Raw genomic sequence first — 72,089 nt, 5'->3', positions numbered from 1 at the left:
TTATGTCACAGTTGGCTTCAAATTATATCCAGACACCATACTTTGTAACGCTCTCCCAAAACCCTCTGGCACTCTGCTTCAAGCCAAAAAAAAAAAGATGACCCAGCATAGTGCCAGTGACATCATAAATCATGTGGACCTTTAAGAATCTGTTTGTGCAGCAACTCAGACTGCAAAATGTAACACAAAGAGAAATTCCAATATTCATTTTTATCCTTTTTCATTATCAGTTGTTTCTCCTCGTCAGCGAATCTTTTGTATTCCCAGACAATTTGTGGGCCAGGGAGGATTTAGATAGAGCAGCAGGGAGACAGCCAGTGCTGAAGATGCATGGCCTTGTCTGCGGAACGTCAAACTACAGTATGTATCTGTAAAGCCAAATGTCCTTTGTATCTGTACAGTCAACTCTCCTATCATTTTTTTGGGTATTAAAGTGTCTCTCTGCTCTGGCGAGGCAGAACCCATGTGTACGTGTGAGTTTCTCTCTTCTTACAGCTGTAATAAATGTTGGCCATCCTGTTGGTTTAGTGTTAGTCTTTTATGTGAGTGTAACACGTCTCTGGACCCGTTCCAGCCTTCACATAAGGCATATAACTCTAGTATGCAGAATAAATCATATACCTTATTTCCATATGAACAGATGTGATGGATCATCATTTTTTCTTTTAGCACTATCCTGCTATGCAGATGTGGGTGGACGTCTCAGGTTTTACCAATGTTCACAACATATGCTGCAGAGCACTTAGTCTTTTTAACCAACTTCCTGCCTGGCTAACTAGAAATACACTTTGGCGAGCACGTGCATGTTTTAACTGTGCTAGCTCCGTGGTTTTTGGCATAGCCCGTCTATCGGTCGGTCCACCAATTTGGTCCGGACTGAAATATCTAACTACTGGATGGATTGCCGTGACATTTTACACAGGCACATATTTTTCCCCAGAGGATTATCTGGACCGACTTCAGCACTGTATTATGTTATTGGAAACTTTGTTTATTAATATATTTAAACCAGCATGAACATTAATGGATCCACTTATTGTCACAGTTCTGGTACTTTAGGTGTACTGTAGGTGTGTGTCAAAAAGCAGAATGCGAAGGGAGAGCAGGTGAAATAAAAGTGGGTTGTTTACTTCAGAACAGAAGTTAGCTGTCAGCAGAGGCAAACAAGTCCAAATAGGAGCAGACAGGCAGAAAGAACAGACCAAGATCTAATCTACCTCAGCTTTGAGTCAGTGTCTAAAGAACATAGCACACAGTAGCACTCATTTTGTCTTCATGTATACCGTTCCACATAATCTTTGATAAAAACAACTCTGATCTGGACTGATAATGGAAACATACATACAGTATATATGCTATAATGTTATATGTACAGTATATTGCACATTCATCCTATTGTCAATATTAAATTAAGTCCCTTTTTTATCTGTGTGTATTTCCGACTCCTTAATGTTTTTATTTTCACATTTGTATACTGAATATTTTAAATATTGTATGATTGTATGATTTGGGATTTTTTGGATATCAGAGGTGTGCTCTGTTAGAGTTTGAACACACAGGATGCATGCTTTTTTCCCCCCATGCATCTCCTGTTTTTAATTCTTGCAATACTAATATTGTTTACTATCTGCTGTTTGTATTATGTTGACTTCCGCCACATTTATTCCATCCACATTTATTCTTTTCTTCCTTTCCTTCCCATGTCTATCCTCTCCTTGCTCCAGAAACCCAGGCCCACAGTCCCCCCGACGCTAATGGAGTTATTTCTTTTCAGCCTGAGATAATGGCCCAAGAACAAATCCATTTTGTCTGCACACTCAATGTCCGTGTCATTACAAAAGACATCTCAGAGTGGCTGGTAATTCAGTTTTGCTTTGGAAATACTTTTACTTTCGTGCTAATGTGGATCCACTTTTGATCTCTTCCTCAGTGAAGCCATTTTCAAACTGGGGATGTTTATTGCAAGATAACTGTATGATTCTTTTAGCAAGTCAAACATTAATTACTGTCCCTGAGAGACGTGCAGGATTAAAATGAGATGTTTCTTGGTACGTTATTTTGTTTTGGCGTTCACTAATTTGAATGCAGCATCATGACTTAACATGATTTGTGATTGGTAATTGCATGTGCCTGACAACTATGGAGAAAGTTATCCTTGCTTGATATGATGCCAGGGCCATTTGTTTTTTTAGTTTATTGGTGTTTTAAGCCTCCAATGTCTCCTTCCAGGCAGCGCTGCCTGGAAGGCACTAGGATTAGGCAATGGTTAGAGTTAAGTGCCTTGAAGTCAACGGTCACAGGGCTGCCTTGAAGTCGATTAGGCAATGGTTATGGTTATGGTTATGGTTAAGGTTTGGTGCCTTGAAGTCAGTGGTCACAGTGCTGCCTGGAAGGAGATGTTGGGGGCTTAAAACACCATTGAGCGTTTCTTTAATAAAATTAAATATGTAATATATTTACTGTAATAAATCAAAAAATGACCCCAATGCCTCATCAGATATTAAGGAAACATGCTAAGTTGAAATAATATCTTTTGTCATTTTTGGCCATTTGGGGGCAGTGTGAAGTCAGGCACTTTAGCAATAGAATTGTCAAAATCTTGATTTCTTTGGAGCTGGGTTTCTCTTTGGAGCTGGGTTTTCTCCATAATTCCATACTTCCATGGTAGATATGGACATGCTGGGCATCAGTGGGACCGGGAGGAGCTGTAGTATAGAATCAGCTTTCAAATTCAACGTGGAGCCATATTTGGCCTGAATTTCTGTTTGTGTCTTGGCCTGTGTGTTGTTATCAACTGCCCAGTTTGACAGCCTGGCCGGGTTGCCAGATATACCTGTAAAAACCTAAACCCGGCGCACTACAGCTGTAACGTTACTACAGCCATGAAAGCAGCTTCTATACCCTACCTAACAGTTGCGTGACCAGAGACGTAACAAACCCCGGGTAAATATTGGAGATGTATTTGAAAGATGGAGACAGCTTAGAGCCCAAAAGGACGCAGAGTTTGCAAGTTTCCTCCTGAACAGGATGTTGATATACAGTAGATGCTTTCTTAAAGCTAAAGTGCGCAACTATTTTATATTATGAAACTTCCGTTACATTCAAGTCTTCGCCACATGGTTTGATACAAAGCAAATTAAGCCTATCAGCTACACAAAACTGTCTCTGTATTTCTCAGCATAGCTATGTTTACAAAATGGTGTCATCTAGTCTGCCCGCGCAGAAGCTAAAGTGATGCGTTTTACGTCACCGCTGAGAAAGGACAACAGCAGCGCTCAGCTTTGGAGACAAAGAGGACATGGAAGCTACAAGATAATTATCCAATTATTAGGAGTGCGATCACCGAAGGCTTGCGTCATGTGGATACTCAGACGTTGTTGTCATTACTTAGAATTCCTTATAGGGGTGACAGAAACTGCGCACTATAGCTTTAAATGTTATTGAATCCTGATGTGGTAAATTATCAGATAAGCCTCCCTAGAACCTGCTTTTTTATTGGTTAGGGAAAAAAACACTGGAAAAAATGAGCAATGCTCATAATGTGATAACATGAATTTATTTGAACGTTTAATTTCAAATCTGCCTCAGGCCCTTATGATTTTTTGACTTCCTGAAGTCTGGATCAACTGCAATGTTTTACCATCCGTTTAAAACCTCCCTCAAGGTGTAACCTCTGAGACGTTTTATGAATCAAAAGATGAAAAGATATTTTTTTATTGCTATTCACAGACATTTTTTCTTGATGTCAGATATTTGGATTTTTATTTGAAATCTTAAAAAGACAGAAATTGTACTTGACCACAAACTGTGCTGGAAGCCCCACATGGAACCTTTTCACAGCAGACATTTTGACTAGTGAACTGATAACCTTAACGATGGCTCGATTCCATTAAGTGTCCCAGTAAGCTATTTCAGTGAGTCAGCATGCAACAATACCAGGGCCTCTCCTAAGTGGAATGCAGCCATCAGTAATGGTTTTTAATACACCTGTGCTTTTCCTACTATGACATGTCAACATGTCTGCCGTTAAAAAGGTCTATTGAATATCTGTGCATGAAGATGGCCAGGAGTATTGGTATATTGAGCAAAACTAGATACATATTGAACCAAAATACATTACCTACTGTGTACTGCACACTTATTTTACCATATATGTTATATTCTGTGGAAGTTTGGGGAAATACCTAAAAAAGCAACTTACAAAATATTTGCACATTGCAAAAAAGATCAGGCTCAGGATAATAAGTCACACCAGGTATTATGAGCACACTAATCATCTGTTTTTTAATTCACATTTGCTGACATTTATGGACATTTAAAACTGCACAATTTATGTTTAAAGTTGTAATAATATGATTTTGTGAAACAGGGGCAGGACCAAATAAGCTATTTGCTTCCGCCTGCTCCTTCTCGAACTAATCCTTTTTTATTTTTTTATTGTTTTGTTAATTATTCTGATTGTTTGTGTTTTTATTTTAGTTTTAACTTTTTTTTTTTGCAACATTGTTGATTGTTGGAGATAAATAATAAAATGAAATGAAATGAAATGAAATGAAATGAAATTGCTATTGCCTGACTGTTTTCAAGTTCTTGTCTGTTTCAAATCATGGTCTTCTTCCCTACGGCCCCTGGCAGGCTCCAGCTGTTGCTTTTCAGGCTGGCTCATATCCTTTGACTCACTGTGTAAAATGAAGACAGTTCTGACTAATAGACAGCAAAGCAAGGATTTGAACTGGCGCTGTGTCCGTGCACATGTGTGGCTTGATTGATCTTTGAGAAACAGGGAATACTTCCCCACAGTGAACCTCATGTGAACTTGTTTTTACGCCAGAAAAGAATTGGAGTTAGGACAGTGGGTGTTTCGTCATTATTTCTGTGGAAACCAATGAAAAATCAAATGCATTCAAGATTTCAACATTTTCAGAGAAAATTAAGGTTTCTGTTTGTAATACTTTATTTCCAAGTGCCATATAACATTTATTGTAACATCCTCAGAAGCCAAATATGATTCAACGGCCATAAAATTACAATGACACACAGTCACTGGACTTCATTTGCATGCTTTTCACAAGCAATGACTTCAGTCTGAACACACAGTTGCCCATTTTGTTCTTTATGTGATCAATCTTTAAACAGCCACATGTAGTACAGTAGCTAGCTTAGCATTAAAGCAAAAGTAGTATACATAAATATGCTTTACCATGTGGTTATTTCATATAAACTATTTATTTACTTAACAGAAAACATGCTATATCTTGATATATATTATCGAGATATGAAATTACCTATATCTTGAAAAACAAACTTCCGATAAATTATGCTGGGCTTTAACAACCATGAAATCGTTATCTCAATTATCAAGCCTTTTTAGGATGATATACCGTATCTCCAGCTACATTACATATAATTATTACAAAATAATTAATGTAATTTGCATTTTCATTACATCCCAATCCACACTTCAGCAGAGCTGCAGTTATAGTATTTGATTGAAAATTTCACACTAAAATTAACTGAGGAAGATTTTGAAATGGTAGCAGTGCTAAGCATACTGCGCTATAAAATCAATATGACAACTGCATTTTACAAAGACACATTTACTTAATTAATAGAGCTATGGAAGAAGTGTTAGCCTTTTAAGAGCAAAAAACACACAAACCTTTTTATTAAAGGTCCCATGGCATGAAAATTTCACTTTATGAGTTTTTTAACATTAAAGGTGCAATATGTAATATTGTATGTAATACTGGCAGCTAGCGGTTAAAATAGTTACTGCACTACCAATTCAAAATACTGGAGAGTCGTTTCCCCCGCCCCCTCCTGCCCAGACTCGAAGTTCACGGAGGTTGCCAGGCTGAGACCGCAGCATTCACAACAATGTTGCTAGACGCTTTTCTCACATAGCCAGACATTACTCCACAGCACAGCAGAGTAGCTAACGTTAGATGCTAGTCTCACATAGCCAGACATTACTTCACAGCACAGCAGAGTAGCTAACGTTAGATGCTAGTCTCACATAGCCAGACATTACTCCACAGCACAGCGGAGTAGCTAACGTTAGATGCTGGCTATATTGACAGTCATAAAAGCCCGTGCTCACGGCGGAGCTCTGTAAGCAACTGACAGACACACTTTTTTCGGCTTAAAATTACAGTATGAACCGCTAAAAACACAACAGCCTCACCGTCCTCTACACCGCCAGTCCGCACACTTCCTCGGCTTAGAATTACAATAGGAACCGCTAAAAATACCACCACCATTCCGACTGAACAGCCCGGCCTCATGGCAGTTCGTGTAAATGTGACGTTATTTTAATCTATTGATACGGTGTTCACGGAGACGTTTTTGTCGGTTTTACGTGGCGGACAACACGACCGGGGCCCGCCCCTCATCCAGCACGTCGTCCCCAAGGCGCCCCCCGCGGGCTGCCGCCGCCTCCGGCTTATGGAGCTTCCTTCGTCTCCCGGCCCTTTCCTCGGGAAAATAACGTGACATTTGGCATCCTTTCCCCGGGAAAATAACGTGACATTTACAGGTAAAAACGAAAAACGAAAAAACGTCTCCGGGAACACGTATCAATAGAGAGAAAGAATAACGTTGATATTAACACAAACTGCCGTGAGACCGGGTTGGAACTACACGCTGTAAACAGCCATGGCCCGCTTGCCTGGTCCTCCCGGTAACGTGCGTGGGCTTAGCATGGCGGCGTTAGCCAGGACCAGTCGGGATCACTTTACTGGCTATGTCTCAATTGTTTTTGCGGTAACCAACTTGCAATTCTCTAGCTATATAATTCAATGTGAGTACACAAATGTTGAAATGACATAAAATGCCCGTCCCTAGTGGCTGTGATAAATTAGCCTGAAGCTATGCTTACCTGTTCAGGAGGAAATAAGCCACTCCGCGTACCTTTGGGATCTAAGCTGTCTCCATCTTTCAAATACATCTCCAATATTTACCAGGGGGTTGTTACGTCTCTGGTCACGCAACTGTTTTTTTAGGTTGGGTAGAATCTATCTCCATTTATCCTGTTCGTTTGTGTGCTGCTTTCATGGCTGTACTACTGTTACAGCTGTAGCGCGCTGGGTTTACGTTTTTACAGGTATATCTGGCAACCCGGCCTGGCTGTCAAACTGGGCCGTTGATAACAACACACAGATCAAAACATAAACAGAAATTCCGTCACGGAATGTAAATTTCAAAAAGAAAAAATACTGACATTAGCATTGTTGTCAGAAAAGATAGTATTTCAGCTTAACATGTTTCCTTAATATCTGATGAGGCATTGGTGTCATTTTTGGATTTATTACAGTACAAATATTACATATTGGACCTTTAATATGCATTCCCCCAGTCTGCCTATGGTCCCCCAGTGGCTAGAAATGGAGATAGATGTAAACCGAGCCCTCGGTATCCTGCTCTGCCTTTGAGAAAAAGTAAGCTTAGATGGGCCGATCTGGAATCTTGCTCCTTTTGAGGTCATAAGGAGCAAGGTTACCTCCCCTTTCTCTGCTTTCAGATACAGTATTAGGGGACCACTAAAGCCTATATAAAAGCATCCAAAGAGCACCAAGTCATGGGACCTTTAAGAGATTGTGAAGCTTGGCTGCAGTGGAAATAGTCCTGCGTCACTCGTGTGATCACAGCCCTAATGCGACTTGAACTCCATCCAACAGTCACATCAACAATTTAACTACACAATTACTACTACAAAAGACAAAAATGACTGAAGGGACCTTTACTGAGACTTTTTCTGGCGGGACCTTTGAAGAGTAATTGGTAGCAGCTTTGAGATAAATCCCTGGTAGCTAAAAGGATGTCTTTATTTAAAAAGAGTTCATTTGCAGCGCCGTTTATCTAATAATTCTTGTTATTGTAAAGGGCAGCCATTAATCGTCATTAATGATACAAACCTGAGATGTGACCTCTTTCCATTTCAAACCCACAGCCTGTAACATCAGGAGAACAATAACCATTAAAGATAATGCTTTTCATATGCAGTCGAGAGTGGCGTCATTCGGTACGTCTCATTCAGTAGATAATGACTTCAGGGACTTTGTGGTATTTGAACTCAGGAAGCATAAATAATGCACGACTTCATTCATAGCACAGGAAATTTGGAAAAATAAACATACTGAGCAGCCAGTTAATTCTGCACAACACAATTTTATGATGCAGTTCTGATGAAAACTGTTACCAGTGAGTCTCAAGAGCCAAATTTGCTGATTGCGGTTTTATGCACACCAACGGCATTGGCAAGAGTCTATCTTTACAAAAGTCACTAAGGGGAGTTGTTTTCGAGTCAGTGTTGATATGTGCATGTCATAATTGACACAAGTTATATGATTTTGCAGCCACCTGGTGACGCTGTGTGACTAGTTGGCCATTTTGTTAATTAATAACAGCATCAATCTCCTGCAGATACGCAGCTAGAGGCATTTATAGAGGTATAGAGGTTCAGGATCTAAAGAGACAGCAGATATTGTAACATAGACCTGATAGTAAAAGTTCATGTCAGTACATTGGGTTGAATTAAGATAATAGCAATGATTGATGCGTTTTGATCCATGCTACTGCTGCTGCTGGTGTAGATGCTGGTTTTAAATATTATATATTTCTTTGGGTTGGCTGTATCCCCTCAGATCTTTCACCTGGCTTTTTCTGTCAGGTTTCCTTCAAAGTGAAAGAGGCCGCGCACTGAAAGAACATTAGAAGAGATACTTTTGAACAGTTATGCTCAAATGATATGTTAAATTACAGGCAAAGACATATCATCAAGGTACTGGTGCCATATTGAGTACAACTGTAACAACTTTACCACTATGCTTTCATTCCACAGATATTTTTAAACTCTTTCCTACTAATACTACTATTACTCTTCCAGTTCTTTCATTGCTAATGTGTAGCAGAATATGAATGACAGCAGCCTGTCCAAGAGCATATCCTCAAACAGCCACAACGAGCTTCCAATCAAGTCAAAGCATTTGTCATGTTTTTTGTTTGTTTTTGTTTTATTTGCCAGGGACAATTACGGTGGCCGGGAAGTGCAATGCAACATTACAAAGAATGAAACACTTTTACATTTTGGAAAACAAATTTACATTTTGGAAAACAAAATAACATTTTGGAAAACAAATTTACATTTTGGAAAACAAAATAACATTTTGGAAAACAAATTTACATTTTGGAAAACAAAATAACATTTTAGAAAACAAATTTACATTTTGGAAAACAAAATAACATTTTAGAAAACAAATTTACATTTTACATTTTGGAAAACAAATTTACATTTTGGAAAACAAAATAACATTTTAGAAAACAAATTTACATTTTGGAAAACAAAATAACATTTTAGAAAACAAATTTACATTTTGGAAAACAAAATAACATTTTCGAAAACAAATTTACATTTTAGAAAACAAATTTACATTTTGGAAAACAAAATAACATTTTAGAAAACAAATTTACATTTTCGAAAACAAATTAACAAGATGCAAAACACTTTTACCAGTCCCGAAACAAATTTACAAATGACAGATTCTTCACGGAAAGGGAATGTACCACATACCGGAAGTGATGAGGTTTTGTATACATGTCGCCTTGACTACGGCAGTTATGGATCGAATCGTCAATAGAGCCCGCCATCTTGGAACAGGGGAGGCACTGCCTTATATACTGTCTATGGGGCGTTCCTTAATGCATCAGCGTCAATGTAGGCAAAGGTCTAACGGAAATAAAATCACTATAAATCGTCAAAATCTCATGCGATGTTCTTGTTTTTTTAAACAAAAAGACAAAGAGACTAATTAATGTGTTAATACAAAGAATATTTATTATAATCAGTTCACAGATATGAGTACAAACGGAAACTTCACCCTTCTGAACTAAGAGGTTCTGCTTCAAAGTGAAGTTTAAACAGACTGAAATGTCCAGGCTCACTCCCCCACTAATGATTCATTTATTTCTGCATGTATTTATTTATTTATTTAACGAGACTTTAAGTCGTGTTTCGTCGTCCACAGTCCGAGTCCCGCCAGACTCCCTTTAGGAAACCTGTGATTTAAACTTCAGCAGGCTGTGACAGTCCGCTCCGTTTAGTCCTGGATCTGATTCTCCCGGGCTTCCCTTCCCTCCAGCGGGCCCAGCAATACGGCCTGGGTCTCCAGCTGCGTGGTGTCGGTTTTGGCTCCCAGGAATGGACAGTGAGCTCCAGGTCCTGCAGCTGCAGACGGACTCAGCTGCCCCCTGCTGTAGCTTCGATCCGGCCGCGGCTGTCGATACGTTCCCTTGTTTTTCCAATGTTTCCCGCGCGGTCCGCGTCATATAAAAACTCCAAACACCGACCACACGTAAAGTCACCATAAACTTCATTCACGCCATATACTCACTCACAACAACACAAATTGACTGCGCTCACCAACAACACCTCATCACTTCCGGTATGTGGTACATTCCCTTTCCGTGAAGAATCTGTCATTTGTAAATTTGTTTCGGGACTGGTAAAAGTGTTTTGCATCTTGTTAATTTGTTTTCTAAAACGTAAATTTGTTTTCGAAAATGTTATTTTGTTTTCCAAAATGTAAATTTGTTTTCTAAAACGTAAATTTGTTTTCGAAAATGTTATTTTGTTTTCCAAAATGTAAATTTGTTTTCTAAAATGTTATTTTGTTTTCCAAAATGTAAATTTGTTTTCTAAAATGTTATTTTGTTTTCCAAAATGTAAATTTGTTTTCTAAAATGTTATTTTGTTTTCCAAAATGTAAATTTGTTTTCTAAAATGTTATTTTGTTTTCCAAAATGTAAATTTGTTTTCCAAAATGTAAATTTGTTTTCCAAAATGTAAATTTGTCTCGAGCTTTGTAAAAGTGTTTCATTCTTTGTAATGTTGCATTGCACTTCCCGGCCACCGTAGACAATGGACAGTCATTGACTGTCCTAGAATGATCTCAATAGCTAAATGTTATCAGCAGTCCCTGGCAGGCAAATCCACAATGGAGTAATGGCATCAAATTATGTTATGATTTACACGGGTACAGAGAATAAACATTAGAGGCTAAATAATACAAAATTAAAAACACTTTCCATTCAAAACATTACATCATACAAAACTTGATTGGTTAATGGTCACATGATTGGTTATGTTTCAGCCATGATTTCAGTTTTTAAAACTAGAGCGTATAGAGCATTATCTGATAGTGCTAGGTATTGTGTTCCAAAAGTAGCTCTAATGGAGAAAGCTGACCAGCCCAATTCAGTGGACATGTGCTGTACTACACAATTGCCTTAAAGCAACACTAGGTAACTTTTCCCGCTTTGGTCCCCCTACAGGTTGGAAGCGAATTGTCCATTACATTACATTGTCCAGATTGTACATTATGCAAACTTGCATAATGTAATGTAATGGACAATTTCCGCTTCCAACCTGTAGGGGGACCGAAGCGGCAAAAGTTACCTAGTGTTGCTTTAAGGCCTCAAGCAGGAGTCTGCTAGGTGGATAAAATTATCAAAGGTCAAGAGGTTGTACTTTGTAATTATATGACAGTGGTGATACCTCATAGGCTATCAATTGGTTCTTAATGAATTTAAAGTGGCTAAGGTTCAGTTTACAGTACGGATGAGTATTTTTACCTGTTTTTCAAAGGTTAGGTTTAAATAAATAATCATCCCATGGTACTTAAAGTCTAAGACAATTTGAAGCTTTTCACGCTTAACTGTAATTTCCTCATTAGGGATCAAAAAAGAGTATACATTAAATTAAATTAAGTTAACAACAATTTCTGGCTGATGGACATTTTTCATCCTGATTAAAAAGTATACATGCAGTCTTGCTAATATTTAAAGTGAGAAAGGAATGAGTTAGCCAGTCAGAGATACTGGACATTGCTACCATAAACTAATGTGCCACCCGCTGTTTTGTCTTAGCATGCACATAAATGATGGTGTTGTCCACATACATTTGAGTCATACCGTAGGATGGTTGTTAACATATAAGCTAAAAAGTAAGGTGCCAAGAATAGATCCCTGGGGCACACCTAAAGAGCACTCACTTTGTGAGGAGAGCTTTGTTGCATCCGTATTTTCAAATTGGATTCCATCCATCGCTTACTATTTTCAGAATATTTAAATGTGAAAGCTTAGACAGTCACTCTTCTGAAGATTTCATTACGTTTTTTAATAAAAAAATAAAAAAATAAAATAAACTGCATTGGGGTTGGTTTAGTTTCGCATTGCCAGAACTATCTCCACAGTGAGGGACAACTGACAAAATCTCTTGCGGCACCTGAACATTCCCGGAAGTGTAACGTCGTGTATATAGACTAGGGGTGCGTGGACTGCATCTTCATCAATGATTGGATTGGAATGATTGTACATTCAAGGTAATAATTTCACTCTGCACTTGCTGCTACAGTAGGTTTACAGTGTAGTTTATAATTATAGTTTTTGCCAAAGAAGTTTTCTGTGTTTGACCTGGTTAAGAGTCTGGTTAATCTTTGCAGTGATTCCTCCCTGCTAAAATGTGTTGCCCTCTGCCCTCTGTCCTCTGGGAGGTTAGGAAGTTAATGGAAAATCAAATCTTTGAACCAAGTAATTTCTTTCACGCACTGCCAAGGGTGCATTACCAACCAGACAAAGAGGGCATTTGCCCTAGGGGTCCAGACCCACAGCTCTGAGGACGCCAGGTTCACTGTATGTCAATTGGTTGGTGGTAATATCATGAATTACAAATTTGATGGGGAATAAACATCATCAAGGTACAATATCCCCTGAAGGGCCTTAAGGTGGTTCCTGCATTATTACCCAATGCTAAGTCAAAGTCACATTTTAAATCCTCCGTTGATTTTGTACTTAAATGGTACATTTGTATTGAATCAATTTACAGGAATTTAACAGATAGCACATACTTTGGGGCCAGTTAGTTGCAACCTAGGCAAAATATAACTAAGCTGATGCGTGTATTCTGCTGTGTGCTCTGCCCGTGGGTATTTGAAGGCTATTAGTTGAAGGCTATTACAAAGTTATCCACCATGCCCTGTGCTGCGCTGAGTGGGAGTTAGCAGTAGCAAAGACCGCAGTACTTTTTCCAAATTGGGAGTTAAATGGGTACAAAAGCAGAAAACCACAAAGTAGTGTTGTGTCATCTTCTAAACAATGGCCAAGCTTGAACAATTGTTTTCAAGAGGTTTGGCATACTCAGCGCTGATGTCACACAAATTAATTTTATTCATAAAAACAAAGAAGCTCTGGGTGCTTATGCATAAAGTGGAAGATGACAAATATAAGAGAAACCTGATCAGTGAGTCAGAATGACGTAACCACATTTTTAATTGTTTCCGTTCACTCATTAGCATAAAACATAGGTTGAATATGAGTGTTTATGAACAAAACTCAACGATCTTTGCAAATGATTAGATTGATCCAAAGCGTTGGGCGTATGGGCATTTTTCACAATGTGTTAGGTGAAAATTAAGAGATGAATCAGAATCTAAAACACGCAGCTCCAAAGTGAAAAATGAAAAATTAATTGTTTTAACTGACAGATGATGGATTTCACCACAGTGAATCAGTCTGACAGTGGGTTGGGGGAGTTGATACGAACCATAGAATCACTTGGACACAAAATGACTGATACACCACATTGCATAAAGGGCTGTGTGTAAATTTACAAGCTGGGATAGGGGCAGGCATGAAAATCCCCAAAGCTATACAGTATGTCCAGATATGCAGACGAAATCTAAGTCAGGCTGTTTTTTATCAAGGCTTGGCGTTAACAAACATGGATATAGATTTTTTTTCCGCAAATCAGGTTCGAACGCCAATCATAGATGATTGGAAATCAATTCACATTAACGTAGATGTGTCTCTGTATGGCCTTGGAGTTCAAAATGTTAGACGCTGTTCTGTAACTGCAGCATTAAACATGGCTGCATATCAATGTCCTCCGCCATCGCTGATTCTGTCTGATGTGACAGAGGAGTTAAGCAATGCGACTTAATGCTATGGCCTCCAGTGCAGGAGGATACATCTGTATTCCTTATCTTTGCCTATAGCTCTGTGTTTTTTAAATTTTTTTATTAGCATAGTGTGCACACTCATGCTGTCACCACAGCAACCACTGCAGATAGCCTAATGATGCCTGAACCCAGAAAATGGACAGTGGGCACAAATAACAGCAAGCTCTAAAAATTAGATTTGATCTTTTTAAATCAGATTCGCCTGCCTCCTGAGGTTTAACATTCACAGAAGTGCTAAGAGAGTGTGGGCACCTGAGTAGAAAACTTTACAAAATCTGCTTTAAATGTTTTAATGTTTTAAAGAAGTTATTCATTATAATTTCTTTGACACAGTTTTGTTCAAACCGACTACCTGGAAGCATTAAAGGAATACTTTGAAAAACATGCATTTGAAAAAAAATTTAAGTAAAAAAAAAAAAAAAAAAAAAAAAAAAAAAAGAAGAAAAAAAAATGGAGCATAGATACTGGGGGACACAGCTAGCCTGGCTCTGTCCAAAGATAAAAGAAGTATGCATACCATCCTCTAGAGCTCACTGACTAACTCGTTGCATCTTGCTCTTTTAAATCTAAAAGGAAGTGTTGTTCACAAGCAATACAGTAGGTATAGCATCTCCTATTCTCTGAAATGTTAACATTTAACTGAATTTTCAATATTGAACCATAAGTTATTGTTTTGCCAACAAAATTGGGTACAAAGTGTGCAGGTCCTTGAGCAATAGTCAAATGTGTCCTCATACTTCAAAACTACTCATTTAGCAAATATGTTTTTAAGGAGCAACATTATGTTATTGTAAAATGGAAAAGAAAACACAATCTCAACCTTACTTATTCTGAAGTCAAACATATGGAAACACGGTGGCTCCAACAGTTCAACATATGCCTCAGTAATTTGTTTTCATTAGGTCTCTTTCAGCAGTAGGCTATAGCCCCCATCCCACATGTCTGCAAATCTCTGAACACAGACCTTTTTTATTCAGACAATAATTCATTTCCAGAACAAAAGTACAATAACAATCCTCCAGATCAATAAGATTGTTCCCCAGAGCACTCCTTTAAATTTCCCATCATTACCAAAGGCTCCATCTGGGTAAGGGCACACTGTGTGAGGAGATGAGCAGCAGAATGAAATTCAGCCGGTACTTCTCAACCTTTCTTTTATTTTCCATGTTCAGTTGATGCTTGAACTTGCTCTGCTCTGACAGGGATTGTACTCGACTGTGTCCTTCTCACTTCAGGTGGTGACCTCACGAAGCAGTGTTACCATTTAGCTTTTATGGGCCATGTACAGCCAGGCTGTGGGGTCAGCAGGCCAACAGGTGCTGAACTGTGAGCCTGGCCTCTGGAGTTGGCTGTTGTCGTTGTTCTGTGCACAGTTTCTAAATTAAATTTACTGTAAATACACCAATAGTGTTATTCTTGACCTCGGAAACAGTAGTTGTAAAAAGTCTTAACTTTCAAGATAAATGAAGATTATGAACTGGTGAGAAAGCTCCAGAACAGGTAGTAAATTGACCTATAGTGTTGAGATTGTTTTGATAGTGTTCTAATGAATAATACGGCTTGTCTGAACCCTTGCTTTGTGTTTTTTGCTCCCAGAGTCTCTGACGAACATAAACATCTACACAATGATAAGGATATTTTGCAATTCATTTACACTTTCATCTTGTAGTTTGTCAATGAGCAATGCTTCTTTAAAGTTATGGCTCAGTCCCCGTCTCTTACCTGCAATTTCCACCAACTGCGGAACGGATGCGGATTGGCTCCGCTGCGTGTTGGCTCCGTGCTCCTTTTCTGTTGCTGGCCCTCAGCTGTGGAACCGATTGCCACCTGACATCAAAAATGCCACTTCAATTGTGATATTCAAAGCCAAGCTCAAAACTCCCCTTTTTACATTGGCCTTCCCAGCATTTTAATTGTCTTATCCTGCTATGTTTGTAATTAAGTGTTTGTCTTTTGATGTCGTTTTAGCCTAAATCACTGATTTGTAAGTGTATTTTATTTTTTTATTTTATTTCCCTGTGGCTAATACAGCACTTTGGTCAGCGGGAACTGTTTTTAAATGTGCTATAGAAATATACTCTACTTACTTACTTACTTTTTACGTAGGCACCCAGTTTCATCGCAATTTCCACCAACTGCAGAACAGCTGCGGATCGGCTCCGCTGTGTGTCGGCTCAGTGCTCCGCCGTCCTTCAATACCCACCAGGTCCGGATGTGTTGCGGAACGGCTGCCGCCATGACTGACAGCTGACGTAAAGAGTAAGTAAGTAAAGTTTATTTCTATAGCGCATTTAAAAACAGCTCACGCTGACCAAAGTGCTGTACGTAGCGCATTAGCCACAGGGTAATAAAATAAAAAAATTAAATACACTTACAAATCAGTGATTTAGGCTAAAACGACATCAAAAGACAAACACTTAATTACAAACATAGCAGGATAAGACAATTAAAAAGTTGAGTTTTGAGCCTGGCTTTGAATATCACAATTGAAGGGGCATTTCTGATGTCAGGTGGCAATCGGTTCCACAGCTGAAGGCCAGCAACAGAAAAGGCTCTGTCACCTTTTTGCTTAAGCCGGGACCGTGGGACCATGGAGGAGACCTTGGCTGGAGGATCTGAGGGACCTGGGAGCTATGTAGCTGGGGGCCAGGGCGTGAAACCATCAACAGTATTTTAAATTGTATCCTAGACTGGACTGGAAGCCAGTGCAAGGAAGCTAGGACAGGTGTAATGCGTTCACGCTTTTTTATGTTTGTGAGCAGCCTAGCCGCTGCATTTTGAACCATCTGAAGCCGTGCCACCAGAGTCAGAGGGAGACCAAGGTAGAGACAATAGTCTAGGCGGGAGGTTATGAAGGCATGGATGACTTTTTCCAGATCATTGTATGACAGAACAGACTTGAGTTTTGAAATGATTCTTAATTGTTAAAAACTGGTCATTACAACAGATGATATTCGTTTCTCCAGGTTAAAATGGGAGTCTAAAGTGCATGGGATTTAACATAGGGGGCAAGGGGACCAAGGTCGGCAGGGATGGAAAGAAGGCTCAGTTCTAGGTAATGGTAGATCTGGTCCACACGTTATGTTAATACTAATGTCAGAAAATGTAGTTTTTAGGGCTATGGAGTACTTGAACAATGGCTCCTAAAATTTTTTAATGTTTTTGTAGATAAACAAGAAGGATTTTGTCTGTACACTGCCTAGATAATAACCTAGGCCATGTAGATATCTCTGAAGAAAATGTGAATACAATGCCCCTGCTAACTGATAATGAGTAACATTTTAAAGTCAGGTAATCATATGCAAATCTGTCTGTCTACCTAACTGAATTAGATCATAAGCAACCATGACAGTAATAACTGTTGGTCCTCCATTCATTCACATATTTGCTAACATAAAGGATTAACTGTTGGCAAAGAAAACATGACCCTGGATACTGTCAAAGAGAGTCAATGCCCAGCCTGTATTAGTGGAAGGAGGACGAGAGTCAAGTTAGTGCAGAAAGTCCTGAAAGAAACCATGGCTGCCCTTTTAATGAAGCTTATGCTTTTATTACCACGGCGCAGGGGTCTGCAGCATGTAATTACACAAGAACACTTATTAGCCTCAGTAAAAGGTCACAGATGTTAGGACTTTGTGCGAAGAGCTTAAACTTAACTCTAACACCTCTGACTAGTTAACATCTACCTGAGAGAGTGCACTTGCGGCTTGCATCGCTAATTGAGATGACTCTCTGAATTACAACCAAAAAAAACAACCATTCGAAGTCATTTAAGATGTGATTTGGAAGAACAAAAGAAAAGGTTTTCACATGGACTTCGTCCTTCAATTAATTGTTGCTGTGGGCCGATTGAGTGCCTCTTCACAGCTTGAGGGGATGGTTTAAAAATTGCTCTGACCCTAGAACAGAATCTTAAAGAGAAATGGTTTCACACCAGGTGTGAGTGGAATAATTGTCCAGCTACTAATAAAACACTGCAGCTATTAAAGCACTTTGATTTTAGAGCTGTTTATTCTGTGGGTACGTACTGTACATACTGCCATTCAAACACAGCACAATGGAGTTGTTGAGTGCCTCTTGAAACTCTGCCACATGGTCACTTATTTTAGCTCAGTGTGCACGCATGCTTTCCACATGCTGTAAGCAATTTGTGTGGTAGTTGGCAGGACAGCCGAACCAGTGCGGTAATCTTTGGACCGTGCTGCTACATGAATGGTGGCTGAGTCTCTGTGAGTATCCTGACTGTCTGGCTGGGTGCCAGGCCACAGGAATGTGCCCATCCTCACCACTGTCTGCCTGTGAGCAACACCCTTAATGCCCACATTGTATTCAATGGAGACAAAAAATTCTGCTGCATTAAAAGACTCCCCTTTCCCTCATATTATTCTGGAGGATGTGCTTGACATGTCCTTAAAGGGACTCTAGGTGGTATTGGTTCTCATGTGTCATCACTATTTTAAGGCCCCTTGGGCTTTACTTTGCAATATATTTGAGCCAGTTAACTGTTTACTAGTCTATATTGACGGATTGTTCCGGTGCCGCCAGAGGTTCCGCTGGATGTCCCTCACCTTCCGCTTTCTTTGTGTTGGCATTCCAAACTCCAGTCGATTCGGGAAACATCCTCCGAGCTAGAACCGACAGTCAAATTATATTTATCTTTTTTGTGAGTAAAATTCTCAGCATACACTCGACAGCCATTTTAATTCCGGAGCTCGCCTCCCTACTTGCACGTTTCACCAAAACAAGTTCCTTCCCGAGGCTACTTTGCAGAGGCACCGTACTTGCGTTCCGTGCTTAGTCCTGCCCAAGACAATTGAGATTGGTTTAAAGAAATGCCAATAAACCAGAGCACGTTTTTCTCCCATCCCGGAATGCTGTGTGGACTCGCCAGACCCTCCTCCGCAGCTCTGTGGAGATAGGTCTGGAAATGCAAAACTAACCCAGCAACCCCGCCCCCTAAATTTCAGTTTTTCAGTTTCAGTGTCAAGCTTTCTGTTTTCGCACAGCATGACACATAATGCAGTTGATAATGTATGTATTTCCCATCAAAATTCTTAGTCATGTTTTAAACAATGGGTCCTTGAAGGAGGCTTCACACTTCTACATTTTCCCAGCTGAAATGACAGCTATTGGTGGAGATTTTATCAGCAACCTAGCTCGCTTATTAAGCCGGCAGGGTTTTTAATGTTTCCAGCTGATTTGTTTTAAAATGACAATCTTGTAGTAGGGGTTTTAAGTGTGCACTTGATGGCTACATATTTTGTGCTAAAAGATGGAAGCCAAAGCTGCATGTCCCAGGCAAAGGGTCAGCACCATCACCAGTTGATAATACCATCGAAATAAAGAAGAATAAAGAAGCATTATTCTTGTATTTTAGTGTAGAGCTATAGTTAGTCCTAAATGTAGGATATGTAAAACTGTAAGATCAAACTGTGATTGTGTTCTAACACAACCCTGTTTGGCTGCTTATCTTACATACTTGGGCAAATAATTAAAGACAGATTACTTTACTTTACAAACTTATTCTATATTGTTTAAACTTTGTTTGTTTCACTATTAATGCTACAAGAGAAAGGGACTACCTGATGTGTTTGGCAAATGTAACGCTATTTCTGATTGCAGGTCATATTAGATCAAATCAACACAGCTTAATCCATTCCTTACGCTCTTTCGCTTTATTTTTGGAAAGGCTGAAAAAAGACCATCCAAACACTTTAAATGTCAAGTCAACTTTACTAGCGCTCCATGCACGCCACTGCAACATGTGGAGAAATCCAAGCTGTGCCTAGTCAAGCTGTGATTGGACAACAGCTGTTTGGGTTAGGGGTTTCGTGAATGGTCAAAGAAGCATTATACTTTTCCATCCTATAATCTGTGTAAAAAAAGCTGCAGGTGTGACCGTACAATAGGCTACTGAATTTCTCGGGATTTAGCTTCATCTGGACATTTGGCCATTAAAAGTTAAACACTGACTTAAACATCTGTGTTGCAGCTCTCAGGATTTCTCAGAGCACACTTCAAAACGTGCCCACACGGTCAGTAAGTCATTTTATTATATTATACATATTAAGTATAGTACCTCATTCTTCATCTTGTTTTATGTACTTTGCATGTTAAAGGCAATAGTTGGACAAAGAACTCGTGGAAAAAAAAAAACTTAGTTGTAAACACTCCTTTTAGTCATTTTAGTGACACATTGCAGCTAAATGATGTGGTCTATGGTTTCCAAGGTAACCATATAAAGGGGCATATGAGGTACATATTGTGGTTTTCCTGTAATGAAACAACAGCTTTTCCAATTCTGCTCTCCCACAAGGAAGAGGTGTTGGATACGTAACTCTTTCCATTTATTACCAAAACCCAGAATGAACTTCAGATTCTAAAAGTATATTGAGTCTTTGAGACATTTCCTGGACACATTAGGCTGGAGCTGGGCAATGTCAAAAGATCATTTAGGGAGAATGAAGTAATTTAGTGGGCAAATATTCCTTAAAGTGAACCTTGAGGTATAGATCAAATATTACAGCGAGGTTAGCCAGTGGCCTTTTTGTTCCCCATTGCTGTAAATCTACAAAAACTGGCAATAGCTTTAATCCTTTTGGACTTCTCATACCTAATAAATGCTAATATGAGCTCAAACGTAGAAAAATCATGAAAATCTCTAACAGTGAAAATGTTGCTGGAGGCAAGTGACAGATGTTCCCTTATACCCAAAGCAATAAATTTCACTGGGAACATACTGAACCACAGAGTGCCTTTACAATGTTATGATAGCATTATTGGGTTATTTAAATAAACATAGTAAAGTACTAACTCTATTTAAATACCAGCTAAAACATTTGTTTCACCCATTCCGGCTGGAGTAGTCTGAAAGGTGTTTGTTTTTTGTATGAAGGCTTCATTTATCCAATTTTCTTTGAGGTCTATGGATTATATGTGTATTTTTTTGGGATGAAACTATGTATTAATTAAAAAATATTCAATGTACGGGCACCTGGGTAGCTCACCTGGTGAGCACGCGCACTTATATCGAGGTTAAATCCTCGATGCAGCGGCCACGGGTTTGAGTCCGACCTGCGGCCCTTTTGCTGCAGTGTCCAGGAGGTACATTCCATAACTGCGGTGTATAAAAAACTAAACTAAAAGCTGCTTCTGAATGTTTGGTTGTGACCCTGGGGACGGTGAGTAGGCCTGTCCCAGATGATCTTAGATCTCTGGATGGCTCGTAACAGAGCAGCATGTCACACAGGTATTTTGTGCTGTGATGTATTAATATCACACCTGTTATTTGTTCTCCTAACTGACATGCCAGCCTGATGAGGCATGTGTGAAAAGCCACGTCCAGAAAATGCTTGAATAAATTATTACTTATTTTTAAGTTGGTCCAGAGTGTTTTTTTGGTGTATGGCAAGCCCCTAAGTCATTTCAGTCTGAAACTTGTTTGGATCACTGAAAGTCGCTCAGACTGTGATTGCATCTGGCACAGTGCCTTCTGTCCACATTTGCATGTGGACCAATCCCACCAATTCGAAATGTAGAGTAACAGAACATTGCATCAACATTTTCCTCTCTGCAAACCACGCAATTGTGACAGGGCTTTTTCAAGAAGCAATGACAGGTATGTTCAGCAAAGATAAACAGTCCCATCTCATGAGGAAAAAATGCCTGCAGTGCACACTAACAAAAAAAAAGTAGAAAACGGTCTGCTGATGCAAAAAGAATCAATAAATGATATGTGACAAAAAAGGTGATTCAGTCGTGGGACCATCTTGAGCACAATTTACAGACCATGTCAAGGTTGGTAGTTGCTTTCTGCAAACCAAATGGCAGCGCAGTCAAGAAATGCAATATCATTTTGACATACTTATTTACCAGATTATTTACAGGAAAGAGAAACTGGTATTTTGTTGCACGGAGAAAACCAGACAGTGACGTCTGTAAAGACTGTGAAAAATCTTGATTACATCAAGAACCTCATTCAAGTGAAACATTTCCAGCACAGATTGGACATACTGGGCGTCCAAGAAATGTCAAAGCAACAATGGAATACAATCCATTGAATTCCTTTGTGCATCTTTCAAGATATTTTCTCACTGGTGATCCGTGTGTGTGATGTGTTATTTCTGTGCCTGTCTCGCTGTTCGTGTGTGAGTCTGGGTTTTAGGGCGGCAGACGTCTTAGCTCATGACTGGACAGTGATGTCATCTCTTTGGAAGGGCTCTGTTTTTCTCTGGAAGGCTGGGGGCTCAAACACCAGTTAACTTCCTTTTTGTCTTTGTATATTCAGTTTCAGTTAACAAAGTATTAATATTCACAGCGCTGCACAGAAAGGTTTATATATGTCAATTAAAAATATTTAGAAACTGTGAAAAATGCCAAAGACTGCTGCTATCAAATTAGAAATAAAAAAACAGTTACCAGCAAAAGCTGCCAACAATATCTATTAATTCTCTACTTTTAGCAGTAAAGAATATGTATTTTTGATGTATCATAAATCTGCTCGAGATTCTGATTAAGTACCTGCCAGTATTTCAAATATTTCCCAGAGAGCAGCCATAATTTTCAAGATGCAAATGATTTATGCAGTTTTACCTCATCGCACAGTCATGCTGCAAACAGATTGTTCCACCTTATGTCAAATGTGTTTTATTGGGTCTGGATCCGGGACTTCTGCAGGTCACTGGAGTAAATTACACACACTGTAATGTTCATGTAGAGAATCGCAATATAAGCATGCAGCAGTAAAGCAACAATTTTTCTTTGGGCAGCAGCGAAGCTGCAGCAGTACATTCAGTCGTATGACCCTACAGTCACATTAGCTACAAGAGACAGAGACAAAGCGACAGGCTACCATTTATTTTCAACGGGAGTGGCCGTTTGCCAGCGACAAGCGACGAGCTTGCCGCTGCCACGAGCAAGGCGGGGCCAAAATAGACAAAAAGTCTATTTTATGCAAATGCTGAGCGACGCGACAAAGCGACTGCCAATCGGAGTAAAGGTAGCGTGAGGGCAGCGTGACGTATGTCAGTGGCTCGAGTCGAAGAAAAATAATTCAAGATGGCGGAAAACGCTTCAGGACATGCTATTTATGTATATATCTGATATGTCTGACATTTTATCTCATATGTTACTTTTATCTTGAAAAAAATACTTTTAAATTCAAAAACATTGTTCTTGTGACTTAACAATACCTCTGAAGTAACTTTTAAGACGTGCTTGAAGGTAGCACCGGAGAATTTCTGTTTAATGTTGCCAAGCAACCAGGGGTAAGGCTAGGCACGCCCAGGAGCACCCACAAACTGTCTTTTGTAGCTAATGTGACTGTAGGGTGAGGTGTTGTGTAGCGTAGCCAGAGCATCACAAGGTAGGCAGGCAGACGTCCCGTTGTACACCTTAACACTCAATCTTCCCTAAGCATGTGTTTGTATCAGCACAGCTTTCCTCTCTCTAAGCAGCAAACGGCCACTGCCTTTATAGGGCTCTCAATCAGCCCTGGACTGCACCACTATCTTCCGGTGGTAAGTCTACCAAACATTTCTAACTTTACCTAGGTCTGGACAAAGCTGGACACAGTTTGCACTCATTTGCACATTAAAGAAAACTTTATGAGGGCCATAACTCATATCAATTACCCGTCAAATTCATTAACCTACACATGAAAATTAACTACACACACATGACTTGGTTTCTTCCCGTGATGTCAGTGATGACATCATCAATAGCATAAATACACCATGCTGCTGGGCGGCCACTCCCCAAAACATTGTGTGAAATGAATAACATATACAATAACTAAAGCAATATGTGAAATAAATATGGACAAATGTCACCAGGGGACAAGTGGCGAGTGCGTCACCCACTTTGTCACACGAGGTGTTGGCAGAATCTGCTCTTGATCTTTCTTCACAGAAGGATCATCAACCTCCATCATACAGTATTTATAACATTTTAATTCTTGTAAGTTTTGTCCTTGCAGTCGTCCCAAACACTAACAAACAGAATATGAATACGAAGAGGTCTCTCAACAAATGGAGTGGTTTGTATTTCTTTACAATAACTGTGAGATTACAGAGGGCTTCTAACGGTATAAAAGTGGGATTGGTTTGACCACGGAACTTATTCCATCTTTCAAGGTTTTTTTTCAGTTCTGTTTGTGTGTGTGTGTGTGTGTGTGTGTGTGTGTGTGAACCAACGGCAAGTGTTGAGCATTATAAGTGTTGATATTACTACGTAGTTATTTGAGATATTGCATGGTGCCTTATTCAAGTTAATAGTATGTACAGCAAACCGGTTCAGTAACCTGACCTTTATATGTACACTCCCCGGCCACTTTATTAGGTACACCTTGCTAGTACTGGGTTGGGCCTGCCTTCAGAACTGCCTTTATTCTTTGTGGCATAGATTCAACAAGGTGCTGAAAGCATTCCTTACATTTTGGTCCACATTAACATATTAGCATCATGCAGTTGCTTCAGGTTTGTTGGCTGCACATCCATGATGCAAATCTCCCATTCCACCACATCGTAAAGATGCTCTATTGCAGGGGTTTTAAAATTTTTTTAAGCCAAGGATCCCTTAACTAAAAGAGAGATGGAGCAGGGACCCCCTACTACATATACTGTATAAAATGAAGTTGCATAATAAACTGGGTCTGCAGTAACGTGTAGGGCGGTCTAAAGCCTTTATACATACCTTTTTTGCATAGAATACTAAGCTATTAAAATAGCCTAATAATTGTCGGCATGGATTTATAAATCATGTTTTAATGTTAAAACATACATGTGGCAAAGTGAATCATTAGGATTAAATGTATCTGTGGATTGCCTTAGTGACCACCTAGGCCAGTAAGCAGTGGGGATTTATATTTGCTTATAATATGTTGGATTCATGTTAAGACTTTTTAATTTCTGAAAAAACAATAATTTGGAGGCCCCCCTGCATTCACTCTGAGGACCCCCTGTTGAAGATCCCTGATCTATTGGATTGAGATCTGACTGTGGAGGCCATTTGAGCACAGTGAACTTTGAGAAAATGTGAGCTTTGTGACCTATAATATACAGTCTAGAACTGCAAAGGTAGCGGGGCTGAATTATACTGTACCACAGAGGACTCTAGGTATAAATAAAAAATAGCAGATTGTTTGCAAAGTGGCTGTAGTACTGAGGCAGGCAATGAAACAAATACATTTTGCATTCGCAAATACTCCGTTGACAAATATAGTCCTTACTATGCGTGAAGGTGTAGCTATGCAGCGAGAGAAACAATGCTAGTTGGCCTTGAAATTCATAAAGCTTTTATGTTTTCACAGAACTATTCTAAATGTTTTACATCAGCAGGATTTTTTTATTCATGTCCTCACTGTTTTGCCACCAGCAGTTTAATGTCCTGTTGCTAGTAGCAACTGCTGGTAATAAGGTCCCAACACTATTACAGTTTACCATTAGTCATTGTTACATTCAGATCTGCTTCCGTGCATCTTTAACCCGCGCTTGTTGTACCATTATTTGTAGGTACTTCACTTATTGTATCTATTTTGCAAGTGTTTGTAATCTGTGATATTAAATTAGTTTCTCAGCTATTAGTTTTGTGCTAGTCTCGCTTTGCCAGACCTTCCTCCACAGCGCTGCGGAGGAGGGTCTGGCTAGTCCACACAGCGGGAGATGGGAGAAAAATGTGCTCTTGTTTATTGCCATATGTTGCTAATACGTTTTAATTTATTGTTAGTATTATGTTGCTCTTTTAAGTTGTACTCTTGTACTATGCATATGTTTAGATTAATTGCTGTGTCGTACTTACTATGGGGACTTTATGTTCTTTTAATTGTGATACATTGTTTATCCCTGGCATGAGAAACAATGTAACTACCAAAGTTAGTCTGTACCCTTTTCTTGTTAACACTGCCAATTTCAGTTTTAGAATCCAACCATTCCTATGCTCTGCCTATGCCCTCCCTGCTTCAATCTGCAATGCTGAGTCCATTTCTGTTTTTAAATCTAGATTTAAGACTCATCTTTTTAGCCAAATGTTTTAATTAATGTAGATGTTTGTGTTGTTTTCTTTTTGGAAATTGTCCTTTTGTTACGTGACGGCTGCATAAAATGAACTTAACTTTTTCTGATTTGTAACCATCATTGAACCCATTGTTTTATCCAACACGGTTCCCACAGTGTCACAATTGCTTCCTTCCAGTAAAAATGTCAAAGGCCAACATGCACTGTTAATTTGGTATATCTCCCTGCATAGCTCACACATAGTGAGGTCTATATTTGTCAAGGGAGTATTTGTAAATGCAACATGCATTTGTTTTACTGCCTTCTTTGTTACTACAGTCACTTTGCAAAAGTCAGCTATATTTATTAATCCACAGTCCTCTGTGGTACTTGCCTGATATCTGATAGACTTGTCAACTCGTTACACTCAGGATTTAAGGGTCTGGACCCAATTAACTGTGGTAGCCTACAGTATATTTCAGCCCTGCTACCTTTACAGGTCTAGGCTGTATATCATAATTCTGTCATTCTGTGACTCTTGTACTTTGTAGTGTTTCAATTTTGCAGTTCTTAGCATACTGTAATTCTGCTTCTCTATATTGTAATTGGACTACTGTTACACCTGTCGGTGCTTGAAGAATCATTCCCCCCCAGTAATGTTTCGGTTGACAGTCGTGCTATTAAAAAGGTCAGTCTATCATTATCAAGAATCTACAATCTGTGATCACAGGTGAAGGTGTTGGTTGATGCTGACATCTAGTGGTAGAGAATGCATCAGCACCATTTTATTATCACTGTTGGGAGGGGAAATCGATAATAGAAATCAATAAATAAGATACACAAAATAAACAGACAAGAAAATAATGTTACACTGTGATATACTGCGTTTTCCTACACCCCTTGAACTGGTCATTCAGTAAACTGAAAGTTCATCTCAAGTCATCTCTTGAACAACCACCTTTATTTGTGTATCGCTTGATGTGCAAAGACATCACTTAGCATTATTCATGGGTCATTTTTGACAGTTCATCAAGAAAATACATTATTTATTTGACGTTTGTGGGCCTCAAATGGCTTAATTAACTTAACATTTCAAAATGAGATTACACGTTTCATATCAAAACAAAACAGAATAAACACGTTAACCTGAAACATCATTTAAATCACACAATATATATATATATATATATATTTATTGTGTGTGTGTCTGTGTGTGTGTGTGCAGCTACAGTGCAGTTACAGGCCTTTTCGGCTGCAATGACAGGAAATTCAGAGATATTTTCATTATTGCACAAGATCAAGGACCTCAGTGTGTCTCTGCTACATTTTTTATTTATTTAAACATATGTGTGCTAAAGGTCAACAGAGATTTCTTACAAGAACTTAACTTGTGTGTGTGTGTGTGTGTGTGTGTGTGTGTGTGTGTGTGTGTATAGCTGTGACATCACAACCGTACGTGTACGTGTGTGTGTGTGTATAGCTGTGACATCACAACTGAACGGAAGTCCTGACGGCTCGTTTAAAGGCACAGTTTCTAAATACAGGCTGTGTTCGTTTCTCTATGGATTGAGCAGAATGTATTATTTCACAGTATTTAAATAGCACCGCGACCTGCTTTATTATAATAAAAAGACTTGGAAATCTCACTTTTTACAATATGGGACCATTCTGTTAAGCGTTCAGTTGTTCTCTACTAATGAGAGAAAACAAAGCATGCTTACGCCGATTGAAATGTGAAATCAAATTTATTTGGATTTTTGTAAATGTATTATTTGACACAGATGCACACCAAACAGTTAACAGTTTAAGCTATTTAAAATACTGCTGAGAAATATGTTTAGCTACTGGTTTTCTGGAAATTATTAGTGATCACATAAAGTAAGGTAAACATAAATGAGGTTCTATCTGAACTGAAACCTGCAGACTTGGTCCTCAAAAGGAACCGCACTTTTCTATTTGTCACATGTTAATCATCTGAAAGCTGCTTGTTCCTTTGATACGTTGCAATAATCCGGATATTTCAGCCTTTCTTATGTCACATCAAAACCATGAAGTGACAAACAACTTTCACTTCTTCGCTTTTGAAAGTCAGCGCATAGCTTTTAGATCCTGACAACCTAATAACTTTGAAAGTCTCTTTAAACTGTCCTGGGTGTCGTCTTGATAATTTCTCTTTTTAAGTTATGGTTTACAAAGTGTTTTTCTGCCCAGTCAGAAAACAATTGCTGTTTGGGAAGAATCTCCAGATATATGGACTGGACCCTTTGAAAGTGCTGGTTGTTAGAAAAAATAAAAAAAAATAAAAGGATAAGCAAACATCACATATTAATGTTTTATTAGCCACTGTCACTTAGAGCCAAAAATAACTTATGACGCAAATATCAGCTAGACTTGTCTTGTCTTGTTCGTCAAACAGTGTTAGCAGACAAACATGTCGGAATATATTAGTCATCGCTCTGGTATTTGTTTTAAATGTTGTACGTGTAAATGCTCTTCCACCTTAGTGTTTTTGTCATTCAAAGCAGTAGTTGCAAGAAGGAACATGAGACTGTGACTTGTTTGTTTGTCCAAGCAAGCTCTGCTCCCTTATGACACATACTGTACACACAGCAACAGATATGAAGGAAACCAGGGTTTGCATGTCCAAATGAACAAAGTGTGAACAGAAACTTCTTCGGTAACTCAGCTGCCATCACACATTGTTATTTGAACAATGGATCAGTGTAAAAAGGGTTGTGACAAACCCACATATACTGTAATTATCATCCAAATCTGCAGCTCTATGAAGCTTTTTAAACTGACTATTTGTAGCTGTAGAGCACATTTACTGTACGGTTTAGCCTGATCCCCTAATTACCCATGTTGTCAGTAGCAGCTGGCAGCTGTTTTCAGCACCTAAACTGTGATAAACTCGGATAAAAGACTGTACGCTACTTTCCCAGCACCAAACAGCAGACCGAGTAAGCTACTACCTGTTGAAGAAAATCGATCATTTAACTAAAGAGCTTGATTTTTTTTTTTCTCAGGAGTTGGTGGAGACTAAACCAGAGGTAAAATATTATACAAGATAATACAATATTTGACAGATGAACTGAAGCACAAATCACAATAATAGCTTTAAATATATCAAATCATGGGCGCCCGGATAGCTCAGTTGGTAGATAGAGGAGGTTTACTCCTCGACGCAGCGGGCCTGGGTTCACCTCCGACCTGCGGCCCTTTGCTGCATGTCGTTCCCCCTCTCTCTTTCCCCTTGTCTTCTGCTGTCCTATCAGAATAAAGGCTAAAAATGCCCCCACCCCCCAAAATAAATAAATAAATAAAAATAATATATATACAGTATATCAAATCAAAGAAAACTAATTGGGTCGACAACGACTTAACCCTCTGTACTAAAATAAACATGATACATCAAATGAATAAATAGATTAGCCCAATAAAACTGACATTTACACTGATGTTTAATGTTTATTATGTATGCACCAACCACCAAGGCAGTGTTACGGTTACTTAAGTCTTACTTACTTGGCAATAAATCCTTTTCTAATTGTGATGGAGGGAACACAGAATATGAACATATATAATAAATAAATAACACATTAGACTGAAATGTTTTTAATCACTATTGCTGCTGTATTAGAGTAAATCATTGGTGTTTATACAAACTTGTTCTTTGGCTCCATGTAGAGAATAACCTTGCCATACGCACAAATGAAAGTTTTTTTTTCGTACAGTAACATTGGATCAAATGAAGAAATATGATCTATATGGGGTGACAAACTATACTAGGTTTTTTGCCAAACTCTGCTGCTCTCTACCCTAGGAACCCTGGGAAGATAATTCAACTCTGACAGTGAAGTATCCTCCCTGGGCCTGCAGAAATGCATCCTCAGACACACGCACGCGCACACACATGCGCACACAAATCACATGCTCTTTGTGGGTTTTAAGAGGGTATCATTAAAGCTTTTGGGGAGCTCGTAGTAACGTAACAGTTGGACTATAATCAACCCTGGAGAGAATGCTCAAAGCACAAGAAAATATAACAACCTGGCTCTGTCTTTACAACATTAATGGCTGACCTGAAGCCATGCTCTTTATAGTTGAAACTGTAAGTATTCTCTTCTCGTTTTGAAATCTAAATTGGCACGCTGTTCCTGGATTGAGCATCTCCTGAAAGCCGTCTTACTGTAATCAGTACGCAGGGGGATGTATCTGGCAGCTGTTATTCAAATGTCACAAGCATGTTGAGCAATAGAGAACACCTTGAGTATGATTACATGTTGTCAGTGCAGATGAATGTGTCTTGAAGACATGCACATTTACTGGTTCAGTATTACTGCAGTCATGAACCCCTTTTACAAAAGCTTAAATAAACTCCCTGTGCGCTACCCGCCCTGCACCAAACTGCACACAAAGTTAGCAACTAGCTGGTGGCTGATGAGGAAAGTTGATAATGGAGGTTTTTTTCAAGGAGTAGGTGGAGTACAAACCAGAGCTAAAAGGAGAGTAATCGCTCGATTACGTTGTAACCTTGGTTCTCTGAGTGAAGAGACTATCTCTCCAGCTGTAGGCCGCTCGGAGACGGTTACGATCAAACTATCAGTGATTCCACGCCAGCACAGGTGCATTATAGGAAATAGCATAGGGCAAGCCGGTGTGTCTTAAAGAAGTATCCACGTACCTAACCTCAGGGGGGATCATCCCCGTACATATGGAATATGTAACGGGGGAGAGAGTCTCGATACAATAGAGAACGGTTTTGCATTCATCAGGTGACTGTTGCTCCGTGTCTGCTGGATGTGTCAATACTGTTAGCCATGTTACCTTTATAAGGTGAGTCAAAGATGTCAGCTTTTTGTGGAAATATTCTGCTCCCTAGTGGCAACAAACAAGCATACAAACAATGTATGCAACCCTAATGATATATGAATTGAATATAACAAAATTACACCTTTACATGGCCATTTCTGTTATATCAATAGCTTGAATAATTAGTGTACATGCAAACTCGTCCTTTGGCTCCATGCAGAGTATAACCTTTCTATTGGCTGCATTCCAGTTAAGCTGTTTACATGCACCTTCGACACCCTGTAACTGAGTCTTTCAGCGTCCATTAATAAACCAGATTATTTTTGTGCCACCTGAGGTGTGCACCTGGCCACATACACAAAACTTCACCAGAAAAATGTATGAAAAACATGCAGCTTCCTATAAAAATGAAACACTTGGCTGATAACCAAATGTACTTTTGATGCCATAGAAGACATTTTGCAGACATTAGGGAAAGGAGTAAGATGTTTCTATGTCACAGTGATGCACTAAAGTCACCCTTTTATTACCAACGATAGGTTGGCACAATTCCTTTCCTTTTTGTTTGCACATAACCCTATACTCTTCAACGTCACCACTTGCCATTAACACTACAACAAATATCTTCTTGAAAATCAAAGCAAGCTCGTGATCTGCGTCTCTGATGTTAAGATAGTCATTAGGAAAAAGATTTCCAGGAAACTCCAAAATATGCTCATAAAGCCTTCATTGACATTTCATAATGAAAAGTTGATAAGCTGCAGCTAATAAATTTTGAGCCTGTGTCCATTATAAAGGCATTGAGGCTGATATAAATATAGCAAAGTGGAATAACTGCATTTCAAACTATTTAGAGTGCATTTCTTAAAGGCCATTTAACCTCACCGACCTGCTGATGGGAAAGTGAGCCAACACATCAAACTCCTGCTGTGCAACCAATATCAGTGCATTTCCTCAGGATAATGCACTTAGTATCAACACTGCTTTTCAGGGATGCTTAAAAAAACACAACTAAAATGCATTTAACAATAGTAACAGATGCAGAGTCTGTTGGTACTAGACCAGATTTTAGTTTACATATGAAAGCCTGTAGACTACTTTGTTCCCTTGTACACCCACTAACCGGTCAGCTAGTGACACTATAATACTGCCGGCTTTTCAAACCCATAGAGCTTCATTGAGGAGAGCAAATTTTCCTTTTTACATTTCACATAAAATGATGTATAAACAAGACATCTGGAATACTTCTATCTTATGGAATAGATGCAATAAAAAACATGGAGTCCTGATTTTTATTTCACTCAGTGTAAAATGATAAGGCTTCAATTAACATTTGAAGCTGATAGAGAATATATATGATACTGTCAGACAGTGTGAAATAGGATGATTTTGACAACCTTAGAACTGCTTATACTTAGTAACATAACGTATATGTGTATGTTAAGGTTTTTAAGCTAGGATAAAATGGCAATCAGTGGTATAAAATAGGAATTGTTAGATTGTTTACAGTGTGCATCTAAGGGTTAAAGCTAAAAGACATCAAGGCAGAGCCATTCAGCTTTCCATCCTGCCTTCCGGAGCACAAACCCTGGGAAGATAATTCAACTCTGACAGTGAAGTATCCTCCCCAGACCTGCAGAAATACATCCTCAGACACACACACATGCACGCACGCGCACACACACACACACACACACACACACAAATCACATGCTCTTTGTGGGTTTTAAGAGGGTATCATTAAGGCTTTTGGGGAGCTCGTAGTAACGTAACAGTTGGACTGTAATCAACCCTGGAGAGAATGCTCAAAGCACAAGAAAATAAAACAACCTGGCGCTGTCTGAAAAACAGTTTTACAACATTTATATTAATGGCTAACCCGAAGCCATGCTCTTTAGTTGAAACTGTGAGTATTCTCTTCTCGTTTTTAAATCTAAATTGGCACACTGTTCCTGGATTGAGCATCTCCTGAAAGCCGTCTTACTGTAATCAGTACGCAGGGGGATGTATCCGGCAGCTGTTATTCAAATGTCACAAGCATGTTGAGCAATAGAGAACACCTTGAGTGTGATTACATGTTGTTACCGCAGATGAATGTGTCTTGAAGAGGCAATTTATTGCTACATTTCATTTGAACAACCTCTAAGGCAAAAACCATTAATGGCTCCAGAGGAAACCACGCAGGATTTGACTCGAGCAATTATACACTTTTTTTATGATCAACTGAGGAAATAAGCGCAGTTTGAGTTTTTTCATTCTGCCTCTCTGAATGTTTACAAAGTGTTTCTGTTAGACTGAGCCACAGAATCTTTAGCATACATGGAAAACTCATCAAATGTAATGTTTATCCGGAGCATCTGAAAGCTTAATTTTGGAGAACTTACGAGAAAAAAGAATATCATTTCATTTCTGAACACGATTCTTTAATTTATAATTATCATTGTGAAATGGAGTCAATTGAAACAGGTGTAAGCTGCTTGTAAAAGCATGAAAACGTTGTTTTTTATGAAAATATCTTGAAACCAGACACCGACAAACAACCTGTTTTTGTCTGTTTGCATCTACTCCGAGTGAATTAACCTTAAATACAATAATAGCTCAAAACATGCTTCTTCAGATTCACATTCAGTGCACACCCATTATGGCATTTTGGTTGTTACGTTCCTTCTCGTAGCCATTTCTCATACTGACTCTGGTAAAGCCACAGATGCCTCAGATCTTTGAAAAGCCCGACCATTTCCACATATTAATACTTATTTCCTGTAATGTCCCAAAACTGCTGAGGCTATTCAACTTGACATCAGAGTAAGCATATTTTAATGCTACTAAATTATTAATTATACAATGGGAAATGGGGTTGTTGAGTGAAAACCTCATATTTTGGGAATTTGAATGCATATACTTAAAAAGGAGCTGCAATGTATTACATTTTTCACATTGTGATTTTTCTGGATTGTACTGTACTGTACTGTACATAATCTGTTGCCGTTTTATTGCACACAGTCTGTTTGATTCTACTGTCAACAATGTATGAACTATGCAGCCTGTGTGACCATGCGAACAGCATGTTGCTAGTCAACGTCAAACAGAATTTATGTAAAAACATGTATGCACGGATGAATGAGTGAATTCTGTATTCTATGTTAGGAGCTCATGTACATGGATGAGCAACACATATGAATGAATAAAGGAATGAACACGATGTATTCAATCAAAGGCCAAGTCCTCTCTCTACCCTCATTATTCACTGTAGTACCGGTCTTTTTTAAAATTTGATTTAATAAACTGGGCTCCCAACTGAATTTATTTATATGTATCTACAGTATAAGAGCTGGTTAAATCCTCCAGATGGATTGAAACTTCTGTGTTTTCTTTCCTTTAAAGGTCCCATGGCATGAAAATGTCACTGTATGAGGTTTTTTAACATTAATATGCATTCCCCCAGCCTGCCTATGGTCCCCCAGTAGATAGAAATGGTGATAGTTGTAAACCGAGCCCTGGGTATCCTGCTCTGCCTTTGAGAAAATGAAAGCTCAGATGGGCTGATCTAGTCTTGCTCCTTTTAAGGTCATAAGGAGCTAGGTTACCTCCCCTTTCTCTGCTTTGCCCGCCCAGAGAATTTGGCCCACCCATGAGAAAGAGAGAGACATCATGGCTTGCAAAATGGCAGTTGGTCAAGGCCACACCCCCACTATCCACCTTGCCCCCCCTCTCTCCTCCTCAATAGCATTTAAAGCTACAGACACAGAAATGGCACATCCTAAGGAAAGCTCATTGTGGGACTGGCTCTAGCGTCTGTAATTCTGCACCAAGGCTGAATTTCGGGAAAGAGACTTCAGATACAGTATTAGGGGACCACTAAGGTCTATATAAAAGCATCCAAAAAGCAGCATGTCATGGGACCTTTAAAAAAAAAAAAAGAGAGGCAATAATTTAATTCAATGCTTTTTTATTTCATTTCATCTTGTTTTAGCAAAAACACATGTCACATCATTTGTTTTGGGAAAATTAAAATATTAAACCAACAAAAAACAATACCTGCATGCTGATGTTATTAAGAATTAATGAATGGGTCAAGATGGAGTATAAACAAATCTAATTATGTTTCACTCATTTTAGAAAAGAATTTTTAAAGATAAAGGTACGCCATTTTAAGGAGCTACAGCTTTAGACAAAACTTTATACAATCTGATACACATATATAAAGTGTTTCTGAGCACCGTCATACATAATGATGCCTAGTTTTAGCTCTCTCAGCACTCTGGGGGTCTCTGTTTGTGTCATTTTTTGTTTACCTTTCACTATTTTCCACTGAGGTCAAGTTAAGGCGGTCTCAGAGAATGTCTAATAAGGGGAGAACTTCCACTCTCCGGAAAATTCCGGGTTGGTACAATGGGGCTAATAGGGAGTGAGATAGGGAGTGAACAGGCTCTCCATAGACAGGCTCTGGCGGTCTTCAAAGGAAAATGGATGTATTATTTTCTGCATGCTAATTTGTGTCCTCACAGCCTCGTCTCACAGAATTGTCACACTTTGTGTTTGCTAATTTTTTTATTGTACATATAGTGTGGTGATTTGCTTTTGTTTGTGTTTGTGCTTGCCTGGCAGACACTGAAGACTCCTAACACACCTGAGGAACGTCTCCTAATCAGGGGAGATGCTGGGTTTGCACGAGGACGCTTTCCTAACACGCCGGTAGCGCATCTCCTAATTAGGTGAGATAGGAGCTAGGCCTACATAGGCGTTGTGGGGCAGAGAGCTGGAGGAGTCGGAGCTAGAGAAGGAGTTGTGGAGGAGACCTGAGGTGGTGTGGGGCTAGTGGCGATCGGGATCCGCGGAGGCACCGTTGGGTGCGCAAGACGACGTGCGGAGCTGGACCGAGGACAGGACCTGAGGTGGTGCTGGTCTAGATGGCGGTCGAGACCTGCCTTCGGTAGGCTACCTGCGGAGAGGTCCTTTGGGGGGTGCAGGATGACGCGCAGTGAGACGTGCGATCGACAGCGGAGATGGACCCAGGATAAAGGGACAGGCTGTCAGACAGCGAGGAGGACGCCTGGCCACCGGTACTGCACAGACGCACCGACCAGGAAGAGCCGGCAGGACAGTAGTGCCACTATCCCTCTTCCCCCCCCCCCACCCATCCACGCAAGCCAGGATAAATACTGGAGTCCCTCTAAAAACAACAGACTGTTTGTTTGTTTGTTTTTATAGCAGTTTTTACTGTGTAAGACAAAATGTGTACTTTTGCTGCTGGTGAAAAGAAAAGCATGTAAAGACCATTTTAAAATTAAAATCAGCGTCTATTTGTGTGTGTTCAAGCCTGGGAATTTGAAAGGACCTAAAATTGTCTACTTTGTGACATGATCACAAACTTACGGAGCCCCCCTGGGGTCAGCTGATTTAAAAAAGAAAAATAAATAAATAAATGTGCGCACAGATTCATAGTCTGTGCTCTCGGTTTTACAAACGTAAGCAAAATTAGAAAGATATTCACAGATTTGAACTTCTGGGATCAATTCTCTATAGAGAAATGCTATTAAATCACAAACGACGCACCTTTCCTAAAGCAGTAATTTGACAATGATCTACAAACTAATTTTCATCAAAATGAGCCATCCTCCGACCTGGAGAAATAATATTATTGGTCTTATGAGCAGCCGGCGGTGAGACTGGCTCCGTACAAACTTGTTAACACCGCATTACGTGGTGGTGGCACGAAATGTGTGAAAATTCCATGTGGCCACCACCGAAAACAATGCCAACATAAAGTCAATGAGAAGATGATGTAGCATTGGGAGCCACGGTAGCGAGTAGTAGGCCTATGAAAGGCCGAAAATCCGCAAAGGGAGATTGGTTGGGGTAGGTGGGTCAAACAACACAGAACTTTCACCAAGGAGACCGGGAATCGTGTCCCGCGTGTCACGATTCCTAAACCCCACGTGTCATGTTTCCTAAACCCAACCGTAACTTCCCGTTCTTCTTTTCCTAAATCCAACCGTAACTTCCCGTTCTTCTTTTCCTAAATCCAACCGTCCCATTGTTGTCCCGTGTGTCATGGAAAGGTAAGCCCACCCACAACCTTTTCCTTACTTAAGGGGCCGTGCTCATTTAATTCTTCCCTCAATTTCAATTCAATTTATTTTATTTATAGTATCAAATCATAACATAAGTTATCTCGAGACACTTTACAGATAGAGTAGGTCTAGACCACACTCTATAATTTACAAAGCCCCAACAATTCCAACAATTCCAGTAATTCCCTCAAGAGCAAGCAGTGCGACAGTGGCGAGGAAAAACTCCCTCTTGGGAAGAAACCTCGGACAGACCCAGGCTCTTGGTAGGCGTGTTACGCGAGCCGGTTGGGGGTGTGATGAACAGTGGCGATAGTAGTCACATTAATAATGGAACAGTGACTGGATGTAGCGGGAAGCTGCAGGGTTCAGCAGGACGCAGCATGACATTGCAGGGCATCGCTGAGCTCAGCAGGGAGTGCAGCAGGACCACGGCGACAGCTGCAACCAGGGTCTTGGTGCCAACGTTCTCCAAGGAAATACGCTGGGGGAAAAAAAAGCATAAGGACTCCGGGGAGTAAACTCCCCAGAAGCTAGGATTAGTAACAAGCATTTCTGGGACGGGCTGCACACAAATAGTAATAGTAATAGTAACAGTAATAGAAACAGTAATAATTCCCTGGGCCCATCATGGAATTTTCTGCGATCCGTGTTCATTTCACAGAATTCTTCCGTGGGCAGATTTTTTTTTTTGCGATTCCGTGAAACTGTCAAAGATTTTGAGTTAAGGGGCCGTGTTCATTTCACGGAAATCTGTGAGATCAGGTCGATCCTCACCATCATTGTAAACCTGATAGCGACCTCAAATGATCCCTTCCGATTTACGGATTCAGTTCCTCTGTCTCTGCACAGTGTTACTGCCAAAAACTAATATAAAACTGGCTTTCACACTTCTATCTAAGCTGACATAAAACTTGAATTGTTATGAAGCTCTGCATAATGCATTTACCAGGTTTTCAAAGTGCCCCACCTTTTTACTTTTTCATTGCTTTTGTACACTTTTGTTTTGCACTCAAGTCTGAGGCCTGTTTATCCTCTGTTCAAGATTTAGACATTTCTATTATTCACGTCCCTGATGAGGCTACATGATCCCATTAGCTTCCAACACGGGCAGGCCACGTGAGGTGCCAGCGACAAGCTGTCTGTGAGGAACTCTGTATGCTCGGGACAGTGAGCCTCTGTTTCCCCTCATTTATGGCAGTATATATCATCAGCTGACCTGCAAACAATGATACCATCACTGCACATCATTTAAATAAATGTCATTTGGTTATGATAACAAAGGCACATGTCTACTGCACACGTCGTAAACTGAAACTAAATAAGCAGTGAAAAATATTGTCGTGAACTAAAACTAAATAACAACGATATCCTTTTAGAAAACCTCAAACTAGCTAACTCTGAAAACTAACTAAAAGTTAAACTAAAATGAAATTGAAAGGTCAAAACTAAAATATAATAAAAACTAATATAACCTTGGTCTGGACATGAATGTGAATATTTTGAATCAGTGGGTAACAAATACGGGAAATAGTTCTGAAGTCAGGGTTGTAGCTACCATTGAGGTCATGATTCCTATTTCATTTAAATTTTAATGAATATTTACTAAATGCACTGCATTTATATAGTGCTTTTATCCAACGTGCTTTTCAGTTTTTATGAACGCACACACACACACACACACACACACACACACACACACACACACACACACACACACACACACACACACACACACACACACACACACACACACACACACTGTTGTAGTTAGTAGTAGAAGTTTACATTATACAAATTTAAAAAACTTATACATGGTGGGTATTGAGCTGATTGCAGTGTTTTTTGATTCAATGTGTTTGAATTTGACATCGGCTGGGCCAATAAAAGATAAATAAAGATTTGAATTGTCCTTTCTCCCCAGAATTGAATTCCTGACAGTGTGAAGAAGGCTTTGAAACAGGCTTTAGACATTCGTATTGGGAGATAAAATTGATAGAGAACAGTTAACTAATAATAGAAAAAGATTTGAGGCTTTGATTGTTTTTATTTGATTATTTCAGTAAAATCAACAAAACACTGCACTGCAGTCATTACATACATAAAAAAAAAAAAAAATCACAGAGGACAAAAATAAAATAAAGCCGAAGGCTTGTTTCCAGTTTCAGCGTCCTGGTGTAGTGCATGCTGCCTCACACTGTCACTCTGTTTTGGTTTACTGGGACACTTGAATATAATGGAGCCATTGTTAATGGAATTAGTAATTGTTGTGAAGAAATGCTCCTGTGGGTCGTATTACAGCAACCTATATCATTGTATGGTTTGGAGGACTTGTTGCATCTACTGTATGTTGTTTTTGTTTTTACTTCCAAAGTAATTTCTTAACCACTTTAAGCAATTTTAACTTTCAGATTCATTAACAAAACAAGTGCAACCACTTCTTGTCCTTGACTCCCCAAAGCACATCGTCTTTGAGTGCCGCTTCATCCGTCTCGCTCGTCTGCTCTGATGAATTCAGCCGCTGCATGATTCACTTAACTCAGGAATGAAACGACAAAAAAACAAACAATCCCGGCTCACCTGACGCACAGTAGCTGTGAGTTCACAAAGTCCCACGTCACTCGGTAGCCTGATATAGACCAAGGCACAAAGGCGTGGATGAAACCCGACCTCGTCAGCCTCCTTTCTGTTGCCATAACGACAGCAGCCGTTTCCAGTGCTTCGGCGAGAACAAAACAGAAAGGACTCAGAGGACCTGTTGCCAGAGGCTCCACCCACTGGGGGAATTAACAGATCTAACCTGGCAACACGGCAACCTGGCAGCCCAAAATTAATATAATCAACCTTTTTAGCTGGGAACATGAAATTGGGTGGTCTTCCTCTCTCTTGCCCACTCAGTCATTTCAATCCCTGTCCTTTTGTGGCCTTTTCACAGTGTGCAGATGGATGCGGTTCAGGGCGTGTTGCTGTTGCTGGCATGCAGGTGATGAAGCAGGTTGGGCAGGTTGGTTCCCTGAATGCAACTCTGTTGGGCCCTCCTCCCTCCTTCCTTGCTTGTCTCTCCCTGCCGACTGCTGATTCACTCTCACATGTTGGCCGCTCAGTGAAGAGAGTTTGTTGCCTGTGCACCTGTTCTCACCTGATATAGCCTTTAAGAATAAGGTAAGGATTTACTGAGGAAGGATTTAATTCTGTCTTTGTCTTCTTTAAGGTTCTCAGGAAATGTGTGATGGAAGATTTTTTTTTTGTCTAAATATGTTTAATAAGCTTTGATTTGTTTTCATATAATTTGGTCATACCTGGCAGTTTTCTCAACACTGCTTTCTGCTATGAAAGGGTAAAAAAAAGTCTCACAAACAGAAATGCTTTTGTGTTTAATGTGAGAGGGAAAAGAGTTTGTCGCTGGGTAGTAGGGCCTTACATAACCTAAACAGGGGAATACATACAATGCAGTTACACAACATAAACGTAGTTAAAAGTATGAGCCCTAATGACTTGTGAACTTTTTTTAAGAAGTTTTAAGAAGTATTTTGATCATTTACATAAATTACTATTAAAAATCTCACTAAATGAATACTACATTATAAGTTAAAGCACTGCATTCAAAATGTAAGTAAAAGTACATATATACATGTATGAAAAGTACAATTATTTATTCAGAATGGCCTCTGTCAGTGTTATATTATTATATTTTTTTGAATCATTGGTCAAAGTGGAGCTAATTTTAACTGCTTCATATTGTATGCTGAGGGTAGTTTAATCTACAATCATTGTTTAAACTGATCATATGTTTCATCCGTTAATTCCTAATCCAAAAAAAGTAACTAAGGCTGCTAAATACATTTAGTGAAGTAAAAATTATAATATTTCTACCTGAAATTTTGTTTAGTAGAGGTATGAAGAAGCATAAAATAAAAGTACAAGTACCTCAAAATTGGATGGCATTTGAGTAGATGTTCTTAGCTACTTTTGACCCCTGCTTGGGATTTTGTCTAAACAGAAATTGAGGTTGTATGATGCAGGAAATGTGCAACGTAAATGACAATATTGGTGTTTGATTTGAGTGATTTGCATTTCAACATAAATGTCAGGTCATTAGTGTCTGTGTGTGGGTTAAAGGAGTTCAGCTGGTTTACAGTGTGTTTGTTTGACAAGTAACAACCTCAAAGATCTCCGTTTCTTTCTCTTTGGCTGCACCTAATTGCGGGTGTGTTTTTGGATCTCACTTCCCAGAGATCCAAACAGTGTCACCTCTGTGACGTCAGTCAGTTGGCAGAGACCGAAAAAAGTCGGTATGGCGCTTCACACACACAAGTGAGTCGAAGAGCGAGTCTGTTGCGTTAACTCCACCAACCACTGCCGGTTGATGGAAAACCCTTCCCTTAACTGTGCTTGTTTCCCAGGAATGTCGCCCAGTTTGTAATACTACAAATGCAAGGGCTTTCATCAGTGGGCCATAGGCTCAATCACCATTGTGTTATCTCATTTGGCGATAGATACAGTCTTAACAGACATTTACTTGAATGAAAGTCTTCAGGATTATTACTTTAAGTCCATGTGCGTTTATGTGGGACTGGATCTCTGTACATGTACAGCTGAGAGAGCTGTTGAGGTGATAGCTGGTACAGACTCTGACGGACCGGCAGAGTGGGAACTCTTTTCAAATGACGGCTTCTCTGAGTGCGAAGGGGTCGGAGGTAAACATCAACCACAGCGGCGCAGAGACTCTTTGGTGGGATGCTGACAGCCAAATAGCCTCTCAGTGGGTCGGGCAGTTTGCTTCTGTTATTACTCAAAACAGGTGGAAAGTTGTTCCACACAGCTATGCCCAATGTGATGACAGAGGTGAGGCTATTTTGGTTATGGATAGGAAGTGACACGTTGAATTTACACAAAACAGGAATTACTGGCTTGAAATTCAATAGCCCACATATGCCCTACACACAGACAATAGCGGAAACATTCGTCTATGGCAGATATAAATCAATACAGGTCACCCCAACATTTTTGAGATTAAAGATCAGAGTCATTAATTATCGTTTGATCTTTGCGCAATCCTTAGTCTTGTCTCCACTGACCATGATTTAGGCTACACAGTATAAATTAAGACAAACCAGTGGCACTGCTGAGCGACCTGTTATACTAGTTGTCTGGTACTACATTAACTCGTCTTATTTACACCTGATTCCCAGCTCCTGTAGCATAATTACACTTATTAGACTTCACAGAGTGCATGATAGGATTCACACTTCAACATGCTGTGCTACTGTAGTTAAACCAACATGTTAATAAGAACTTATCCTTATTTATTAACTAATTTATGTCTATTTTTGGAAGTTTCTAGTCAAGACAGACAATGCGGGGAAAGAGAGGGGGATGTACTGTGTATGACTGAAAAGTAACAGATAAATTGGCACAGAGTTCTTCATTTCCTAACTCCACATCGAAGGGCTGTACTAGTAGTAGTAATATTTACACTTGTAAACATGTATATAGCCTAATTCATTACATTCATTCTGCAATATCTGGAATCTGAAACTTAACTCATAATTTAAATTGTTGAATGTAGAAATAAGTTTCTACAAAGTATACGCTTTAGCTTCTGCTCAGTATAAGTGATGTACCCAATGGAACTTTAAACTCTATTATGTCTGGTGACAACAGGTGAGTCAAAAAATAACCTTTGACTTGAGAGCGCCAAAGATGCTAAATAGCAATTTTTAGCCAGGTTCACAAACTTTTAATCTCTAGCTGCAAATGAACTGGTCAGTTTATTCCAGTTTATTATTTTCCCTGCTGAAGTGTTATAAACTCTAAATTGTAATTGTATCTCTTGGTGGATTGAGCCGTTTGATTGATCCTGCGTTCACACAGCAAGCTGCAACATCAACAACCCACAGGTTGCTATTTCCCACAGAACAGATGATAAACAAGCTTGATGAGAAACACAGCACAGAGGACCATTACTGGCTCATTAGCCATTGACAGTCAATACCATTGCATGTTTTCATACTTATTTAAGAGCAGAAGTTTTATCTTTAGAAAGTAAAAGTGGCTTTTCAGAAATCCCAACTTATATTTAAAAGACTATAATATAATAATATAATGTTTGGCTGGATCACAGGGACCAGTAGCCTGGTTGACACCAGACCATTCTCAGTTGTAACTGAGAGTGGGTCTGGGGAAGGTTCATCCACAGCCCATTTCCAAAGAGGCGTCACCAACAGACGCTGGGCGCAATTGGACGTAGCAGCGACTAGCGGCATCAACGGGTTGCTGCGCTTCGGTGGCCGTCATGTTGAATGTAAACAAAAAAAGCTGCTCGCCGTCGCTGCGCTATCTTCATCGTGTAAAGCCCGCCTCAACGGTTGTGATTGGTGCCTTGATTTGGAAAAATTGGAAATGGGCTAGAATGGGCTCTTGGCCAGACTGACTTGCAGAGCAAATCTCAAATTTGCTGGAAGTTCGTCAGGGTTTTCCCAGGCTAAGGGACCAGCCCTGGGACTTTGAAACTATGTCGCTCTGTTGCTCTGTCACCAAGTGATGAAGTTCCACCATTGGTTAAAGTGAGTGTGATGACGTTGTTCATATTAGATTATCAGTGTGTTTTCTTGCAAGAGCCGCTCATGGCTCGCAAAAATAAAATAGATGAGACGCTGAAACAATCGCTACAGATCGGCTCCGTGTACTATTGTGCTGTATGAACTGCACAATTGCTTAGAATTTGGCGACGCTTTAGAGGCTGGTGTGCGATGAAAGATAGCCATACTGATAAATCCAGAGAGAGTTGTGTGGAGCTGATAGTCTTAATTAGCTTTATATCAACTCATTTGGCGAGGGCTTGAATGTAACGGACGTTCATTAATATCAAAAAGTTACACACTAAAGCTTTGACACAGTAACATTAATTACACAATAACACTAGATGAGTAATCCAGAACGAGAACTTGCTGAAAATAGCATGATCACATTGAAAAGCAGTCCTTAATTATTTGTCTCAAACGTATCTTTACCATGTCACGTGATATACTACTTCAGTACACAACAAACAACTATTACTAGGACCACTACAAATGAAAATGTAATCTATTTAATCTATATTCACTTTACATACACCACCGACTGTCGCTGTGGTTACAATTTGGCCACAATTAAGCACATGAAAATGTGGTTTTTAAAATGTATTTTAATTTTGGTGGTACCCTCGTTGACTCGTTAAAATGACAGGTAAAACAGGAAAAACCAGAAATGTGAAATCCTCAGATTTGCACGTTCAAATCTCTGCTGCTGCAGGCCACAATATTACACTCTGTACACAGAGCCTGTTGCAATGCTTACGACAAGGAGCAGCTCAGAACAAAGCAACCGATCCAAATAGCGAGTGAGAGAGTGTGCCCTGTGGGGAATAACTAGAGCTGCAGTCATTTGTGTATTGAAGTGAAGCCAAGGGGAGTACACACAGCTCACAGGGCACCTGTGTAAATTAACCTTTCATAAAGATCTCATTGGAGATTGTGTTTAGACCATGTTGCAATGTGGTTGCTTGCTGCGTGTGTTATAATTCACCAACAAGCTCCAGATGTAGCAGCAATGGGATGTCATGTTCATGGACTTGAGGCCCATGTTCACTGTTCCATCAACTGAGCAGTTCCCTGAAAGACGGGAGGTGGGACAGGATTAGTGGTTCAAGGATTTTCATTATGACTTGTGTCAGTGCAGCTGACCTGAGCTGTTAAAGCAGGTGACTTTGTGCCTCTGCAAAATGGGAACAACCAGAGATGTCTTGTTGCACACTGAGTCTTTCTATTTGGTCAGGGAGAGTTTGAAGGCTGTGATAAACACAGTTTAATACATGTGGCTGCTTCCTGAGGGCGTTTATCCTGGACAAGTGGTAAACAGATTCCTCAGTCGCTGGGAGGAAGCAGGAAACACTTTTAGTTTTCATTTGAAGTAAAGATGCATTTATGTCCAGCATCTAATCTCTTTAAATTTAGACTCAGAATTAGAGATTGATATATTTATATTATGAAACTGTTACCATGGGCTTGGGTTTGGAGGAATGCCAAACAAACCCTAACAGTGAAAGCATCTTTGCATGGTTATAGATTAGCCCACCATATGTTAAATGCAGAGTTATTATCATATTTATTGTTCTCAGCAAATAAATCTTCATCTGTGTATTTTGCGAGTTTCTCTGTGCTGATACTTAAAGTTATTTTGACATATCATTCAAAAAAAGCATATTCTCAACATACAGTGATGTAAAGTTGGGTGATATGGTTGAAATAAATATAACAATGATAATAACACAATATAATGAGAACATTTCTCTTGTTTGATTGTTGCAGTCTGGCAGATGTATGCAAACTCACATTAGATATTGAGAAAACAATGTCCACTCAAGATCCACTTTCTTACATGTTTGGGAGCTTTCAACCGTATAACACATAGTCTTCATTAGCAGATGCAGTTTGCTCAGTTGCCTTACCCCGGATTTCCACTGGATGTGGAATGGCTGCGGATCCGCTCCAGAACGGCGGCGGAGTCATTAGGTTTCCATTAAAGTCAGTGTGTGTATTTCCACCGGTTGCAGAACGGCTGCGTTCTGACTGCGTCCCAGCTCCGGCGGTCCGCGGCCCTCTGGAGCAGATACGCAGAGCTTCTATTTTTGCCGGACGCCGGAGAGCTCAATAAAACATCCGGTTAATTTTCAAAATAAAATACACCGTGCTCATGGCGGATCATATTTCCCTGCACTACACCTTGAAAACACAGCACAGAGTTGTCACTACACCTTGAAAACACAGCACAGAATTGTTTCCCCTCTACTCCTCTGGATGGACTTATGTTGCGTTCTATTATTCTCAACGAACCAACTCGGACCTCGGATATGACGTCATTTCCACACTTCAAGCGTTCTGGTATGTTTTGCACGTCCGAGTCGGAGAAAAAACATGGACACCACCCGGAAAGCTGTTGCTATGGTAGCACTGGCCGAGTGGTAACGCTAGCCACGTTAGCAAACAAGGCTTCATTCATTAATATTGCACTCACAACAAGACCGATTCCCATACCAACAGGCAGAGAAACGGAAGCAGTAAGGTATTGCAGTAATACAAGTGATTAAAATCTTCTTTTAAACAGCCAAAGCGGTCCAAAAACAATGACAACAATTCATACTAAAAGTCACACAGGGCGCTGTCATCTTGGAATCCATGTCGGAATTCTTGCTCGGTGTCCTCACGGTTGTGGCAAAGGTGGCGTATTGGTGCTTGTTGCTAGGCAACGTCTGTTTTCCTAGTCGGAACTCCAACACGGATAAATAATAGAACGCACCATAACTGTTGTTGGTTTTGTGGTTCTATTCTACTTGAATTCGCGAGAACTTGTGGGTCCTCGTGACTACAGCTGTCAGTCATGGCCGCAGCCGTGCCGCAACAAATCAGGACCTGGTGGGTATTGACGGACGGCGGAGCACGCAGCAGACACGCAGCGGAGCCGTTCCGCAGCCGTTATGCGTCCAGTGGAAATCCGGAGTTAGAACTGTAGATGTTCAAACTTACTAACATTTTGAACACTTTTATGATGGAAACAGCAGTTTACAAAACAATTTTAGCTCAAGATCCACTCACTTACTTGTTATGGAGCTTCTGACCAACTTGAGCTTTCAACCTTTAATCTCAACCTTTAAGTTGACAAGATGCATTGAAAAGTGGTCCGTATAATGTTTGAACATCACAGTTCCCTGACAACAGAACTGTTAGATTCCACAGAGAGACCCAAACGCAGACTCAGACTCAGACTCATAACATCCAAATAAACTCACGACACACGAGTAAAAATAAAAATAAAAATCCAAATTCAAATAATGAAACAAGTTTTTGTTTTTTATTGACAATCTTCTGGAAATTAAGACAACAAAATGATAAAATGATAACACAATCATGTAGTAAAATCACCATCAGGAGATTCCACTGAAAGTTGAAAAAAACAATAATTTTCCAACATAATCTGTATTAATTAGTGAGCACTCACATCTGAAGTACTATTACAATGTTCAATCTGAACCTGCTTGACCTTAGGCACTTTCAAAACGACAATGGATTATATTTATTTCAAGAAATGAAACAATGTCTAATGTTCTCTCTTGTGTTTCAGAGTAAAACCAAAAAGAGGGAAATGGGACTGTACTTAAAAATCACAGCAGGCCTCCTTCTGCTTATCCAGGCCTTTCACCTGGCATCGCTCCAAGAATCAACCGACTCTCCGGGGCGGACAATTGATAAAAGCTGGCTCCGTGCTGGCTTACCCAAAAATACAGCTGGAAACCAAAATGCTGCAGTTACTGAAGAGGAGACAGAGTTTGATCAGACACCTGATGCAAATGCTATATATGAGTCAAGTAATGAATTCAGCAGTGGGATAGCATCTGGCTCCATGACAGTAGGAGAAGGCGAGGAGAATGTGGCTGGCCAAGATATGGGTGCAAATGAAACATCTGATAATCTGTCTACTGTCAATACCACCGTGGCTCCCACATATCCCACAAATGTTACAACCGATCAACCTGATTTGCCAGACGCCACCATTTCTCCAGCTAATGCCACTTCAGATCTCACAAACTCAAGTCGGATCAACATTACAGGAGCCGAGGAAGAATTTCATAACTCGACCATGACCCCTCAAAACTCCACAACTCATCTAAGCGCACCAAACTCCACCAGCTCTTCAGCTAACTCCAATCGCACGGATTTGCAGACAACCACATTGGCTCCAGAGAGAAATGCTACTCAAGAATCCACAACGAAATCCGACACAGGTACAGGGTTAACTAATGCTACCGGATCTACCAACACAACAACTGTAACAACCACGAGGAAGCCAGAGATAAAGGAGACATCCACCACATTTACCACCACATCTTCATCTACAACCGTGTTCCCATCCGACACCACAGAAACGAGCCCTGCGACTACAACTCCCGCTGCTCCGATCACACCTGAGAAGGCCAACAATACAGACAGAGATGCAGCCTCGAGGGGCAGCGCAGAAAGAGGTACTGCTGCCTTTCAGGTGTCACGGTATCTGGTGCACATTTCTTTGTCCAAACTGCTTTGTGTGTCTTCCTAGCAGCATGACATCACTTTATAGACAGATACCAGAAGAAAAAAAGCATGTGTGTGTGAAATTCTAAGCCCTCCTGACTAATGTGTGTTAAGGATGGAGCAATAAAGCAACCAAACAGGTACAACACCCTTTACAGAGATCACCTTAAGTGACTTAAAGTAACTGTATCATTGCTCAAGAGCATATATTAATGTTTCTTCTTTTACGCATTGCTTTTGTCCACCCTTTCCCTGACCCACATTTGCCTGCATCTATTTTCCCACTGGCAGAAGACAAACTGCCCTTCTTTCAAAGGAAAAGGTTAGATTTGGTTTCAGGTGCTATCGATGTGGCGAGTGAGTGAAGGGGTCTATTACAACCACCTTTTTAGCAGGACAATGAACCCCTGTTTTAGTGGCAAAAGAATCTGAAAGAGGCGGCCAGAGACTGAGGTCAAAGATACTTTTGCTGCCTCTGTGCAGGGGCGTGAGACTAGTCTTTGGTGTCAACCACAAGATCAAGGAGATACTGTAGGACTGGAAAAGGCTGTTTGTCGTATTGCAGTTCATATGTCATATCTATCTATCTATCCATCTATCTATCGATCTACTCGAAAAGTAACTTTTCCTGCATAATATATGCAGCTCACAGCCATGTACACCATGACAAGACAAAGAAAAAAGCGGCTTTTAGAGAGCTGGCGTGAGGTTGGGATTAAAATAAAACTCGGATCACACGGACAGATGTGACAGCAGGACATAACACTAACAGATGATGGAAATAAACAGTGGGGAAACAACAAAAAAATGCTCCATAGTTACCACGACAGGCACAGCGTGTGCACAGACGGTTGAGTACAGATAAACATAGAGTCTATAAATATGAGCAGAGGGAACTTTGCTGTCACTGTCATCAATAAACACAATATATCCACTTACTCCAGCTGCTTGACCGAGGCACTTCATCAATCTTAAATTGTTTCATCAAAATACAACAAGAGTCTAGGGCCATGCTAGCAGCGCTGTGAGGCACAGTGATGCTCTACGGTGAATGCTAACATCAACATGCTAGTAGTATACGCTCACAATGTCAATGTTACTGTAACATGTGGATGTTTATACCATTTTCACTGTCTTAGTTTACAGTAGTGTGTTAGCATGCTAATATTTGCTAATTAGCACTAAACACAACTTACTGCTGAGCGTGATGGGAATGCCATTAGCTTTGCAGGTATTTGGACATAAACCAAATTACCGTAGTAGTTGGTCTAATTGAAGTTTTGACCTGAACCGCTACATGAAAAGTCAGGGAATCACCAAAATTATTACAATTCATGCTGAGAGGAACAGCACATGTCTGTACCAACATTTATGGCAATCCATCCGACAGTTAAAAGATGTGAAAAAATATTTTTTACTTACAGTAACCTCAACTATATTTGTGAGCCAACATTCAGAAGAGAGTGGAGTAAGATATATATTAGTACACACAGTATATATAATATATACTTCCACTCATGTCTTATTTTGTCTACTTTCAAATGAAGGAGGATTGCAGCTAAAGTAAACACTGCCTGAAAAAATTGATCTTTTGGTTCAACTTGCCCCAGGTTAGGGGTAAATTGATCCCAGCAAGTGGGTAAATTAAGTCATTTGTAGATAAACGGAGCCACTGAATTATTTATGTGTGAGTACTGACAAAATACAAATGTAGTATTTCTATGTCAAAGGCTATTGAAAACAATTCTGTCACTTTCAGAAACAGTTTTTTCCACCGCTGTTGCTGTGAACACAAACTGAGAAACAGAAGAGTAGAAAATGTTCTTAACGTCAACAATTACACAATTTTTTTCTCACACCTGTACAGCTGTCAGAATGTGAGAGTAAAGATGTGAATCGCTGCAGATGATTGGCTTACTGCTATATTTATATATAAATAAGTGTAAGTGATCTTGAATCAGAAGTTGAATCAGTTGTGTAATTCAAATTCAAAAAGTGATATTATAATGGAAGCTTAAGTAATGTTCAGTCACATTTAACCTTATTTAGATGATGAGCACAGCCTGCCGTCTTTAAATATTCAAATGTATTCAAGAAATGATCATGATTTTGCCTTGTTAATTGCATTAATTATCGCAGCGTGAATTTGACAACAGCTGACTAATTGGGACGTGTATCTATGCAGCGTACTGCCACTAGAAACACAAGTGCAAAAACAAATTTCAGCAATAATTATCTGACAATATCCCTCAAAGACAGCAGCTGAAATAAATCATTTTGTTGTTGACATATTATTTATGACTCTCTCCCACCCCCTCGACCCCTCATTCCTCTAATGAAGGTTTGGCAACGGGGACCAACAAGAATAAACGAAACGAAGCGTGGGGAGCTGTTCTGGGAACGGCGGTGGCTGTGGCCATTGTGGGACTGGTAGCCTACATCATCCTGAAGAAGAAACAGCAGAAGGGTTTCTCTCACACTAAACTGGTTGAGGAGTATCCTTCAGCCCCAGGTATGTCCCAGCACAGCCTAATACAGCCAATGTACCTTGTTATCATTTTAAAGCAGTGGTTCCCAACCTGGGGTCCGGGCACCCCCAGGGGGGGCGGCAAAGACGAGTCTTTATCTGGTTTGAGGTTGAGGTAAAAAAAAAAATATTTGCACATGTTAAACAAATTATGATAATACACTAGAATATATAATGTATACAAAAGTCTGTATAAAAACTATATATTTAGTTGTATCCTCGTTTTTCCTGCTGCCACGGCATCACTATTTTATGAACGAAACATGGCGGAGAAACGTAACAGTGCTGATAACTCCTCTGTATCAAAAAAGAAAGTAAGGCTTTATCTCGAGAGTTACCTCAACTTCGGTTTTGGGGGGGGCTCAGCTTTTCTTAGACATGAGTAGGGGGGGCGCCAAGGAAAAAAGGTTGGGAACCACTGTTTTAAAGGAACATTCCACACTAGGACAAATGTAATTACACTGTTATCTGTGATTGCTTGATCAGCATTTAATTAAGGTTGCCAACTTGACCTGACGTTTTCTAATATATATATATATATATATATATACAGGCGGCAGAGTGCAAACTCTAAACATAATGTTAAAATATGTTTACATTATACACTAGTTTAACATATTTGGGAAATAGTGTGATACATGAACCCCTGACAAACAGCAGTTTTTATTGTCTACACTTAATTTTTAAAGGATTGAAGAAATATAATGTATAGATGTACATAAGATATAACTGCTGGCTGTAGTTTCATATTCAACATACAGGCATGAGTTGTACTGGTCTTCTCATCTAACTCTCAGCAAGAAAAGCGAAGCATTTCCCAAAATGTCAAACTTTTCCTTTTAGCCTTTGGTTCCTCCGCACTTCTCTTTCTTGGTCACACACGAACACACTCTAAGTTAAGCTTAGCATGCAAAATGGGATCATGTACTCTGACAGTTTGCAATTTGGCTAATTCTTGCCATGAAGTTGAAGACAGCATGTTCTTGTCACAGTTCCCCCTGCACGCCCTCATTCTTAACCTGTTGAGGTCCAACTGAAATGAACCTGCATGTTTTATTTTCTGCTGCAGCATACAAGTCAGATTGCAGGATAGATACTTACCTGCATATTTTAGATGAGTCAGATTACATCCTAAGTGGTAGGTCCTTAGGCCCATTTCATGCATACCTTCTCAAACACTGGAGGAGCAGCAGGATGCCCTTCAATGTGAATTGAGCCTTGAAAGACTTTTTTCCCTCATTGTTGTTGCAGTAAAAAGATTTAATACAATACAACTTAGAGTTGTAGAGGGACACATCGCTAATCAAATTACAGTAACTTCTATGAAGTGCACCAGTATGATGGAAACATGACAAAATGCTTACAAAGTAACGATAAAAGGCTTAGAATGCCTGCCACTTTGAATCGTATGCATAATTATTTATTCTTGTAGACATTATTATTCAATACCACTGTCCTTGACCTGTAAGCTGCAGTTAACAGCAAGTTCTTTCAATATATTTTTTATTTTGTGTCACTGTGCTCCTGTTGACTAAACTGTCAGAGGCTTGGAGGCTAATGGAGCATGATCCCCAAAGTACGGTGGCTGGCCAGGGCAAACGTGCTACAATGGCCCAAAACACTTCAATTAGGAGAAACGTGCTGCAAATACAGAAACGATGCAAAGTAAAAACACACAAATCTCGAAAACACATGCAACAGAAAAAAAACCCGCTACAATTACAGTCAACACAACTGAAGTTCTCGAGGCCTCTAGTAAGAGTGCTGAGTGGAACAGCTAGAGAGAAAAAAGAGAGAGAGAGTTTGTTTTTGAAGCGGAAAGAAAAGTGGTGAAGGTCCGTCCGCTTTTTTTCTAATCTTAACCGTTTTCATGGCTAAACTTAACCGTTACATAGGCCTAACGGAGACCGGTCTAACCCGTTCTCACTCCGAAATCGTAAAATACGAACATTTGGACAGTGGTTGTCAGTGGTTGTCAGCGTCTGAAGCGACGAAAAAAGCACCATTCAGCGTGTTTGTATAACGTACCGGGGAGAGCAGCAACTACACGGGGTTTAGCGAGTAGTATGTAAGGCCAAAATTCCGCGTAGGGAGGTTGGTTGGGGTGACAGATGGGTCAAACACAGGACTTTCACCCAGGAGATAGGGGGTTCGTTTCCTAAAGGCGCTTTCTTCTTTAACCGTCCCGTTATTACAGCGTGTCACTGAAGCATAAGCCCACCCACGACCTTTTCCTTAACGTAACCGCGTCAAAAGGGACGCCAATAGTCGCCCGACTGGTGTTGACCAGTCACTGAAATTTCTTAAGATATCATACAAATTGTTGGTCTTGTTGGTTTTCTTATAATATCATACGGACCAGTTGATGAGAATAAGTTGCACACAACACATTCTATTCTTAGATCCCCAGCTTGGATAAGAAAAAAAAACCTCCACAAAAAATACTTTAATGGGAAAATAAATGAGAGAAAGGGGTCCATTTGACCCCGCTCACCCCTTAGCCATGTTATTTACAAGGATATCACCCTATGCTTCATTCTAACATCAACCTGTCAAAGAATCTGTTGGGATTTATTGTTTTGTCCTCTCAGGAAATTGAGCAACCCTATCTCTGTGTTGCAGTTGTTATTTGGTAGTTAAGAGAACTCACTTCTTCGGTGTACCTACTTACCTTCAATCTGCCTTGTTTACTCTATCCTCTGCTAGTGATTTCCTGAATTTCCCGAAATCACTTTCTAAAAGCTCTATTGGGTGTGAACCTGTTGCATTCAGTACTTGTAGGTGCAGAAAACAACATTGACAGGAATGATGATGGTTTATTCAGGAATAGAGCTTTGTACGATTGATTTGTTTGAATGTTTGTTCAAAAATGAAGTCTCAGCAGGGAACCCTTGCTCTTTGACCCTCTGGGTTTTCTTTCAACATAATACAACATAATGAGGCTTTAGAAACAATGATTTCAGTTCAAAATGTTTAATGTTAACTTGATTTCTGATTTCTAGTTATCAGATTAGACAACAACGAACCTTTGGACTTGAACTTTGGTGGTTTGGCCTATTACAACCCAGGACTCCAAGGGGACAACATCCAAATGACCAACTTTCCAGGACGCCGCTGAAACTGAAAAGACTCCCAAGACCAAATTCATGAACTCCCTTGAAAGAAAGTCGGCCAAATTGGCATCTGATAAACAACCTATAGTGCTGAGTTTGTAAATAAGACATTTGTGGAAGGTTAAGGCGCTTGTGAAATGGTGCATTGTGTTGAATAGATTTATTGCAATAGAGGGATCACTGAAGGCAATCTATCTGAACTACACTGTAACAGCCAAAATTAACTACTTGTCAGACATTTATTTATGTTGCCAAAGGGTATCAAATCAAATCTTTCATAATGAAGAATATGCTTTGCAGTCAATGAATGATGTAAAAAATTTATATTTTTTTTATAACTTTTGTTTTAACTTTTAATCAGCTTGAATAGGAGCACACTCCTACAGCTAAAGAGAAGAAACCAGAATGTGACTCCTGCTGATGCAAAAAACATTTGTTGAACAAAAAGTGCTGTTGTTCTGCTGCCTAAACAACAGATGACACAGCTGGCCCGATGAGCCGTTTGTAACAAAATTCAGAAACCACGGTGAACAATAACATTATCCATATCAACAATCACCTGCTGTTATGAAATAGGGAAGGCAATAAAAAGATGCATTTGAACTGCGCTCGCAGATATTCCACAACTCAGTCAGGCAGTCACATCGAGGGATGTGGAGAGAGGCTGGGTGCTGTTTTGTTATTCATAGACTGAGATTTTGGTATTGAGGAAGGGAGTCGTGTATTTGGTCTTACTCCGTAGAAACATCATAATATCATCATAATATACCGCTTAAATCTTCTGACCTCCAGGTGTCCAAACAGAGATTTGAGTTTCTCGTAGCGACAGTGTGCACCCTGGAGAGTTACATAGTGCTTACCTGCCGCATACTTAGAGCAAAATTAGAATGTGCCTGATGTTGAATGTTTTTTCAAACTTTATTTTTTCATTGTTATTCTTTTTCTAAGTTCGCTTCAACTTTGAGCGACAACCTTCAGCAAGAAACGTCTTTTGACTGATACATTGTGGTTGGGCAAGAAAGAATAAGCAGGGATTAACTACGCTCTCTCCTCTTTTTATGTATCTAAAGCCTTTGTACAGTAAAATCAAATTCACAATTGTTTATTTTTATGTAACCTTTCTTACTGTACTTTGTTATATAGTTATATAACTGTATATGTGAAGAAAATACATCTATTCAGCTCCCTCGATCCTTTCACTCATCATTAGCTGAGTGAAGCCCACACTTGATCAATATCATCTCGACCTAAACAGGAGGCGGCAGGTCTACTTCCTTCTTTGCGCTAATTTCAGACATCAATCAGCCAACAAGCAATTCGTCTGACTGAGAGAGGAGTGTTAAAGAATCACTGATTACTGCAGAAACAATGCAGGACAGATGGATAATGGAAGACTTCTACATCGGTTACCACTGCCTGTAAAATAGTAATGAAATTTGATGATGATGCCTTAATAAAAAACCAAACCCCAAATAAGTTTTTCTTCATTTTGTGATATCATGTTAAATGCTCTCACGTGAGTTTGTATTTCCTTCGAAGATATTCTGACTGAAATGGTTCTTTTATTCATTAAACACACACAAAAATATACAGATACACACACACACACACTTTAGTATAGAGAACATATTTGGACAAGCTAAGGTTTTCTTTCATACATCACAAAAACCTGCTCTGTTTTAATTAAGCACAACAATTTAGGATGTGATTGTTTGGCAGGGTGATGTAATCAATAAACTGACGCAGAGCCCTTGCTAAGAAATGTGCATATCTCATTGGGGGGTATAGACAGGTTAATTCATACTTCCAGCAGAGCCAAATTAATTTGAATGAAATGAATCGATTGCTATCTAAATTGAGGCTATGTCAAATTTATTATTGGCTAAATTCAAATCCATTTTCTTCAAGCTAACTCACTTGAAATAAGTTGAACCTATAAGCCTGTAATAACTCAAATCACTTTATCACTTTATCAGACCTCTACAACAATAAAACCAACATTATGCCAAAATCCTGGTATGTTTAATGAATATGGGGCCTTTGCGTTAATGGAGGTTTAGAGACTCTCTGGGGGAATTATTAAAGTACAAACCACTGTACAAAGTTGGACTGTGAATACATCAATAACATGTTGTATTGTCTATGCTTGGCCAGTGTAGGCCAGAAAGTGTTTAAGGGTGGATTCTTCCTTCAACAAGTCAAAAACACAGGATTTAAACACACCTGGCAGCTAAACACTTCCCATGTAATGTATCTGTATGTAAAACAAGAAAAACTGTTTTAATTTATTAGTTTTTCTGCCATGTTAGCACCTCCTACATTAGTGTTCCCCAGGATGAAGAGTCTTGAGTTCACTTGTCTCTCTTCCTCTACTTAGGAAACATATCTTAACATTATCATGGTAGCAAGCTAGAAGGCAACTAGAAAATGCATTTCCTTCCTAGAGTATTTTGAAAAAAAAGTCATATTATAGTATGTCAGAAAAAGTGATAAAAAAGTGATATTATAGTCTGTTGAAAAAAGTGATAAAAATTCATAGTATAGTATCTCGAAAAAAAATCATATTATAGTATGTCAAAAAAAGTGATAAAAACTGAAAGTATAGTATGTTGAAAAAAGTGATAAAAAGTAATATAGTATGTTGAAAAAAGTGATAAAAAGTCATAGTATAAAAAAGTCATAGTATAGTATGTCGAAAAAAGAGATGAAAAAGTCCTAGTAAAGTATGTCAAAAATAGTCATAGTATATTATGTTTTTTATGATAAAAATTCATAGTGTAGCTCATCGAAAAAAAGTCATATTTTAGTATGGCGAAAAAAGTCATATTATAGTGTGTCGAATATAAATTTAATTTTAGTATTGCGAAAAAAGTGATAAAAAGTCATACTATAGTATGTCGAAAAGAGTCACAGTATATTATGTTGAAAAAAGTGATAAAAAAAAAAAAGTCATAGTATGGGATTGTTACTTTTTTCAACATACTACACTATGACCTGTTTATAACTTTTTCGACACACTATACTATCCATCCATCCATCCATCTTCGTCCGATTATCCGGTGTCGGGTCGTGGGGGGAGCAGCTCCAGCAGGGGACCCCAAACTTCCCTTTCCAGAGCCACATTAACCAACTCCGACTGGGGGATCCCTCTGTGTTCCCAGGCCAGGTTGGAGATATAATCCCTCCACCTAGTCCTGGGTCTTCCCCGAGGCCTCCTCCCTGCTGGACGTGCCTGGAACTAGTGATGGTCAAATGAAGCTTCGCGAACCAGTGTCTTTACTTTCTGAGCTCACTAGATGGTGCTTGTACCCTGGATCTTGTTCTTTCGGTCATGACCCAGCCTTCATGACCATAGGTGAGGGTAGGAACGAAAACTGACTGGTAGATCAGACAGCTCTCTTTTCGTCACAACGGTGCGATGAATTGAATGTAATACCGCACCCGATTCTCCGACCAATCTCCCGCTCCATTGTCCCCTCACTCGTGAACAAAACCCCAAGGTACTTGAACTCCTTCACTTGGGGTAAGGACTCATTCCCTACCTGGAGTAGGCACTCAACCTTTTTTTAATTCATTATACTGCACTGTGAATTTTATTCCTGTATTCTGTTTTTAATTTTGTATTCATTTCTAACTGCATTTTAATGTTTTATGTAAAGCACTTTGAATTGCACTGTTGCTGTGCTGTTGCTGTGCTATATAAATAAAATTGCCTTGCCTTGCCTTACTGTATATCAATGTTTGTAGGCTATGAAGTGCTTCAGTCAGAAGCACAACATGGAAGTTGACAGCGCATCTCATAGCAACACTGGCACTCAATTGTCAGTCAGCCGCTGCTATGGGAAACGTCCCCCAGAGACTTGAAGTTTTGACGCAGTTTCCACAAATATGTCCAAAAAGTAAATATGCACAATAGATGCAATATCATCAGAGTTTCAGAATGAAAATAGTCTCTGACGTGTGAAAGGATGTAAGGATCAAAAGGGATTTTCAGTTTGTTCTTTTCCTCTCATTGATAAGCCACATTGAACTTAATGAACAACTCAACATCCCCCATTCTCATTTAAAAACCTTGAAGGAATGGTAGGACGCGGTGGCATATGGAGGCTGATGTGCAGCTGCTGTCTCAGCCTCTGTTGCCAAACCTGCCCAACCTGTCTACAGAGGCAAATTCTGGTGAAAGGAGGAACAGCTTGAACTCCAGTTTGACAACATATTTAAAACACCTGAACAGCTACTCACAATTCCACATTGCTCTCATATTTTCAGTTTAACCACTAAGCTGCATGAGCTATATTTATACTGCCTTGTTTGTTACATACTGTAACAGCATTGGCTTTCTAGCCAGCCTACTGCTTACATTATTTTGCCAAACAAAAGTCTGACAATAGTCAATAAAAAATGTAATATGTGAGATGTGCTTTGTTAAATATTTTTTATGCCAGTTGCCAGGATGATAAAAATGAGATGTGCACAATTTGAATGAATTAGGGGTTCAATAAAATACATGACAGGAGAACACAGAGACATGAATTACTTAAAATCTGCCACATTTGGAGAAATTTAAGTAAGGGATAATGTAAAGCCAGCAGGGTAATTATATATTATTTTGCAATAATAACTCGTTTGCTCTAGATTATCCCACTTATTCCATCACTTACTAAAGAAATCAATAATTTGCCACAAACTATTGATTAAAAAATATTTTATTGACTTTAAAATAGTCTTGCAGCTTACAATCAGAACTGCATCCATACCATAGGTCTGCTATTCAGTGTGCCATAATTGACCAATCAAAATCAAGAATGGAACAAAGCTGTGTACCATACTTTTATTTACCCACTTGCAAAAAGTAAGAAGAAGAAGATCGAAATAACTCTCATGTCTATAAATTAAATATGGAGCCAGGTGGCAATTAGTCTATATCCACGACGTTCCACTTCCAGGATTTCTCCGTTGCCGTCAGAAATTCTGCCGGATTTCACTCTTTTCAGTCGGATGTCAGTTACCTTCCGTTTTGTTTGTGTTTGAATTACAAACTCCAGTGGATTTATGAGGACTATGGTTAACCGCTCCTCAGATCTCTGCAGGGTAAATCCAGACAGCTAGCTAGACAATCTGTCCAACCTGAGTTTTCTGTTGCACGACTAAAACAACTTTTGAACGTACACCAAAACAAGTTCCCTCCCGAGGCTATTTTGCAGCAGCACCGTGGCTTTTTCCGGTGCTTAGCGCCACCCTGACAATAAACCACAGCACGTTTTTCTCCAAGACCCTCCTTCGCAGCGCTGTGGGGGAAGGTCTGGCAAAGGGAGACTAGGTGACAGTTGGCTACGCTTATAGCACAAAGACTGGGAGCAAGGGGAAACAGCTAGCCTGGCTCTATACAAAGTTCCAAATTTTTTGAAAAGTTTGTTTAACCTGAACACAAACAGAAATGTAAAATTCATAGTGGTTTTACTAAGAGCTGTAACAATTTGTTTTTGCAAACAACAGGTGGGCATCAACATAACTCCTAAACCTAAAACTACAAATTGACATTTTTATAACTTCCGTTCATGTATGAAGTAAACAAATCAGACACATCAGTACCTCTTCCCCTGCCTTCTTTATGCTAAGCTAAGCTAAATACCGAGTCCTGAGACCTAACGCACAGCAACTAGATTTACATTTACACAATTGCACAATAAAGCAGCTTAAAGAGAAAATAAAAGAACGTAGAAGAAACGAGTGCGATAATGATTGTGTTAATGATATAATGTTGTGTTAATGATATTATGACAAAACAATGACAACAGTGACGATCAAACCACAGTTGATTGAGGAAACCATTTTCTTATGAGGCACACAACTCATGTTGCCAAGATTGTGTCAGTGCAGATGTATTTAGAATGATAGACTGGATTCTGTCTTAATTGGGCAAACTAAGTTTAGTGCAAGTGGGAATTAACTAAGCAAGTATAATATTCCCAAAAGTGTGCTAAACCAACATACAGTATGCGTGTGTGTATGTGTGTGTGTGTGTGTGTGTGTGTGTGTGTGTGTGTTTGTGTGTGTGCGTGTGCGTGTGTGCGTGTGTGTGTGTGTGTGCGTGTGTGTGTGAGTCTAATTGTAGGTATAGTTTGCATAATTTTCAATTTCAACTCGGCTGGGACATCTCGGCTGCTGAGGTTAGTTTAGGGTTACCTATAAGGAAATGAGTGTAAACAATAGAGGTAAACCTGTGGTTCAGGACCACCCACACAGAAGGAGGCATTTTGCATTTTAAAGTACACCCACATCTCAGACTGTTTTGACAGTAAGGACATTCCTGGGGTGTAAAGCTAACTCAATAGGCTATGGCATAGAGCGTGAGAAATGAGACCAAGCACCAGGTTAACATTCTCCCTCTGTCACTGTCACAGGTCGGCCGCCACTGCAGCTTATACATTACCCATGTGTCTGACAGCCTATTGTCTGTCAGTGATCTCTCCACACTGGTTGCTGCTGCTGCTGGGTCACTGGGGTGGATCTGAAAGGTCAGCGTTCTCCTCTGACAGAGCCCGTTCTGGGAAAGATAAACAAATACGAAAGGTTACAAATATACAGATGAGACAGGGGAGTGATATTTGCATAGACAGGCAATGAATACTGAAGAGCCCCGTGTAAAATAAGCATAGATTTCGCTATCAGTTATGCCAACTAAGACACCTGTAAACCTGTGGAAACATGGCAACGGAATTTAAAGCATGCCACCTTTTTAGACAACAAACAGCATACTCTCCAGGCACGGTTGGCAGGTAAAAAAAGAGTTTGACTTTCACTTAGCCTTTACTTCACTAAGCCCCACTGACATTCAACTTTTATTTAACAAGATCGTGTAAATATACACAAACAACCGCAGAGTATAAATACAGTCAATCTTCCCATGAAAATCAGGATTAAAACACTGAGTCGGAAATAATAGCCAGCATGCTGTGTCCAACATGAACAAATGGCCGTTAATAAGGGCTGGTTAAAACAAACATAAAGAAGGAGGAGGGAGAAAGCCAAGCTCACATTGCAAAATTAGTATAATGTACTTTTCCATGGCACCAATTCCATCAATACAGCTAAAGAGTCATGTCATATTCACTACTCTGCTGCTCTAAGTTTCTCGTTTTAAATGAAATACTAGTTTCATCATTTTTTTTCTTTCCACTTCCACTATCCCTAATGGAACTCAACACCTCCTGCCCATTTCATTTTTCACATGAAAAGCCCCCAATTAAAGAGCACGGTGGACGACTAATGTTAAGAATTTGCAGGAAGTGTTGAATTTCACTGAAAAAAAACCACCCACACAGGTGTTTATTTCTCAGGTTGAAGGTGGGTAGAACAGGAAAGAGAAGCGGTGTACTCAACCAAAATTATTCAAATCACCCGTGTGGGTTTACTATTGTTGTGCAGGACCTTTTATAGTTGGGGAATGACCATGGTGAGATGACACCAGCGTTGAATGTTGGTCGGAAATAGAAACTTAAAAGCTCCCGTGCTAGAGGCAGAAAAGCGAGGCCTCTGGCGTGGGGACCGCTGGTTTTGTTGCCTCTCAGTCTGGGATTTTGTATTGTCTTGTTTGTATGCCTTTATGTTAATAAATCCCATGGATTTGATTGTTTTAAAGGTGTTTACTGTGGTTGATTTGGGAGTGTTGTTAGCCCAATAGGGCTGCCTACGGGTGGGGTAACAGTATGGTATGACAAAAATCAATATATTAACGAGGCAGGGGGATAAAACATGACACAAATGCACAAATACTTTAAAAAGGAATCCTCCTCAAGGCTCTCTGTGAGGTTTTTAAATTCTCCAAGTGAGACATGTCGATCCATTTTTAAGTAATTCTATAGTGAGGTCCAACTACAAGAGTGTATTTTTTAAAGCTCTTTTATCTAACTATGCAAAGACTCAGGGCAGATAATAGGAACATGTCCTGTGAATGTAGCATTAACCAGACTTTTGACAAGTGTAATCTCAAAGATATGACAGAAAGTGGGCCAAGAATGCACTTATAAATAAAACTACAGCAATGGATTTTCTACAAGGAGACAGAGAGTGCCAGCCAACTCTTGCATAACAAGGTACAGTGATAAGTGTGCTTTCAATCCAGTAAAGTCTGTAAGGCCAGATAATAAAGCCTAGCAGCCAAAGATAATGACATAATGCTTTTATCGTACCCTTATAATCAATCAGGCATAAAAAGAGACGATAATAGGGGAAAAAAGGCTTTCTCTTTATATGTGAACGTCATTACATAAGTTTTACCTCCTCTCAGGACAGGTTGGAGCAGGTTTCGCACAATGGAATTTTAACAAGGTCAAAGGCGAGACTGAAGCAGGTTTCAGACTGGTGATTAAGGCGGGTGCCAGCTTGTTGCAGACTAGATCACTTGGCTCGGTTCCAGTTGCTGTGAAGCATGAGTGTCCCCACAAGGGACAAGAGCTGATGAGGACTGAGTAGCCCCGCAGGGACCAGATCTAACTAATGAGAACACAAAGTGCTTTGTTTAAGTGCTTTGAGTAAAGTGCAAGTCAAGTCTCAAGTCTTTATATGCAAATTGGGAGTCACACTGCAAGTCTTTCAAGTTTCTGAATGTAGTCCACGTTAGTAAATGAAACAAGACAAGACTGTAGCCTTTAATATGACAGAGATGACAACCAGGGGTCTGAATAAAATGTTTAGATGTTAAACCACCACCTCTCTAGAGCGAATTAGCATATTTCACAAAATGTCATACTCTTATTTTAACAAATATGTCAATCAACAATGCCAAACTATAGCACATAAGGAGGAGGTCGAGGGTATCAGCAGAGTAATAGTGAGAAGTGTCAGCGTAATATGGCCAATCATGGATATACAACTTTTTGATTGTTTTATATCTATGTGGCCAATGCTGTCAGCCTACATTAATACAAGTGAACGTTACTGGTCATACAGCTGACTGTGAAGGATGAATGAAACAGCTGATACAGTATATGTACGCCGGATGTCCCTCACCTCCCACTTACTGTGTGAGTCAAGGTGTCCTGACCAAGTGTCCTTATGTGATGAGTTGGGAGTGAGAATGTGTTGGAGTGAGTATTGAATTGATATTCACCAGGACACCACATGATTCATAATGAATGCGTCTTTGCAGGATTTGAAAATACATGACTGTTTGCTAACAAGTCCCCCATATCAACTTAAAAGGAGATATGTCAGTGTTGTGTTTACACCTTGTTCCCATTGCCCCTAAGTGGCCAAAACACACTTAATCCAGGTTTAACCAAGCTGTTTATTGATACTGGACTGTGCAAATAAAGTTTGGCTCCCGCAGTTCCATCACACATCCTCCTGTGCTGTTCAACAGAGCTGTCTATTTACAGCTCAGAATATTGTCTATTGAGTTCCTCTGAACAGCTTGTGCAGCACAATCCAAGTGGTTTGTGGACAGATGTTTGCAGTGTGGGTCTAAATGTCCAATATTTACATCATTATTATTGGAAATCTTAGTTTCAAAGCAAGCCAACTGCCAAATACAATCCGGAGGAAGCCATACAACTTTACAGAGGATTAACTGAGGGAGATTCAAGGAAACAGGTGGTAGTCTGACATGAAAACAACGCTATGTGGTCAGGGTGGTGGCTGGGTGGATGCTTTGGGCTTTTGGATTCATCTTCAAAGTATGTACTCGTCATGGTCACTATATGTACTTTCAATAATAAGTTAATGACAGGAGTGCTTTGTAATGATCTGAAAAGGAAATACCAGTTTAACTTGGTGGCAACATTAACAACTTACTTTGCAGGAGAGACAAAGAAGTAAAACTTTTAAGAATATGGTGATATCTAGTTAGTAAGCCAGCAAGAGAAATTCCTATAAACAAATGTAATTCTTGACCCTAAGGTCAAGAATTACATTTGTTTATTAGAATTTGACAAAATAACCCATCTCATAACCCATGTCCATTTTGTAGCTGGTTTGACTCATATCACATGATTTTAATCAGAAGATGGAGCTTGCCCAGTTATCATTCAAATTTAATTTAATTAACCCTAAATCTCAACCTTTAAAATTGATATTTTGGGCGACATCTTCCACATCAGACACACAGTCTTTCTCTCCACTAAGGTCTAGTCCACACGTACGCGGGTATTTTTATAAACACGGGTATTGTTTTTCCTCCTTCACTAAAAAAAAAACCCTCGTCCACACAAGCAAGGTTTTAAAAAAAACTCTGTCCATATGAAAACGTGAAAACACGTTATCAAGTGCTGTCAAGAGCATGACAAACCAACAGGTGACGATATAACCCTAACCGTTAAGCCTTGTTGGCCAATCAGAAGCCTGAAGTTCCCATAGAGGTCCGACCGGGTCTTGTCCAAAACCGGCGACGATGGCGGCGAGTTCTGTGACGTGGGAGTGTAGTCATAAGCAGTGACTTGCGGAGTATTGCATTCTGACACCTCTGTTCTGCAATATAATGGGAGAATTGTGTGCAGTTATTAGCAGCAATATCTTAGCTACGTCCGCCATTGCAGAGATTCGTCTCATGTAAACAAAGTCTTGATGGTGTTTTAAGCCCACAACGTCTCCTTCCAGGCAGCGCTGCAACCGTTGACTTCAAGGCACCTAACCCTAACCTTAACCTTAACCATAACCCTAACCCCTAACCCTAACCCTAACCCTAACCCTAACCCTAACCATAACCATTGCCTAATCCTAGTGCCAAGATGTTGGGGGCTTAAAGCGTCCATATTATGCTCATTTTCAGGTTCATAATTGTATTTTAAGGTTGTACCAGAATAGGTTTACATGGTTTAATTTTCAAAAAACACCATATTTTTGTTGTACTGCACAGTTCTCTCTCACTGCTGCAGATCCTCTTTTCACCTTGTGTTCAGGTCTCTGTTTTAGCTACAGAGGGAGACATCCTTTCTTCCGTACTATCTTCTTTTGTAGATTATGGTGAACTTGCGTGTTTTGTAACAGTGCTTTGCCATTGAGAACGAGGTAGCATGGTAACGGTTGCGGTTAGCGAGCTCGTTTCGGCTAGTGACATAGAAAGCCGTGCAGATTTTGACCAGCTCACCCGGAGACTGAAGGCAGGACACATTCAGAAACCCGTATCTCACTCAAAACAGCATGGATGGATTTAGTTCATAGTTTGTATGTGTGTGGAAGCACCAGAGACACAAAATAACACCCCAAATCCTATAAAAAGTTATCATTTCATAATATGGGCACTTTAAAACACAGATGGACTAAACAAAGGTGATAGCTGCACAATCTCAACAGTGCACACTCCGACGTCACAAGCCAAAATCACCATTTTCACCGGCTACACAACACCAGTGCAACCAGAGTTTCTAAAAATCTTCATCCTGGCAGGAGTTTTCAAAAAGGTTCAGTTTCAGTGACCTCATACTGTGTTTGCGTGTGGACAAACGGCCTAACCGTGTAGAAAAAGCTGCGGTTTTGAAAATACCTGTGTTCGTGTGGACAGGGCCTAAGATAGTTGAGAAAAAACTGTGGCAACATGGGTAAAACCCAGGGATACTCAACTCGCTTTGCCATGGAGGCCCCTTTTGCAAAATGACAGGTCATGGGTCAGTTAATAAACAAACATTACTAATACTTATCAGACAGATAACATGAATACACATTAAAATAACCATATCTCATCTTTCTTTGTAATTCCTTATTTTCAAATTAACTGACTTATTATCTTGCCGTATGAACTAAATTAACTTAGCACAAGGATTGACACTATAGGCCTATGTGACGTATAGATCAGATATTTTACTGCATTTAATAGCTGCAACTGCATTTTAGTTGTAAATGCTTTGGTTACATTTGAAAGAGTTTAGACAACACTGGAACCTCTTCATGCAGCCACTCAAATGTTGCGCAAACATAAACCATAAACAAACTGCTCCTCCCGGATATAGAATGACAAGCATATTTAAGCTCTTTTAGTGTGAAATACACATTTATGGGATATAGAATTATATAATATATATAATAATAGGATTTGAGGACATTTCAAGCTTAGCCCGGACCTCTGTTGGGGGTAGAAGAAATTTAAAGTGACAACTGGCCAAATTCCATCTGTTGATGAAGATTATGCGATGTGATCGAAAACTAAATTAGATTACTAGATTATCTTTTGTGTTTTATTTCCTTTGTTTCAACATTTTTATCATTTTTACATATCAGTTTTGATAAGATTCATGAACGAGGCTAATGTCTGTATAATATTACTGAACACATTACTGACTGAATACCCAGTAGTGATTACACCCATCACTGACTGGGAATACAAATGAATTAGGAGCTTATTTTTTTTTTTGTTTCAAATGTGGTTCAAGAAAGACTGTAGGCATCCCCCACTAATGAAAATGTGTCCAAACCAACTCATTTACACCTTGAAAGAAATCAATGTGAGTTCACTCGTGAGATTGCGGTTGTCAGTTGTGTTGAGTTGCTGCTGGCTCAGTGCTTTTGCACTTAATCTTTTTCTTTTAAGTGTTGTCCTCCTGAAAATGTTTGGGGTTTTGGCAGATAAACAAGCAACTGAATACAGAATAAAACAATAGATGGTTTGTGCCAGTCAAAGTGCCTCTTCAAGATTAAAATGTTTTTTTTTCTCTGCTTTCCGCCTATTATTCCTGCACAACACACACACACACACACACACACACACACACACACACACACACACACACACACACACACACACACACACACACACACACACACACACACACAGAAGCAGGCTGACACACAGAAGATCTGAGGCATGAGAACTGCAAGGCTGGCAAAAAATCTGCCTCTGGTCCTCTTCATCTTCGCTCCACTCCTCCGCAGCACAGTCCTGGATCCCACATCTAAGTAGATATATATAAAACAAGTTTTCACAGTAATCTTTTAACTAACTTTAAGCACAATTTGTTTCTCTGCAAAATGAACTAATTTAGATTACTGCAATGAGCAGTTAAGGTGAGGAAAATAAATTCATAAATCATTTTAGGTAAAATGGGGTCACGATGCAATATTTGGTCAGTGCTCTTCATCTTGATACTCTGAATTTATGGATTTTCACGAGGTCTTGAACGTCATCTTCCATACATAATTGTTTCATTACAGTGAATTGTCCAAGGAAAGCTATCGGACCCCATTTCCTGTAATTTATTCAGTCTGTAGTAACTGTAGTCTGAGTTTGGGATGTGTGACCAAACATGTTGCTCCTGTGGCTTCTTGGAAACTAGTAAGGGGATATGTACCATATTTTTAAGTGCATAATGTCACAAATGGGAAGAAAACAAGCAGATCTGTATAAGGGTTTAAGTGAGATAGGACTTGAAGGTTGGCTCAGCAAGATTTGCACCAAAGTAAATGTCTTAGCAAAGGAGAATTATATCCTCGTATCGGCCCTAACCAAATGTGATGCATGGAAGGAGCATACCTCAGCATCTCGTGAACAGCTCAATGAAAAATGCGGCGGAGTATCGTGCAAAGTGAACTCACTGGGGAAAATGTAGAGCAAAAGTAATCAATTATATCACACCTCCCACCACATTCCCGTTGCAGAGGCCCCTTGATTATTTAAGGGAATTAGCTATCGATCAGCTAAGTGAGTCAGCGGGACCGCCACCGGCCAGCTAGCCGGTCAGCAACACCGCCCCGCCATTGACTGCACCACTCCACCTCTCATCAGGCTGCTCAAACAGGGGAAGGCTGCTTAGGCACTTGCCTGTTCCCACTTGGCACCTGGCTTTAAATGACTGGGGAGGAATGCAGAAATTAACAGGTACTAATTATGTATGGGAGGCATGCAGGCTCAAATCAAGGTCAACAAATGTTGAGGAGGCATGGAAATCTCACGCCATATGCCAGACGGCTGCAATGAAGTGTGTGCTGAGCTGAGTCTCTGCATGCTCCCAGATCATTATCGCCATTATCATCCAGGGCGTTCACACCAAAGCAATCAGCCACGGAGATCAGTCATTAAAAGAATAAATTGTGCTTTAGCAACTGAACAATTTACAACAATACACAGCTTCTTGTAAAGAGGTCGTTGTCCTCAGAAGATCCCATTATGTGTCCAGCAGAGCTAGTGCCAGTGTGAATTTTCTGCGAGAAGACTGTTTTGATGGTTTTTATTTGTGGGTTTAAAAAAACAAAACAAATCCCAGTCTTTTTGAAAAGAGACATTATTATTACAAAGGCAATGAATATGAAATGGAAAATGTTCACAGGGAAACTCTGCAAAAACAATATGTGGAGGAGACGATATTACAGTAGTGACAGACAATTTGATGAGTGTAACTTTGTTGATCATAAAGTACACAAACTATCCTGTACGTAAGAAGAAGAAGAAGAAGAAGAAGAAGAAGAAGAAGAAGAAGAAGAAGAAGAAGAAGAGCTGGCAACTCTCCAGCTGCCAGTCCACACTCCGTATATGGTGCATACGGGGACTTGAACTGGTTCACAAGCCAAGTCCCCAAGCACTGAGCTACTGCTGCCCCAAAGTAAGTGGGCCATGGATGGTAAGTTGTGTTAATGTGAATGTTTGCAGTAAAAATAACTTTCAAACTTCACACTTTTTTTGACCACCACAAACATTTTTCTTAATTTCAATTAGTTCCAAGCTGCTTGTTAATGCTGCTTATGGACATTAAGGTTTCACATTAACACCGTATCAAATAACTGAGTGTGAGGTGATGGATGGGGTTGCTGTTAGTGAACAAACACAACAGAGAATGAACACTTGACTCTGCAGCTTTACAGATCTTGTTAGCCTCTTTTAGCTCGTTGCTCTCATCGACCTCCACAACATTAATGTGTGCGTCCTTGTGAAACAAATGTGAAGGTGACATAATAACTGATTATTTGTGGTATTTAACATGGCAGTAAGTTAACAAAGTTTATTTACATACATACAGTACCTACATACATACATACTTACATACATACCGTATGGTACCGTTGACTCATGTGTCACCATGCTGTATCTCTTTTGTGGGGCAGTTTATGGTCTGGCAGAGAAGCGTTTTGAAACCAAAGCTAATATAAAATCGTTCTCCATTTAGGACCGGTTGAACTCTTACTTAATACTAATTTATCCCCAGAGGGGAAATTTCGTTGATAAATACAGCTAGAGTAAAAAATAAATAGTAAAAGGTTTTTAAAAGTAAAATATAATGGAAGTAAAAGTAGAAACTATACGAGAGCAATTCAAAAATGGGATTGTGATTGTATGTGAATAACAGCAGAAGAGTCAGCAAGTCTAGTAGGCCTATAAACGATGTATATATGGTATGATTAATAATGTATGTGACTAAATAACGATCCTTTGTGTCTGTATTAATATGGAAATCTATTAGAATTATAATATTGTATGTAATGAAATTTAATAATGTTGTCATGGTTTTATAATGCCTGCTGGCCTTCAGCAAAAAGCTCCAATAAACCCATTGTATGTTATCTGCCTTTATGAGTCACTAATGCAGTACCTTATGTCAGACCTCCCCCAACAAATAACTCAGCTTTAACTATTACCCATTATTTTCTACACCTCGCAAAATCTTTCCAATTTCATACAGCACTTACTGTATTTCCATGATGAAGGGCAGCAATTGTGTTCTAGCATGTTAGTCATAGCAACTTTCCAAGCCAGCGATTTTAATGTTTTTCGGACCCCTAATGGCCAATAACTGATCAGTGCAGCTTTAACCACGTTCACGGCCCAAGATGCTTTGTAGGTCCTTTGCTGATACTCCCAAGCAGAAATATCGGTGACAGGCAGCAGCCAGCCTCCATTTATCATTTGAATGCTGAAAGCTTGTCCTGTGTGGCAAAGGCCCGCGCACAGACAACACTCTGTGCTGATTGCAAAGCAGCCACTGCGGCAACTGCTGACACTGTGAGACGAGCATGAAGGCTCCTCGTGTGGCCACATATCCCCAGCAGTAGGCATTTCACGTGAGCAGTTGCGGCTAATTAGTGTCTGATAGTTTTATTTTGAAAATCACCCTGCTGTATCCAGGCCACAGAGCTCAAATGTCACAGATGACTTGCTTGACAAACATGATTACAGCTTCTACTGTAGGTGGTCATCAGCAACTAAAATAATTTCCTTTATAAAACTTGCCCTGCATGAGTGGAAATAAATACAGACTTTTGTTAAAAGTGCTCTTTTGGTTTGAGGTGCCACACAGTTAACAGTCAGTGTTCACACCATGCCTCTATTGATAATTGATGTACTGCATTATTAGCCCCTTTCACAGCCATCAAGAGCTCCTAAATGTCAGTCGTATGTGTCTCTGGGTCCTGCTGCTCCTGTGGTGCATATCATGCTGCGGCTGAGAGGGAAGCTGATTAAAATCTACCACAGCCCAGTGCACCAAGGACACTTACAATTATTTGGGGCCTGCAAAGAACAGTATGATTCTCCTATTCCTTTTTTCTCTCGCCATTATCAAACCAATCTCACCTTGTTTGCTACTTTTTCTTCCTACTGTCACTGTAACAAAAGAAGGGGAAAGAAATTACTTCAAAGTGGGAGCTGAAGAGGCTGAATCTATTTTGGTTTGAAAAAGACATAAGACAGGTACAGTATATCTAGACACACAGGCAAACACCAGAGCAATTTCTCTTTAGACAGGATGTGATTAGATGCTACATTACAATGCAACTCATTACTGCTTATGGCAAATTAATTACATGCCTCTCAGCTGAACTAAATTAAAACCTGGTTGCGTGTGATACTCAACAGAAGGACTGATGAACAAGGCTATTTTTGATAATTCACGGTGTAAAGCTAGTGTGTGCTCTGTGTGTTATTTACTTACATTTTAGAAAGTGATATTTGATAGCTGTTAGTCTTTCTCAGTTCCTCATTTTCAACACCTTCTACTTACCCAAATCACAACCTTCCAGGTTTGTCTCACAACGATTTTTTTGTTTTTCTTGAAGCAATATCAATTGATTTTTTGGCAACTTGAGGTTGCTTGGGAACCAGATGAATCTGGAAGCTTGTGTATTCTTAGCTCTTGCAGATGCATCCGGTCCCCTTTCGCTTTGGATATTTTCCAGCCGGTTGAGACGTGCCGGGCTAATCACAACCGGGGCGTGTTTGAGATGAAGACCCGTAAAGAGGAGCGCCGTTGAGGCATTTTCGAAAACAACCAATACGGCTGCAGCTGATGTGGAACTTTTTACTGGGGCCACTATCGCGTTAGTACTGTAGAAACTGGATGTTAAAGTGATGGTTCGGAGTAATTTCACCCTAGGGTCCTTTGCACCATGACCTCGAGCCAAACAACCCCCCAGAAGCTTTTTTCACCTGGGTCGAACATTGGGAGAGCATTATCAGCTGAATAGCTTAGCGCAGGGGCTAATGGATCCACGTTTGTATCTCGTAAATAACCCCACTAATAATGCTCGCAATGATGCCAAACTTCTACACTAGTACAAATAGGTTATGTACTCATAAAACGATGGGTTGGAAAGTTTGTAAGTACACCAGAAGTTTATGTAAATAACACTTGTTGGCATCTGCTATCTGCTGTTGCTGCTGCTGCTTCTGTTACCGGGAGTAAGAGCACTTAGGGACGTCTACAAATTACAACACCAAAAAGAGATACAACAAAAATATTTATTAATTTAACTTTTTTTTTTTTTAAGTACGTGCTGTAGTATAACTAGCAGGAGACAAGTTATAATTGAGGTAAGTTTGGAGACATTACCTTATTTAATCATTAAATTAATAAATATTTTTTAACTGACGTTAATTAACATTATCTAACTATTAAAAACTGTATAATGCAGGTTAGACTTTAGTAACCGTAATAATGATGAGAACAATAACGTTTTATCATAGAAATATTAAAGGTCCCATGGCATGAAAATTTCACTTTATGAGGTTTTTTAACATTGATATGAGTTCCCCCAGCCTGCCTATGGTCCCCCAGTGGCTAGAAATGGTGATAGGTGTAAACGGTATCCTGCTCTGTCTTTGAGAAAATGAAAGCTCAGATGGGCCAATCTGGAATCTTTACCTCCCCTTTCTCTGTTGGCCTGCTCAGAGAATTTGGCCCACCCATGAGAGAGAGACATCATGGCTTTCAAACGAGCAAAGTGGCAGTTGGTCAAGGCCACACCCCCACCCTCCACCTTGCCCCCCCTCTCTCCTCCTCAATAGCTACAGACACAGAAATGGGACATACTAAGGAAAGCTCATTGTGGGACTGGCTGCAGTGGCTGTAATTCTGCACCAAGGCTGAATTTCAGGAAAGAGACTTCAGATACAGTATTAGGAGACCACTAAGGCCTATATAAAAGCATGCAAAGAGCACCATGTCATGGGACCTTTAACGTTATAGTCTTGCTAACTGCTGGCACATTTTCCCTTGACATGCCGTTCAATAGCCAGCAGATGGAAATTAGCTTTTTTTTTTT

The 72,089-nt window shown here is 39.7% G+C and overlaps 1 protein-coding gene and 1 long non-coding RNA gene across 2 annotated transcripts in view; both read left to right on the top strand.

Moving 5' to 3' along the window:
• Positions 1-1,883, top strand: part of LOC120556013 — a 16,454-nt gene extending 14,571 nt beyond the window's left edge. Inside the window, exon 3 of the long non-coding RNA XR_005638783.1 lies at positions 1,725-1,883. This is a non-coding gene — a long non-coding RNA (uncharacterized LOC120556013). The remainder of the gene's footprint in view (positions 1-1,724) is intronic.
• Positions 1,884-39,907: 38,024 nt separating this feature from the next.
• muc15 (mucin 15, cell surface associated) lies at positions 39,908-55,106 on the top strand. Its single transcript, XM_039796067.1, has 4 exons — positions 39,908-40,047; positions 47,044-47,941; positions 50,332-50,502; positions 53,520-55,106. Exons 2-4 carry the CDS (start codon positions 47,065-47,067, stop codon positions 53,633-53,635), a joined length of 1,164 nt encoding a protein of 387 aa, XP_039652001.1. The 5' UTR covers positions 39,908-40,047; positions 47,044-47,064; the 3' UTR covers positions 53,636-55,106.
• The last annotated feature ends 16,983 nt before the right edge of the window (positions 55,107-72,089 follow it).

The sequence above is a fragment of the Perca fluviatilis genome, chromosome 3 (assembly GCF_010015445.1).
Source record: "Perca fluviatilis chromosome 3, GENO_Pfluv_1.0, whole genome shotgun sequence".
Taxonomy (NCBI): domain Eukaryota; kingdom Metazoa; phylum Chordata; class Actinopteri; order Perciformes; family Percidae; genus Perca; species Perca fluviatilis.
This window is presented reverse-complemented; position numbering and strand designations above follow the sequence as displayed.

Bases quoted from the DNA above. Each gene is read 5' to 3' on its own strand.
- muc15 (XM_039796067.1), top strand. From the start codon at position 47,065: ATGGGACTGTACTTAAAAATCACAGCAGGCCTCCTTCTGCTTATCCAG. The intron at 47,942-50,331 runs GTACTGCTGCCT...CCTCTAATGAAG, and splicing joins GAGGGGCAGCGCAGAAAGAG to GTTTGGCAACGGGGACCAAC. The intron at 50,503-53,519 runs GTATGTCCCAGC...TCTGATTTCTAG, and splicing joins GGAGTATCCTTCAGCCCCAG to TTATCAGATTAGACAACAAC.